This window comes from Chaetodon trifascialis, chromosome 12 (assembly GCF_039877785.1).
Source record: "Chaetodon trifascialis isolate fChaTrf1 chromosome 12, fChaTrf1.hap1, whole genome shotgun sequence".
Lineage (NCBI taxonomy): Eukaryota > Metazoa > Chordata > Actinopteri > Chaetodontiformes > Chaetodontidae > Chaetodon > Chaetodon trifascialis.
The window spans coordinates 20,939,102-21,010,247 of NC_092067.1; the positions used below are offsets into that span (position 1 = coordinate 20,939,102).

Consider the following 71,146-nt stretch of genomic DNA (forward strand, 5'->3'; position numbering starts at 1 on the left):
AATGTGTGAATACTGACATACCAGTCAGTGGCTGCCAAGGTAGAAAAAACACATTCACAAAATATCAAAATGTTTGACATGCTTTGGAAAATGTCCTGTGGGGATGCAAAGCAAAGACTATGTGCACCGGTTGACTCACTGGTGGAAAAAATAAAAAATAAAAAAGGCACCCACTGCAAGCAGTGGGGCTCCAGCACCCACAAAATCGTGATGCATGGAAGTTGAAACATATCCAAATCCTAGTTAAATTGAAATGTTTTATTATGGAAAGCATAACTGCTACACCTCTGTAAAAAAAAACAAACTATTCAATATTTAACCATTTAGAGGCCAGTAGGGCAACTTGAACGGCACTGCATTGCATTTCTGGAAAGGCACCCTAGAGGGCAGTGGCTCTGTGCTTTGTAGAAAATGGGTTACAACATGCAAAACACCCAGTGTGGACTGAAGGTTGTGTCACTGAGGCAGCAACCTAAGCCTAAGTCCTACAGACAGGTTTGAGACTGACTGCCTGCCCACGGGCTGACGGTCTCAGTAAAACAGCCAAAGAGGATGTCCAAATGGCTGAGAATGCACGCAGATCTGAAGTCAGTGAGTTGTTTAAGTTGTTGATTTGAGCATCGCTAATTTGTCTTAATTTTTGCATTACTTACACAAAAGTTTCATTTTATAACAAAAGTGCTGCTAAGTAACATTAATTTCATTCCCTCTCCTCCTCCTCCTCCTCCTCCTCCTCCTCCTCCTCCTCCTCCTCATGTTTTCTTCTCGCTTCTCAGTCTTCTACATTCACACTGCTAATCCTGTGGTTTGCAAGGAAAACACCCACCTAGTTTGTTATGCAAGAAGAAGAGAGAGGATGAGTGCCGCTTAGCAGCAACAACAGGCGCAGCAGATTAGTGGCGGAGCAGTTGGTAGAGACTGTGACGATTACAATGCCGTGGAAGTGACTCAACCCCTGTGGAGTTTCCACTATGTTATTATAAGAGGCACGCTATAAGAAGTGCACTGGGTGAACAACGAATCAGGGATGCTGCACACCAGCCCTTAAAGACTACAGCAGTCTCAGAGAGAGAGAGAGAGACAGAGAGAGAGAGAGAGACACAGAGACAAGAGAGAGAGAGAGAGAGAGAGAGAGAGAGAGAGAGAGAGAGAGAGAGAGAGAGAGAGAGAGAGAGAGAGATTCAGTTGTCAATAGCCACCCCAAGTCTTTCCTATTGATATGCAGGACACACACACAAACACTGTTGTTGTGATGTGAATAACCCACTCTCTCTTTCACAAACTCTCTCTCTCTCTCTCTCTCTCTCTCTCTCTCACACACACACACACACACACACACACACACACACACACACACACACACACACACAGAAAGAGAGAGAGAGAGAGAGAGAGAGAGAGAGAGAGAGAGAGAGTATTTATCATTTGTAGGGACATTACATGGACTTACATCCATTTCCTGGAGACTGACCCTAACCTTGTACCCTTAAATTTAATGATTTACATCATGGGGACTTACAATTTGTCACAATAAGGAAGGTGAGTCCCTACAATCTGACTGTGTAAACAGATTTATGTCCCCACAACATGAGTAACACATAAGCACGCGCACACACACACACACACACACACACACACATACGCTTCCTGTTTCTAAGTCTCTGCTCCATCACGTGGAAGCTACCCTTTGACGTCTCTGTTGTACCTGCTCTTCAGCTGACTTCATCGACGCTGGACGGATGCACCTGCTGAACTACTGTTGATGTTCATCTACTCAAGCATTACATGCCAGTAAAATAAAATGCACATTACGTATTATCACTTTATCACATCCAGTTGATTTTATTCAATAATCATCAATAAAACCATTAGCTCTCCACTTACAGCTGCCTTTATTATAGCTACAGGCACTATTGTTGTCTTTTTATGTAATATTCATAAAACTCCACATCCATTCAGTTGTCTCCTAATTCTCAGTCCAGACGTTTTCAGATCTCTGTAGAGTCATAAAACGAGGTTTGAGGTTAATCTGCTATTTGCAGATGCTTCTATGTTCTATATCAGGCCAACTCTGTTACCGCCTGGTTATGTAAACGCTGTTCTGATGTTGGAAGAGTTATGTCGCCCCCGCGTGGCGGAGAAGTTATCGTCACGTGTTGCCACCACTGTGCTGCAGTGTGTTCTCAGCAGCAAACCACGACATAAAAGGACAGATTACATAAGAACTGCTGGTGAAATTCACAGGTATGACATCAAATCTCAAGTTCTTATTCGTGCTTTGTGGTGTGGATGTGTTGTCTGATCATTCAGTCTTATTGGTGAGCTAGAAGTAGAATGAACTAGAAGTGAAAAAATAAATCACATTTCAAGGCTTTTAGGCAGTCTGCTCAGTGATGCTAAAATATCAAAACACACAAGTAGCCCACAATAAATAGAAATAGTTCTGATCTAATATTAACTGATTTTACAGCTGCTCATCTGAGTCCTGAGTCCTGATCAGCTTCACTGTCACTGCTGTGTTTTGATGAGCTTGGTCAGGGAAGAAAAACTATTTTCTATGTGCCTCCATGTCATAAAACTGACAAACATCTCTGACAGAAAGAGCAGCTCTGTCATTGGTCATTTCTTTCCAGTGACTTCAGATAGTAAGGTAGTGAGGACCCAAAGAGATTGCCACAATTTGGGTGTCATCCTTCCCCTTGAAGCTCTCCTTAGAGAGGATGTCAACAAAAAATAAAGAACACAGTTTTCCTGCTCATGCTGCTCCACATTCTGGGTTTGATGGTCCTCTGTAGACAACTGGGAACCATACTTGCACCTCTCAGGGAACTCATCAGCAGCTGCCTCTGCTGATTCTTTGGCTTTTGAAAAGAGGACCTTGAATCCCTCATATTTCCCCGTTGCTTCCACCCCTACCATGACCCCCTCAACAAAGGTGTATGACACTGACCGATCAGAGTCTATGCAAGGGCATTCTGGCATCAGGAGCAGCTGCACTAGGGCAGAGTTGACCTTCCTCAGCGTTTTCAGGCATCCTCTCTGCAAACCCATCATGTGTCGAACCTTTTCAGCTCATGCACTCTCTGGTCAGGCTACACGGATCACTGCATTTCCACAAAACACTCTCCGTAAAGACCAAGCTCAGACAGTGAGCACGCCAGCGCATGTCTGATGCTTTCTCATTATATATTACATTTTTCCTCAAGGAGCGTCGTTACAACATCCTTTAACATCCTTTAACTCCTGAATGATCCATTTCACCTAGCGAGATGCAATGTTATATCTACTAGCATGAGTTCTCTGTATTTCTGTCTTTTTTGTTCGTTTTTGGCTTTGCTTTCCACGTCTGCTCTCTTGAAAGCTCGCTCTAGCAGTCTCCGTCTGAAGTTGCTCCATCTCACCATGCCTACCATGAATGCCTCTCTTTCTTTATGTGCCTTCATTTTCCCTTGTTCCCTTGCCCTTTTTCCAGTTGTTAACTCCCACTGTTATTACTTTGATGCTTTTCTCCTTCAAAATGAGCCTGCAGCTAAAACAGAACATGGACTCAGATTCCACAGCGGACTCTAACCAGAGGTTTTCTTTACACCACTCCCAGTGGAACCTCTGTTTTGGGAGACCTCAGAACTGGCTGACAAGGCCCAGCAGAGCAGCACAGATCCACAGATCTGTAGTTTATGCTGTGCTTTTGAACATGTGCAGGATCAGTCGGATACTTCAGTGCAGACAGAAGTGCAGTGCCTGCGCGACTGTTCCTCTTCATACCCTCTTTCTTTGTCATCATCATCATCATCTCTCTTCCTGATATGATCTTCATCTTCGTAATCTCTCTCCCTGATATGACCTTCCTGTTCATCATCATCTCTCTCCCTGACATCATCATTAATCTGTAATAATATTGCAGTAGCCCAATTCCAACCCCTCAGGTTAATAGAAAACACAACTCACTCTTTGGGCATTTTGTGGCATTTTTCCACATAAATACCCTTAGGGAGGGAGAAAAGTTAAAGATATTCCCGCACTTTCTGCTTCATTTGAGTTCTAATGAATCCACCAGCTCACACAGAAATGGCTTAGCAAGCTGCTTCGCTGCCTTTGCAGTAGCAAATCATTCAATCTGCAGAGAACGTGCTGATCCTCTGCAGTTTGAATGATTTGCTGCTATGCAATCTTCCCATGGGTTTAAATGTGAAAATCATATTGCTAAAAGTAGCTTACCTCACACACTGTAGTAGCATGGTTACAGCTCAGACTACTAAACCCACTGACACCTGAGCATTTGTAAAGAGGGTGTGGCAGACTGTGTGTGTGTGTGTGTGTGTGTGTGTGTGTGTGTGTGTGTGTGTGTGTGTGTGTGTGTGTGTGTGTGTGTGTGTGTGTCAGAGAGAGAGAGAGAGAGGATTGTACTAAGAGTAAAGGGATACTCCACACAAAGGAAGGAACAGGAAAGAACATGACGAGGAATCATTGTGCCACAAAGCTGCAGTGCATTTTCCACTATAGAGGCATCCCATGTGAGGGCACATGGTCTGGCATGTGCAAAAAATAGAGGCCAACTCATTTTCTAGCATGCAGCAGCCTATATAGAAATGCACGAGTTGTCTCCACTGCACCCTGGAGGCCACATGCACAATGGGCCACTGTGAAGGGCAATTTATGTTTTATCAACTGGATGTCACTGGAGCTTCATATTAAATGTTAGATGAATGGTTGGCTCATTATTAGCTTTTTTTTATTTATGGACAAACAGGACAAGTCACTAAAACTCTGTAAGCCTGGAGCAAGATTGTCATTGTAGGCAGATAATTGGGGCTGACTCGGCTGGCAGATCATTCATAACTGCATAATGCACTGCATAATAATTCATCTTATTGTATAACTCATTGTATCATCATCATCGGTTTATTTATCATGATTCAAAAGAATGTGTCATGAGTACAAACCCAGTTAAAAATGTGCATTTTTTGTGAAAACAAGAAGTCCCCTGACAGCATATGTAGAGTGAGCATGGATGCAAAATGCTAAATGTGACACAAAGTGTGTGGTGTTTGGTGGCACGCTGGCATCAGGGCATCGGCTCATCATTAAAAAACATACTGACAGATTATTTCATAACAATCTGTTTTTATTGACTTCATTTGCTTTCATTGGTACAGTCGTTTCAGCTACAGTGTAAAGCTGTGTGAATGAATGCAATGTAATTCACTCTAAAATCACTAAAAAGCAGCGATAGCCTGAGCGTGTGTCTACAGTATTTACAGAGTAATTCACAGTTTCTCTTACTATTCACGTTACACAAATCACAACCCTGCACCTCTGTACTGGTTCTACTTTTATTGCGTTTAGTGGGTTACACTGAATCTTCTTTTGAGGCCATGGTTATGCGTAATCTGATTTCTAAGAGACAATGTATTTCAGGTGATTGTTTTCAAGCGGTGAAAGAAAATCATCATTTCTAAACCACGAGGTGGCGCCAACAGTCCAATAATAACTAGTGATTTGCTCTCAAATTGGTGGAATTAAACCAGCCTGTGCGTAAAAACAATCACAGAGCTCAAGAAAGGAGGATGAGAGACGGCAAAGGAACAGAAAAGGATGAGAGCTGAAGGGTATAAAACAGACGATCTGTATTTCATTTTCTTTTCTCTAAAATAATGTTCTATACATTTTTCATTTCCAAAACCGGAAACTTTCAATCATTTCCGATTTAATTTAGATTGAGTCTGAAATTAGGATATTTCATATTTTGGGTCATAATGGGTTAAAATCCACACTTGTACAATTATTCAAATACCGCGCGTAAAGGTCCAAACCATGGAGCGTAATTTGATAGGTGGCTCTTGATGATTTAATGCTCTGCTCGTGAAAGGATGTGTTGGTTTAAGGGCTAACAGGGCTAAATTACTATGATTCCGCGTTTTTAGACGCCTTGCTTACATACAACCGTCGTCTCAGCAGCATCTACATGACTACAGGTCCATAATTACACGTTTAAATATTGCTGTTGAAACAATCGTTATGTGTATTATGTCTAAAAACATTCATTTGTAACCAAATTAATCCAGTATTTGCACCTGCAAGTTACCAAACCCGACATGTCGGCGCTCTTTCAGCTCTCTCGTCGTTCGTTGCTGTGGTGTCTATTTTTCCAGTTAAATGTGCATTAAGAGTCAGTTGTAATGGCTATTGATGTTACTCAGGCTGTTAATGTTGTTGACACAGCTGATGTGGGACGGAGACACGGTGCCAAAGGGCCCCGGCTGGAGGTTGTGGCTGTGATACAGAGCCGCCGGAGGAGAGCCGGGCCAGTAGGAGAAACCCGACGGCCCCACGCCGGGAGCCACGAGGTTCAGTTTGGAAATCCCGGTGAAGGGAATCGGTGAGAAGTTGCCCTGAAACTTGTAGATGGCCTGCTCCGTGGTGGACGGCTGGCACACCTGCGCCAAGCCGTGGAAATCAAACTTGTAGGCGTAGCGCTTGCCGTGGACTTTGGTCATGATGTTCTTGTCGTAGTAGTAGCGCAGCGCCCGGCTCAGCTTGTCGTAGTTCATGTTGGGTTTGCTTTTGCGCTCGCCCCAACGCCGAGCCACCTCGTCCGGGTCGATGAGCTTGAACTCGCCGTTGGTTCCCTCCCAGGCGATGCACGACATGTTGGTGCTGTCTGAGAGGAGCTCCAGCAGGAACTGCCACAGCTGAATCTGCCCGCTGCCTGCGCGGAGGAGAGCAGTGATGTTCCGTTAAAATGAATGGAAACTGGTCAGTGCAACGCGGAGCAAGATTGGAAAATGACTGACATTAATAAACCAAACGTCTGCTGCGCGATCTGTGCAGGACGTTATGTGAGGATTTAACATTTTAACACTTTTATCAAACAATATAATATGAGTCATCATTTACGGCTGCAGATTTTGATCGACAAAGGCCTGTTTTTTCAAGGAAAACTGCAGGCAAATGAGAAACAGACGGATTTCCAGACATTTTAATTTATATTCTTTGAATTAAAACTGCGCAGTTCATATTTCAAGAATACTTATTTAATTATAATTTATAAAATTGCATGTTTTAATGCATCTTGAGCCGATTTTTTTTTTCTCTGACAGGCCCAAATGCACCATCCAAATGTATTTTAGATGACTCGATATACTTGAATTTTCTAGGTCTATTTAAAATAAAACAAAATAATAATAACAACAACAACAACAATAAAATGAAATGAAGGTGCTCATACCGTTTGTTTACAGATCATTTACATTTTAGTTTGTCAGATATTTTTCATGCTAATTTAAACGTCGTGAACTGCTTTATTTTGCCCTTTGCGCCTGGCTTTCGGATCTCTTAATAAATCAGTGACAATGAGCTGTGGACGTTTTAAAATTCTATTTAATCTTATTTTGACGTACTTCATTTCTTATTTTCATTATTCTCCTTGAGCTATAATTCAGTTTTGAGGCCAATAAAAATGTGCTCATTAATTAAAGTTCTGTATCATCTGTGTCTAAGAAACAACATGTAGCTGAGAGTATGAATTAGAAACTAAGATATATGGTTTTTGTTGATTGTGTGGCAAACAGACCAGTAACACAAATTAAATGAGACTTTAACTCTTTTTAATCTTTCTATAATAATTCGGGTATTTTTACCATTAATGTTATAAACTTTAATGATTGCTCAGATTATTTTTTTTTTCCAAGTCAGATTTGTTATTATAGCCAAAAAATGTCCGCCTCAAAGCCTTTTATCCAGCAGCTACTGTTTATTTTTTTATTTTTTTTACTATTTCATCATCAGTATTTCCTAATGTTGGGCTGCAGTGTTGAAGGACTTCTTTCGTATTATAATAAGCTCATTAATATGAAATACCTGTGCCCTGCATGGTGATAACAGTATTTCTTCTGAACCCTGGCAGCTCGCTGAGGACATCCTCTTACCTTTCTGCACTCCTGTGTTGATCGGACCCCAGGTTGTTCCTTTGCTTTCCTTCAGCAGATTTTCTGTCGGATCTGAAATCAAAACAGACACATTTTCAGTCTCATCCTGTTCCTGCGCAGGCCTGCTGTCTGTTTCACGCTGTCTGTAAATGATCGATCTCAGAAGGCCTTTTAAAATGCTCTTATACTCTAATCTTAGTTTGCTGGATTAAGAAAACTATTCCAATCTCTCCACAGTGACAAGGAGCAAGCTGAGTGAAATAAAATAAGACTTAAAGGCGCATTTCTCGTCATCGGTTCAGAGGAAACGGGTGTTTCAGTCGAGAGCAGCTATCAAGATAGTGTAAAATTGACCAAAATGTTAAAAACTGCCAAACACAAGTTAAAAGTGATTAAAATCCTAATTGCGTCCTCGTCCAGTCGCAGCCTAATGGAAGACGCGTGTCTTCGTGGCGGTCTCCTCTCTCCCAGAAGCCAGGAAACGCGTCCAGGAAAAAGGATTTCCGATTTCCGACAAAAGAGCAGACGGGCTTTCAGATTGAAAAGGCTGAACAATGCTGAGCCCTGGCAGCGCAGCATCAGCGCATCAGGACTCCGACACCCGGAGCAGAATTTCAAGAACCAGCGCAGCTCATTTCTCTGATTCTTTACGGGCCAAAATGACGAACCTGAGAGATACATGTTGAACATGAGGTTTCCTCCGCAGTCCTGTCTCATTGTGTTCCGTTGTTCAGAAAGGGTTGGATTTCATTTCGTTGGTGGCGGAGGAAAAGATTTTTTATTAAACTTTATCTCATAACTGTGATCTGGAATAAATGCGGGTGGACAGATTGAAGTTTCCAGGCAACTGTCACTGGCCCCCATCTCTGAGACAATATTCAGACAGCAATTTCCCCTGGTGCATTGCTTTAATTAAAAGAGCAATTTACCTCTGTCAGCCCGCCTGGTGCCCACAATAAAAAGAAGCCGATAGAAATTCGGCCCTTATCAATCCACCATCACAGTTTAATAAAGTTTCCGCGTTAAGATCTGAGTTTCTATGGTGAATTGAAGTGTTTGACATGGAAACCAGTTCAGATCCTCCTCACTTTTCCGCCTCTTTACCTCTCGGCAAACAGCAAAGACCTATTTCATGTTGGGAAAAGAATATTTACCTTGAAAAACACGCCTCAGTGCACACGAGAAAACAAGAACATTTCATCCCCCCCTCACCTTCTGTTTGTGGGTTTAAGGTTATACAGCCTCAATCTGAGGGTAATGAGGTTGTAACTTATAAACCATGGCTTCTGACGCGCACTGACGTTATCAGGGCCACTCATATTTTTCTAATTCTTGTGTTTTTTAGAAGCAGTGGACTGTGTGAGGCTTTATTGACCTGCCATAGTCTGATTTGGACTGTAGAAACAGACTGAACACGTTTGTCTTTGTGTAATGTGTTACTGGAGCCTGAACATCTTTGGCAATTCTTAGTATTATCAATAAAACTGTGGTTAATGCCTGGTATTTTAAGGGTGATCGATTAAATGATTGGCTGAGGCCTGACACTAGCTGACCATCAGTTTTCCCATTCAAGCTATTCAGGAGAATTAATGTTGAATCCGTGTGGAAATAATGCAAAACAATGTGATTAAATGCCATTTGTAGAAATTGATTCATATCATGTCAGCATAATATCTCAAATGTGATCAGTCCGAGGGAACATCAATCAATTTAGAGTCTGTTCTTCTGCTCTGAAGCCAGAAATATGAATTTAAAGAGGAATATCATGTCATTTATGAATGTGTCACCCTGGTATGATAAAGGTTTGTCCATAAATACTTTAGGTCTCCTGGAGGAATAGTGTTTTCAGATGTGTTCCATGTAGCTGCAACGTCCCTGGTTTGAATCGGTGATATCTGCTGTGTGTCATCCCTCTTTCTCTGCCTGTGTTTTCTTTTACATCTCCACTGAAAGTGATTTATTAAGGCATAAAGGCCAGAAAAATAATTTCCAAAAGGTGAAGGTGTAAACAGTGTGACACTGCAGAGCTGCTGGGATCTTGTGTGGTTCGGCTTCTTGTTTGTCTTATGGAAAATGCAATAGATCTGTCATGGCATGCAGAGACAGGCTAATCAGTGCTACTGCAGGGATCTTAAAGACAGTTCACTTTGACTTCTGTCGCATCAGCTGCAGGGATTCTCACAGCTTTCCCCTGGAAAAGGAGGAAATTTTGAAAAAAGTGGAGCTGTCATCAAGCATCAGCAGAGAGTATGAAAATCTGTCTAAAAAAATCCACAAATAACAGATCAATACTTCAAAACTAGAAAAGTAAATTATGAACAGAAAATCTTTGCACTTTAATTCAAGTCACATTTTGCACAACCAGCCGTCTGTGTTGGCTGAACTGAAAGCAGCTCTGCTAATCATTCATCATCTATTGTCACGTTTGCTCTATAATGTGTCACTTGACTGAGCTCAGACGTGCACAGTACACAAGACACTGTAAAAAATAAAAAAAGCAGTTTACAGTTGGTAAATGAGTGCAGGCTGTATATCTGTATGTTATTTGGTTTAAGCAGGCAAGTTAGTACATATAAGTCCAGTAATCAGGTCCCTAATCATCAAAACAGATTGCATCAGACGATACAGGCCCTTGGTTGTCCCATTAGTTTACAAAATGCAAGTAATATATGATTTCAAGGTTTTTCCTCTCAGATGAAAGGGTGAAAATCTTGCGTGCAAAATTAATTTCCCATGTCCCTTCCTCCTGGACAAAAAGCTGGATTTTCCTTTCTCCACATGCCAGTGATTCCTCAGGACTGGGTTTGTAGGTGTATCTCTGGCGTCCCAGACTTGCTTTAGCTGCCTGTGTCCAAGTACAAGTCGCAGGCAACTTAAAACAAGCCTCGAAAGCTAGATCTAATCCATGGATGCAGCGGAAGATAATCAGGTTGGTGTCCTGTGGCCAGTGATCAGCATGAGGCAAGAAATCCACCGCCAGAAAGAAAAAAGAGGGATAATTACACAGAAACATCAGAAAAGCTTGAATTATTTAGTTTCTTTGATTAGTAATTCTTTTATCAGATCAATTTGTTGCTCCTTACTGATCTATGAGCTGCAGTTTATATCAAAAATGACTTACAGTTGCAGTTGCTATCAAGAATCAATGTAAAGTTCCTCTGCAAAGCCTCTAACATACCTTGGTGCTCTGGATGGTGTGGCCAAAGGACTAGAGTTTGCATCTTACTAGACTCCCAAAGTGTGACTCCTGCATAAGCTGCAGTGCAGCTGCTTTAATCAGTCTGCAGAGGAATGTATATTTGAGAAAGGTGTGTTTGCATGGTTACACATTTATTAAAAGATCCTGTTTTTTTGGGTGTGGGACGGTGAGCCGGTGCAGGCTCGTGGGTGTGTAACACGGAATCCCATGTCCTGGACCAACGGGAGGAGTGTGTGTGGAGGTAAACACACTCCAGGATCCCGGCGTGTGACTGTTAGATAAACATGACGGTGTCAGATTAGAATACACAAACAAATGCTACCAGCTAACAGACCTTTATGAGCTAGTTGTGCGCAAGGTTGTAGCGAGGAAATAAGTCATCAAAATGCATGAACCTCTCCTTTGTTTTTTTGTAAATCATATGTCAGAAGTTAGATCAGTATTGGTCTTTTCTGGTGTTTACACTCTTCAAAATCCTGACGGCCTCTTTATGATCCTTCCTGGTCTGTTTCTGTCTCTACATCACCACCTGTGTGACTGGTAAGGATCCAATAAGGGAATCAGTAAGGGTTAGAGCCAATGGTTTTCTCTTGGGTTAAAGTAATGAATGTACTTCATAAAAGCAGTAATATTTTTAATATTTGAAAACTGACCTTAAAATTTCATCAGATAAACTGAAGGATTAAGAGTTCCTTAACTGAAGATGTCGTAGTTTTGATGCTAAATAATACATGTAAAACACTGGACTCTCTGACAAACACACAAAGTCACAAAGGTGGAAACACATGTTCAGCACTTATGGAAAGCTGATGTTTTAGACGTGCATGCTTCTCCCAGGCTGGTGACTGCAGTAACACATAAAGAGTCTCATCAACATGGCTGAGTTTTGTTCAGTTGGTGGTTTATGTTACACACCTTGCAAACTTAGGTGTGTTTATCTGAGGAGAGGTGAAACAGGCGTCTGATAGGCCCTGTGTTCAAACAGGGTTCAGGACTTTGGACAGTGCAACATGCATCTGCTTTCATCAGTCACTGAAACTTTACATGCATGCAGGACATTTGTCTCTCAGAGGACTTCTGCTGGCGTCCTTTGAACTACTTAAAGAACAATGAAACAGTTTAAATCAGGACAGCTACGCCTGTGCTGGCACCACGGAGCAGCCTGCGCCTCCTTCAGCCCATCGAGGTATTTCCATTAACACTGTTGTCCCTCTGAGCCTGGCTTTCGTTTTGGTTGTTAAAGCTGCACAGAACCTCTGCTGTACCAAACAGGCTCGGCAAGCAAGAGCAAGAGAGCTTGAAATCATCCTATTTTTGAAAGACTCACATTTTGTTTAAGCTGCAGATGTGTTTGCTGATTGGCAATTGGACTTCTCAAAACGGCCGCTTTTCTTGCAGCTCCTCACTTTACTGGTCATGTTGGCAAACTGTGATTGCAACAGCGGAAGAATGAATAATAGAAACAAATGCGTTCTCGTGCTCTTGTTTATTGGAAATGAGAATACAGTCTGACAAGAACAACATTACACATCCTAAAGCCTAACAGAGAGATTTGAATCAAATCTTTCCATGTATGTGCAGTGAGAGTCTAAATATGTCTTTCAATAAACACAAAGCAAACGCTATCTCTGATAACAGCCGGGTCTATGGGGCTAAAGGAGAGTAAGGAGCTCTTGGCAATGCTTGTACACCTGTGCTATGGCTGTCATAACCAAGGTGCAAAATGATTGACAGCTCCGTGCAGCCAGTCATTGCCTTTCTGAGATTTTCATTTTCATTCACTTAATTCGAATGATCATTTTCATTGTAAAAAGAAAAAGGAATACCGACAAACAGCCTCTAGTTTTGAAGAAAAGCCTTTATTTCCTATATCAAGAACATGCTTTAGCATGGTAGAAGAAGATAGATATCCATACATGCAGAGCCACAGAGTGATAGAAAGGGTTTGTCCGTCTACTGTTCTGTGACAGCGGTCTGTCCCGGGGGTTCAAGTTGAGGAAGGGGTTCAGGGAGAGTTTGTTTTTTTTTCTTTTTTTTCAGGTTGGGTCAGGCAGGCAGAATGAAGGCTTAGTGCTGGATCCTACGAATGGACTGCACCTGGTTGGTGTGAGCCTGGGTGCTGTACTCGTTGTAGTTTCTGTACTCGCCTTGGTGTCTGTCTCTCTCCAGGATGTACTGGTAGCCACGGTAACCAGGGAACTGGTAGGCCACCCAGCTGCAGAGGGAGACAGGGAGGGGTGGAGCGAGTCAAGGTTGGATCAAAGAGTACAATGGATCATCTCAACAGACATTTAGAGGTAAACTCTTGCAGGACATCAGTTTCATCTATTGGAACGATATTGAAGTGCATCATTTCTATGAAATAAGTGAAAATAAATAACTCCTGAATTACTAGAACTCAAAGTGAGGTTGTCATTGGGTATGGAAAAAGGGAAAAAGACAGGAAACACCAGTAAACAGAGGACGAGGAGGAGGAAGACGCGTAACTTACGCTCCCGAGTTGACTTTGATGGAGGGCACCTCCTTGCTGCACCAGCCCATGGCCTGTAGGGAGGGGTAGTCATCGCACATCTCGAACTTACGGCCCTGGAAGTCCTCGCACTCGTACAGGGTCACCTTGCTGTCACTGTGGTTCTGCAGCCAAAGAGAAAAAGGGGGGTAAGCCGCTTGCAGCAGCTGACAGAGGATAACTAGTGAGAGGAGAAAAAGGAAGGATCTGAGGACTTACAGCACACTTGATGGGTCTGAAGGAGAGCATGTGCTCGGTTCTGTAGCTGCTGTTTCCACTCCAGGCCTCGTAGCGAGGGTAGTCTCCCTTCTCCAGGATAAACTGCTGTCCCTGGAACTCTGGGTACTCATAACCCACCCAACTAGACAGTGGAAAGATGCGGAGGAGAGAGACAAAGGGGGGAAAAGGAGAAATGCTGAGGTTAAATGAGCAGAGAATGCGAAAAATATCTAACAAACCACTAAATGCAAAGTTGTTTTAGTGCAACTGTCGTTTTCACTAAACAATGGAGTCCTACGCCCACAGAAGGGCCTCGAGTGAAAACAGCATGCAGCTTCTTTTGTCACTGGGAGCACAAAGCAAACATTAAATACTGCTGCTCCTGCCTCCACCACCTCTGCCGCTGCTGCTGCTGCTGCTGCTGCTGCACCCAGGGCTTTTTATCTGATCGCCAGTCAGTCAGTCAGCCTTTCTGCCTCACAGCCGGCAGCTGCACACAGCCCACTCATATCGCAACGGGGTTACACTTGGATGCATGCACACACACATGCAAATGATGCCAACTCGCAATGCGACGCAATGTAATTTATGGTTTTTGCCTTTTCTACTTGTTGTTTTTGAGTCGTGTGTGCTTTAATCAGACTTGAAGCAAATAGAATCAGAATTAAAAAAGAAGTAAATCATGTGATTTTATTAGATATTGTTATGGGGCTGTTTTTTAAGCAGCAATGTGTAGTTAATTAAATGTTTTAGACTATAGACTAACTAAAAATTAAACTCATTCTCAATATAACACTAATATCATTTATACAAGTCAGCCATTCTTCTTAAAGATAATAACAGAAAATCTTTATAGGGTTTACTTCAAGAGTACAGTTCTAACCAAATCAAGAGAAAACATTGACTCAAATCTGCCCCATCATAAAGATGGCAGAATTTATGTTCAGATCAAGCCAAGAGGTGCAAGTGATCCACATGCTATGTGCAAAATAGACAGACAGATCCAGAAGAACAGAAATGATGTGGACTTACGGTCCATTCTCAACCTTGATGGAACGGATCTTGTTGAAGCCCCTTTCCATGATGTTCTGGCACTCCAGCATGAACTCACAGCGCTTTCCCTGGAAGTTCTCCTCTTCCCAGACTGTGATCTTGAACTGGCCCATCTGCTCCATCTGTTGAGTGTTCATGGCTGCTGCTTCTCCCTTGGGGGTTACTCTCTGACCAAGGTAGAAGAAAGTGTTAATAGATGGGAAATCTCAGTAAGACCTGCATGTCCTGATCAGGTGTAACAAGCATAATGAATGAACAACAAGCAAGCCTCCTCAGTACCCTCATTTGATTAAACAGATACCAGAAATCAGACTTCAGGCGTTTATCTAAATTAGCTTACAACTGCAATTTTTGTATTGTAGCTTGATGAAAAAGTCATTTATAATAAGGTAAAACAATTCTATTAAGAGTATATTATTGCACCTTCACTCTGGAAACAAATATCCGTTAAGGTCACTTTCCAAAGGTCTCACAAGTGGATTAAAAAGCCTACTTATTCATCATTTTTCCATCTCTCCACAGTGCAGATTTGTCTCTATTTCAATTGAGGACATTCAATGAAGAGCCACAGACATGCCCCCTGCCCATAAACTGCAGTGTGTACAATTACAGTCATATTAATGCCATAGCAGCAAACCACATATCTGTAAGCCACAGCATAAAAGCATGCATGCCATCTCCAGAAGACGCTGAAAGCTCTTACTTTCAGAGCTCATCGAGAGCGGCTAACCATCTATAGCCCGATATCTTTGACTTGAAGTTAAAAAAAAAACATTTCTGGTTTGAGAAAAATGTTTGTATGATGTTTGCAGGCCAAACACAAGCACACCACTCAGGCATCATCTTGCCAGCTCTCCCTGTTTACAGGGCTGCTGAGGAATAAACCAGTTCACCCTAAAAACAGCAGCGTGACATGGCTCCTATGCTTTTACGTCTTAGCAAATCGAGTCTCATTTAAAGAGCATCTGCAGCTGTCTATCTATCAAATACACGGTATGGGCAGCATCTCGGTGGCTGTCGGGCTCCACCCCAGTACACATAGCTGTCCCCTGATTGCAGTTTCTTAGCTGAGTCTGAGGCGGTGTGTTGATATACTTACAGACAGTACTGAGGTGGGACAGATCCAGTATAATCAATGTCGGGGAAGAGACCCTCGCCTGTGTTTTTATAGGGCCGGGCCCCCTGGACCTGCGCCACTCCATTTGCCCAGCAGGCTTGCACACTCAGCAGCTGAGCAGGCCGGCTGAAAGGGGAGCATTAGCCTCGTGCTTTGTAGAGGCTCCACAGCACCATTGTCCTCAGAGCCCCAAACTGACTTAGTCATCAATATGGCAGCCATGGTCAGAGGCAACCTGACCCAGGACGATACAATGGTAACGCACTGACACAACAGTTTGATTGGTGTGGCCGGATAATAGACACATTCTGGGAGCTGATCCCCCTTCTCTCTCTCTCTCTCTTTCTCTGTCCGTCTCTGTTGTAGGTAAGCTAGATCTGAAACCAGAGGTGGGAAAAAGGTCCAAGGCATCCCACAAAGTGAGGACGACATGTGCCAGTGTCATCTTGAGGGCATCCTTCATCTCATTCTGTTGCAATGACTGATCTGAAAGATCAACTGGATGAACTGCTGTAGTAAAATGTTGGAGTGTTAGTAGTGCTCTCTAACCAGGACTGAAGGAAAACCTGGTCTATACTCCTCTGCATACTCATATTTATGTGTTTGGAACAAAAAGTTTTGGCTAAAATGGGGAGCATCATACAGCGCAGCATGCCACACAATGTCATGGGGCTCATATATGTGTAGGTGGAGGTATTTTACAGTATATGTCCTGTAGATCTTCAGCTAACACCAGTGCTCTGGTCACATATTGCAATATGTAAAAATGTAAGGAAGAAAAGCATTTTAATGTAAGAAGTGGAAAACAATAAGTTCATCAAGGTAATCATTAGATTTAAACATGAAGACTGGCAAATAACATTTAGGGTTAAAGGAAAATGAACATTTCTCATATGGGAAAACTACACAACACAGGAAATGCCTGAATTTTTATCTTTAAATTTTCTTTTAATTAAGCTTTTTCACCATTTTTAACCATATGAAGTATAGATATTTCTCAATGAATCACATCTGTGTGTATTTTTCTCCTGTATTTTAAATAGTTATGTCCATTTAAGCTTCATAAAACATGAATAACATTGATAATATTGTACAGTGTAAGTCATTGTATAAACAGACCTGTAATTTAAACTGGGAGTCATACCAGCTTCCAGTGGTGTGTTTTGACTTTTAGTGTTGGGGCTACATTTGACTATAGACAAACATTTTTTTTTACATTTTCAAAAATAGCTACTGAGAAAGACCTCAGTGGCACTTTTAACGTCAGTGATTAAAACCATCTCACAGTCATATATTATATTGTTCCTTTGTGTGCTTATTCATTTTTATATTTTAGAATTACTAATCCTACAATGTAATGTAACATATGATGGGATTCAGGAAACAATCAACAAGAAATATGTCATTTATACATGTCGGAAATCAGGCTAGAGTAAACACAGATTTATAGTTATATTCTCACCCTTGGGTGTACCCTATTTTTTTCACTACACCAGGGTTGAATAAGAAACAATGGATTTTGGAGATGAATTTTCCCTCATCATTGGTGACATCTAGTGGCTGCTTCTTTTATTACACCCAGGTTGGTATAAGCTTTTCAAACTGGTCTGCCCTGTTTAAAGTAACATTTCATTTACTGTCAGAGTAAGACTGAGATGGAAGTATCTGAGAAACAGAAACACCTGTGACAGCGACAACAAGAACTCAGTCACAGCAAACATACAGTAAAGGACTAGATTATGATGGTGTATGAGGTGTGTGTGCGTGCTCCACCTGTGGGCATGTATGGGCTGTTTACTTGTATGAACAGCTTTCTCATTGTCTTCTGTTAACCCATTCATTGTTCTTCTCTCCACATGTGAGTGTGTGTCTTTGTGTGTGTGTGCGCGTGTGTGTGTGTCAACCTCCCCCAGAGCAGGTGATGGGCAGGTGAAAGGACAGGTTTATATAGACACAGATGTCACATGTGTGTGTGTCTTTATGTGTGTGTGCTTCTACCTGAGCTACCTAGTGTGTCTAGTGTGTAAGTCTTTGTGGGTGGATGCATGAAGAAGGTTTTTTCTCTCTCTACAACAGGTCAGATAAGATGGATCAGCTGTAGATCCACACACACACACACACACACACACACACACACACACACACACACACACACACACACACACACACACACACACACACACAGCTAATTTCCCAGTTAAATAGAGCTGGGGGGATTTGCATGTGTCAGAGTGCAGTCCAGCAGGGAACGAGTACAGTTCTACTTTGAATCCTTATCTTGCTGTAAAAAACAAAACAAAACATTCATTTCTTCTCACTGGTCACATGACACATCTACTGGTCATCTACTGGTCACTAGTCTGATATCTTTGTGGAAGCAAATGCAGGATCAGAAATAATTTTATTATGGAGAAAGCTTAACTTTTTCTGCCACCACACGGTTTTACGTTTAGAGCAGGTCAAAAGTTCATCTCCATGTTTGACAGGCAGTCAAATGACATAATGGGTGGTGGCTTTTTAATGGTTTGGACAGACATGTACTGGGAGCCATTATCTGATGTGCTGCACGGTCGTGTAATGGTCACAGAACATTTGACCTTACCAGCTGCATCCTACAGTATGGTGCAAATGCTGTTCCATCATGATTTTTTCTTAAATTCAGAATCAGAATCAGAATCAGAATCAGAATCACAAAAGCTATTGATCCTGGGCAAGTTTTCAATCTGTGATGGCATCATTTTTATTAGTTATGTCATAATCATACAACTTTTGATGATTCGATTGGAATTTGACTTGAATACCGTTCATGCCCATTTCACACTTTGTCCTCTGCTGCTGCTCAACTCCCCGCAAATATGTGTGAAAAGCATTTCATTGTCTTTTTACTCCTAATAATTAGTTTTCTAGGTCAGTGTGAGTTGGAACCATTTGAATAGTCAGTGAATGCACTTGCACACACACACACACACACACACACACACAAACGCGTTTGCATGCAAGCACGCGCACACATACGCACACGTGACTGTTTGTATATCTGCACGCTGACACACACAAGCACACACGGTGACACGCAGATTGCACTGAATAAATGCCCTCCTTCAGGTGGAAGGTTACCATGGAGACTAATCCAGGTAAGGATGATGCGAGCGGGACATCTGCTCGTACCGCCTCCACTTGTCCCCGCTGATCTCAGCACGGACAAACAAGCAGCTGCATTTACCTGCAGGAAAAACATGGAGAAATAGTATATAGATTCTAATGTTGTCTGGCACATAGAAAGACCATCCGTATTGAACTGTGATGACAGGCACACGTTGCAGCTGGCAGTCAGGTGTATAAGCAGACAGAACACACCCTTTTTTTTGCATGAGAGAGGTGAATAGCAAAAGCGAGAAACTTCCCATTGGTTTCCTGTTTCTAAAATAAAAACTCACAAGGTATCAGAGTCATGAAGGTACCATCTCTTTTATCTTACTGAGCTAATTTTTTGAGACCTCAACTGTTGTCTTATCGCTTTCATCCAGTTTCTATCATCAGAAAGCCAGAGAGTAGCCAAGCTGGGGAGGGAACCGGCCTTGGGCATTTGCATGACTCTTCATTATCGGTAACTGTCAGAGGAAACAGCACACATCCTACAGGCACCATACGTACACACACACACACGCACACACACATGCACACAGCCTCTGGGAAACACTCACTTCACCATTTACAGATAGCCACAAAGAGGTTGGCAGGCACCACAAATGTAATCATGTTCCTGCTGCACAGATACAAACAGTTGTCTTAATGGTAGTGATGCAGTGTGGCTCTGCAGAGCTGAGTTCACAGGGTCACAGCAGGGGTAGCGGCCTTGAAATAAGAGACGGCAAGCTTTGGTTTTCCTGCAGGTCAAGTCGAATTTAGTCAATTCTGTTTATACAGCCCAGAGTTGAATTGGAAGGGTTTTTGTAGACTCGACTTGGATTGAAAAACTACGCAAATAAATAAGTTTAAAAGGAAGAAACCTCAGGAAGAGCAACGACAGACATGCAACAGATGCAGCTGTGGCAGAATTATGATATGAAGAGAATGACAGTGTTATAAAATGGTTTATAACAGAAAGAGTTTCAGAGCTCTGGTGCATACGTGCTAAAAACATCATATTTATTTAATATTTTCTAAACTCACTATGTTTGTATGTATGCTTTCTCTGTTCACATTTAGCTGACCGGTACTCCACCGTGTTTCAATTTCAGACTTTAAACCTCCACAGTGAATCCTATACAAATCAGCTGCAGGCTCATAAGGCTCCTGGAGCTGGTAGGCAGGGTGTAGCTGCAGCAGGACCAGTTGGGACAGTCTGTCAAAATCAGGGAAAGGTAACCAGGATACTGAGGAGTGTGAGCTTTCCCTTCATCTGGCTTTAAACAAATATTGACGAGAGCTTCAAGCAGAAGCAAATAGGCTCTCAAGGAAAGAATGACACGTCGGACAGGCTTTCATATAGTGTCTCTTGCTGAGGTGATGATACCTACATGAGGTGTTTTTTTAGATAATAAAAAGTGATGGGGATTTACCAGGAAGTTAAAAAAAAAAAAAGTTAAGGGAATAATCTGTAAAAAGGGACCAAAGTTACTAAAGATATTTAAATTAAACTTCAGCTTAAGCATTCATGGAGGAAGCAGGCATGTTGCACTGTGGGACAATATATCAGTATCTATGTTTTTAATCTGTATTTTTATCTGAATCCCAGAGATATGCATGCTAGAGGCACCCCTCGAAATTACTTTGACTTGTGTGACATAGAGGTTTTGTTTGACTCGTGTCATTCTTGGCTCATATGTACCTAGATCAAAAGTTTCCATCATAAATCACTTAAATCTTTCCTTTTCATATAACGCAATTAAGCCCAATTTAATAGCAGTCAGTAACAACATGGTGCATGGTTTGAATGTTTTGGGGTTTTTTTACCAGATGAAAAAGGTGCAGCTTCAGCACCGCCTTCGAATGAATTTATCAGTTTGAACTGGGAATACAAAAGAGCAGTTTGCTCCTTACTAAAGCAGAATAGCACAGTTGCAGCACTGGCTTCATCAGTTTATTGTGTCACTTTGCCTCTTCATCAGAGAGCTGGAGAAATAAAACACAGCAGTGTACATTGAAGTTACGCGCTACAGCAATGAAAGGCAGATACGCTCTTAAAAATAAGGAACAATACATATAATGAATGGGAAAAGTGTGATGGCTGAATGCTGCAGCATAGCATCCAAATGACAGATGGCCCATATCAGATGTCTGGTGTGTGTGTGTGTGTGTGTGTGTGTGTGTGTGTGTGTGTGTGTGTGTGTGTGTGTGTGTGTGTGTGTGTGTGTGTGTGTGTGTGTGTGTGTGTGTAGATAATGTTTAGTTAATGATTAACATAACCTCCCATTAAGCCCATCTCTCTGCCCCCTTGTGCTCGCCTGCAGCTTCAGTTCATGACGTAGGAGATGGACAGTAATGAATAGGCCCCCAGTGGAAAATACACGCCATCATCATGAATGTGCCAACAGGAAAATGATTAGCAAAAAAGCACCAAAGGGAGATGCGGAGATTATCATGCCTATCATTATAAATGTCAACCTTTTCAGTGCATACAACATGATATCGTCCAGGGGTAATTCAAACAGGCGTATAAAGACGAGTCCAGCCGCTGATGGGAGAATAAACAGATGATGACGATCATTTGGACACTTTCCCAGTGTGAGTTACAGGTTACAGTTACAGCTGAGGTGAGCGCAGAGGTGTGTCTGCTAAAAGCGAGCACATTTTACATGAACATATGGTTTAATGTGAGAGTGGGATTCATTGTCTTGCTTTTACCTTATCAGTAAAAACAGGAAACTACATGTTTAAACTGGAACTTTTATGAACTTCCTGCCTCGACAACCAGAATCACTGATTCGGTCAACTGAATTCAGCAGCTGTGGCTCTGCTCGTTCCTCTGCAAAGCCACGAATTCAACAAAGATTTTTTTAAACTGAGTCCAACCTTACTTCTCTGTGAGGTTTTGTTTTTCAGTTCAGCTTTGGATAAATGAGTGGGACTCCAGTCTCCAAGGCTGACATGGCTTTCTATAGAGCCTGTTGCCAGCTGTATGCAAATAAGGCCATCTTTTCAGTTACATCTTCCATACACCTGGTGCTTCACTAACTGAAACTATGTCCTTCAGAAGTCGTCTTAGGTGGAGCAATGGTCCTGACTTCATGGCTGATGTCTTTCTTTCAAATGTCATTGTTTAAGATTTGCGTGACAATGGTTTGGCTCACTTTGCTGCAGTCTGGCGGCAATATCTGGCCTTCAGTGCCCTTGAATCTCACTGCAGAATCTTTTAAAACAACCCAACCAAAATCAACACTCCAGCATTTGTCTTAAGTGAGGCTTGACAGTGTTAACAACAGTGATGCAACAGTGATGCTCCCACAGCGGAAAAAAAAACAAACTTCGTGCCTTTTCCAGTTGTCAACCCGTACCTGCATAACGCGAGCCGAACGAACAAAACTTCATCTTCAGGTATTGTACGTGAGGCTCAACGTGAAGCAAATACAGACATGAAAAAGTCACAAGAACCGACCACAGTGCGCCGATCATCCAGAGAGAGATGTGGCGAGCGCGTCACAGCTGGCTTCTCTGTTGTCAGGTGACCTTTGGAGGGAGATTTGGAAAAGTTAGTACACCGCGCGCATGTTCAGCTTTGTGTGAGGACACGCTGAGGGAAATCTGAAAAAAGAGCCCTGCAGCTTACCTTTAGAAGAAGCGAAGTGACACAGGTCTAAATGCGCAAACTTGGTCAGGTCAGGCTCACCTTTTACGCGCACCGAATGTGTGCCGTTTGTGACAGGTATACACCTTTTATACCTCTACATGCTCTCTCCTTCTCGCTCTCTCTCTTTCTCTCTCTCTCTCCACCCCTTGTGTTTTTCTCCACCCCTCGTGGATGAAGAGAGGATCCTCAGGGCGCGCACACACACCTGTCGCACGGTGCGTTGCTCTGACCAAATATTGACACAAAGGGGGAGGGGGCGCGCGCGCGTGTGTTGGGGGCACACACACACACACACACACGAAATGAATTATTCTTACCCTTCCCCCCCCCCCCCCCCCCCCCCCTCCTCCTGTGTGCCAGGCAACGTACCTGACCTTTGTGCCTGCGCTGATCTGTAAAAAGGCGCATTGTAACGTAGCTACCTGCCGACTCAATTTGTCCCATTCAGCGCCTGTTCGGGCATCATTTCCATATCATATGCCTTGCAAATGACTATCTGCTGCTGGGTGGCTCACCTTGCTTAACAGCTTCGGGAAAAGGTCGCCGTGGAATCCTCCCGGGACTGTTGAAGGTAAAACGTTTGGGCTACAAACTACATCTGCCACTACAGGGAGAATCCACCCTGAGATATGAGGAAATACTGATTAAGTCTATTTATACGCACACACATTGTCCCCAAACAGGAAATCAGAGGCTCAAGACTTGAATTAATGGCGTTCAGGTGTCAGTTCTTGGAGATGGTCCACTGGCATTAGTGCTTGTCATTTTGCACGTGTACGTCATTTTGCTAAATATGGCCATTTTGTGTGAGTTAATTACCAGAGCGCAGAAAACTATTTAAAAAAAAAAAAAAAAAAAAAAATTATAAAAGGAACCAACTGACAGAGAAGTTGTTCCATCCAACATGGAGAAAGACAGCGAGCCAATCCGTGATTGTTTCTGCTCTGTGGGTTGGACTTCAGCTGCAAACTTACTGCGTGGGACACTCATCCAATTTAGAACATAAAACCATTATAGTCGAGGTTAGTGCTGCTCATCTTGTGAAAAGTTATATGATGTATTTTCAAAGCTTTGTTAAAAAAAAAAAAATGGTGGAAAGGAAAATTAAAGATGTCTAACAGGCAGGAGAGGTTTAATGAAAGATCCAGTTGAGCTGCATTATGGGAAATGTAGGATCCAAGCTTGACTCATACTAATGACTTAAAGTCAAGATCTCTGGTCCTGCTGCTTCGATTTTGACCAATTCTCTTTCACAAGAACATCACAGAGAAGATCGGGGATAGTTACAAAAGAAAATAACTGAAATGTGAGATAGAGCGTGAAAGAAGTCACATTATTGGTAAAAACCATTTAAAGTGCACATTTGTTATTTCTTTTCATCAAGTTCTACAGAGTGTTTGTAAAACCCCTTTCCAAAAAAAGTTGGGTCACTGTAAAATGTACATAGAAGCAGAATGTGATGATTTGCAAAACACTGAACCCCGTATTTAATTGAAAATAGCACAAAGATGACACATTAAATGCCGAAACTGAGAAATTTCATTGCTTTTTGAAGATGATATCCTTATTTAGAATTTGATGCCTGCAACGCAATTGAAAAGAAAGTTGGGACGGTGGCAGCAAAAGACTGGGAAAGTTGTGAAAACCTAAATGAACACAGCTGGTGGATGATCTCAGTTAATTAGGTTAACTGGCAACAGGTGAGTAATAAGACTGTCTGTCTGAAGTAAAGCTGGGGAGGGGTTCACCACTCTGTGGCAAACAGTGCAGCGTCTGTGAACAGTTTATCTCTGCAGCCACAAATGAACTCTGACATGCAAAGAGGAAACTGTACGTAAACCAGATCCAGAAACACTGCCGCCTCCTCTGGAGAGATGGACTGAGGCGCAGTGACTGACGAGTCACACAGCGAAACTGGTTTTAGAAATCATGGACGCTGCGTCCTCTGAGCCGAGGAGGACGGAGCATCTGGCTTGTTATCAGTGCACAGTTCAAAAGCCAGCATCTGTGGTGGTATTGGGGGGTGGGGGGTGGGGGGGTGCACATGACATGGCTAACCTGCACATTTATGAAGGCTCCATTAATGCTGAATAATATGTATACAAGTTTTAGAGCAACATATGCTGCCAGTGTACAGTAAGGGAGAAATATGACACAAAAATAAAAATAAAAATTTCAAGAAGTCAGATTTATTGAAATGTTTAGTCTCACTTTACGAAAAAAAGACAGTGCATTTCTTATTTTAGTAACAAAATTGAGGGGAAAAGCCAGAAAATTTCAACATTCATCCATGAAATCAAGAAGAATCCCAAGAACACCTCAAAGTCATTTCACTGCATGTAGACCAAGTAGTAACAGCACAACTGTGGAGGCGCCAGGACACTGTTTACAACATTCAACTACTGTCTACCTCTGGCGGGACTGAAGGTCGCTCTCTCCTAACTAAACTCGTTTATCAACTCTTTCTGGAGACAGCTGACTGGAGAACAACCTGTAGACTGGTTCAGTGAGATCACTGATGATGTCACTCTATACCTGAATTCAAATTTCTGTGGAACAAAAGTGACCTCAGTGTAATTCGAAACAATATGGACGGTAGACATCGGACTTAAGACAGCTGTGACGGCGAACCAGGCTGCGACCAGCATTCCCTCATCTCGTCACTTTAAATAACGTGAGGGACTAATGGTCAAATAACTGCAGCTGCTGAAAAATGAATATCAATCAGGCTGATATTTCATCAAATACTCTTCAGGACTCTGCGATCCCTCAGGCAAAGCTGAAGCCGCCATTCTGTAGTTGACCAAGGACGTTCTTTACTTTACTTTGTGAAAAAGATCTGCATGTGTGTACCTGTGAATGCCCTGAATTACAACCCAAATACAATTAAATTAAAAAGTATTAGTATAAGTATTCTCTTATTTCTACAGTCTTGTTCTGGTATAGTGTCACCTCGAGTGGAGGCAGCAGTCTCTCTTAAGGGAATGACTTTGTATTCCGCCTTAAACACATCCTCAGTTTAGCAGCCACCTCATTACAAAAACATCTAGTTACCCAGGAAATCAACGACTCATTGAAACTCTGCACGCTTTGACCTGTGCTGGAAGAATGAACACCATCTTCAAGAATAATACTGAAACCTTTTTCCTCCAAGTGTGTGAAAACCTGCTCCGAAGCACCTCAGCAAACGGACTTCAGGTCAAGTCGTGCAGCGTATTTAAAAAGGAGGGAATCAGAAGAGCGCATTTAAAGCTGGTTATTAATAGGACAGAATCAAAAGAACACATTTACATATGTTCAGCAGTGTCCGATTCCCCACACCTGCCAGTACGAATGCTAATAAACTGTGCGCCAGTGTAGGAACAGGTGTGCATCTTGATGTGGTAGTGTGGTGTGCAGACGCGGGTCTACATATGCTTCTATGTATAGGATTATTTGCACACTGGCGTTCGTCAAAAATGTCAAAAAGAAGAGTTCCAGTTCATCTGCGGAGCTCCTTGTTCGAGTATCTGAGAGTAAATTTGAAAATGCGTATTGACGCAGCACCGCTCCTGCGCTCCTATTGGCCACTCTGGCCCAGTCTCCTTGTGTAAGCCTCCCAGCCTGACTTTCTGTATGACTCAGCAGCTTTCAGCCTATCAGGGGCCTCAAGGATACCCCGACCCACGATGATGACATCAGAGCCTTTGTTGTAGAGGACTTCCTCTGGGGTGGCGTACTGCTGGCCCAACACATCACCTGTGAGAGACACGGAAGGGGAGGGGAGAAATGGGTGAGCGGGGAGGGGATGATGTAGAGGAGCAGGAGATGGATTATTGGTGGCAGGCTGGGCAATGATTTCTTGTACTATAGCTCCTCCATGTGGTGAAGACAAGTCACAACACCAAAAAGAGAGCACATATAATTATATATATATATAATTTATAATTACATATAAATAAAAACTTGCAACATTTCTGTCGAGCTAATGAGCTAATCTACCTCCAGCCTGCATCTGCACCCCGGGGGTCATGTGGATCAACTCCGGCCTCTTGCTGATCTTGGAGCCGCAGATGAACCCGATCACGAAGTCCAGCTGCTCCTCCGCCATCTGCAGCTGTACGGGCAGAAAACAGAGGTAAGGAACTGTGAGCGGGTGACCCTAAACGATGGACGACGTGTTTGACTAAAGCAGAGATGTGCGTACCACGGCCTTTGTGTATTCACCGGTAGCCAGCGAGCCCTGGGAGCTCATCTGCGCTATGAGCAGACAGCCTCGACCCAGAGGCCTTCCTACAGCACTCAGACCCTTCACTACGCCGGGGCCCGGCACCGCGTGGGCGTTCACGATGTGGGACCAGGACGAGATCTGGTACAAACCGCCTGGGACACACGAGCACACAGTTCAGCCACTTACAACGTGAACATTTTGAAGCCACATGTCTTTTAGATCTTCTCACCTTCATACTGATGCTTGACCGTGTTCCCAATGTCTGCAAACTTGCGGTCTTCAAAGATGAGGAAGTTGTGCTTCTCAGCCAAAGCCTGCAGTTTCTCGCTGAAGGCCGCTGTGTAGTCCTGTTTTCCAGATGTCAGAAAAGCATCAGATCATCTGTCCTGATAACATCCCTCTTGTCAAACATGAACCGGGCTGACACCAACCTGTAGGATGTCTACGTGGGTCTTCAGCACGCAGACGCTCGGACCCAGCGAGTCTGCCAGCTGGAGAAGCTCCTCGCTGCTCGTCACGTCGGCGGACAGGCAGAGGTTGGACTGCTTCTCCTGCATGATCGTTAGCAGCTTTGACGCCAGAGGGTGAACGTCTGCAGACGACAAAATGACAATGACCCCATTAAGATTATCAATGGATGGGTCAGGGTTAGGGTTAGGGTTAGGAGGGCTTACTTGGTAGTTTGGCTCTGTCTGCATAGCTCAGCTCCAGGTCCGGCTGCACACACGGCTTCTTGGTGGCAGGAACGTCATGGCCGTTCTCCTCCTTGGGGCTAAAAGCGGCGAATGTTACACGCGACGTATGCATTAAAACACACACACACCAACGCTGTAACTTCACCTGTCGCCTTGTACCTGAAAGTGTTGTTGTCCAGGATGAACTTGCGGACACTCTGGGCGGTCTGGGCGTCGATGCGTTTGGCCGCCAGCAGCACGTTGAGCAGCTTGAACATGGAGATGATGGGATGCAGCTTGATTCCCTGAGAGGCCAACATCTCCACGCCGCCTTGCTCCCTGTCCATCAGTACTATGGCGTCTGTCACCTTGAGCAAATAAAGATTTCGATACGAGGTTTAAGATCACTGTTGTTCTGAAAGGAACTACAGCGCTTGGCGGTAAACCTTCACAGTGATCATTCAAACAAAAATCTTCCCTCATACCGCACCTTCAGCCCCCCTTTGTAGAGCACTTCAGCAGTCTCCAGGATGCTGCTGCCGCTGGTCACCGTGTCCTCGATGATCAGACATGTGTCGCCCTCACGAAACGAGCCCTCCACCAGACGCTTGGTTCCTAGCAGGGTTACACAAGGAGCCTTATCAGTCCCTATTCTACTCAATTTGACTGAATCAAGGCCTCTGTGAGCCACCGTCCAGAGGAGCAAAGGTTTCTGACACAGTGTGCTTCAATCACATGAGCATGGGTAGGCTGTCAAAGGGGGGAGTGAAGAAGACCCCTTTCAAGAGGACTGTCTCGTCAGCTTTATAGGGCCAGAGGAATGTCTATGGTTGACAAAGAGCTTTGCATCAGGTCAATGTGCACCGTTGCAATGCAGCAGCCTTCAGCGTTAACTTGTGATCATGTTGGCCCTTATTCATCAGGAGGGAGAAGAGTTTGTCACCGACGGCTGAGAGAAAGGACCTGTGATAACACCAGTGATGGACGTGTGGCCGGTCCATAACCCACAGAGCTGCAGCTCCATGTGGCATCAAGGCGTCACAATGAGTGAACATCACAATGAATGTTTTGTCATGTTTGAAGAACAGACTCTTTTCACTTGTTAATGAGCTGAGGTTCTGATTCATGGCGCTCCAAACTGGAACGCAAACGCTTCCATCCTAATCACATTCTTGTGGTTTCCTACCAAACACAAGGTCGAGACTTGATAAACAAAGCTGGTCCAGCCTTCCAGCCACCTACCGTAGTCCTTGGCCTCCTTTCGCCTGATGAGCATGGGCAGTTCGTGTCTGGAGCAGATGATCGTGGCCAAAGGCAGGGCTGTGTAGGGGACCCCGCACACCGAGTCGAACTGCAGCCCCTCTTCTAACACTCGCTGGTAGATCAGACTTGACACCTGCACGCAAAACATGATATAAAAGGGCAAGGACTTCGATATGGTGGGACAGGTAATAAAACAAGGCAGTTAGTATCAAATGGTACTTCTTAGTCTCCCTAATAATGATAAAATGCTATAAAATGGTCGTTAATGAGAAGTTTGAATCCATTCTGCTGATACCTCTACGTATTTTTAGGTTAACTTAATATGATCCAGTTATGGCAAACTAAACAACATGCACAAGTGTTGTGAATATGAGCAGCATGAAAGCAGTAAAGATGATCATGTTGACACTATATGAGGTGTCAGTAAATGTTAAACTGCTTTCTATTTATGTGTTCCTGATTTACTTACAGAAAAGGGAGCAACCTAAATATGTACACAGTAAAATCTTGGTGAAGCTGTTTCTGGACTGAACTCATGAAGGTGTCGAAGTTCACTGGAAATGAAAAACCCAGAAAACCCACGTGCTCCAACGTCGCATCACTTCAGCTCGTGGAAACTGACATTTTCGCGTATACACAGCCACATGTCTTGAATTAACGTAGGTGCGGGACGTAGATGCGTGTTGTTCACCGCTCGCGCTGTGCAGCACGTGCTTTCACGTTACCTGGTTCATGAGAGCTGGGTAGGACACGAGAACCCTCAGGTCGATGTAGATCGGGGTCAGCATGCCGCTCTTCAGCTTGTACTCTCCGAACTTCACCGCGTTCACATCGTGGAGCTTCAGGATTAAAGCGTCGATTGAACCGTTTTCCATTTTTTCGTGTTCAGAGGGTTTTTTCAGGTGTCGCCTTCGAAGTTGTGTCCCACTCTCAGTTCTGTCCCACTCTCAGTTCCTCAGCGTCGGCGGCAACAGAAACAACACTTCCGCATGTGTTTCTTCGGAATAAAAGCATCATCTGTACTCGGATTTCATGTGTTACGACACGCTGTATGTTTGGGCTGGTCAGCTAAATTGTTAAGCCTATAGTGTTTCTAATTTTCATAAAACCTGCAGAGATTATTTTATTTGTGCGAATTCAGATAAATTGCAAGTCTACTGAAGTCCGTTAACAAGTTATTTAACTGTACAATATGTAGCGTAATGTCCTCTGTAGATGAAGCAAATGACACATAATAATACTAAACGTTATTGAACCAAAGAGGTAATTTTACAACAGCTCAGAAAGATCAGCGAGACTGACAAGGACAGATATTGTGTTTATGAAACTATTACTACGCTTTCGTGCACGAGCAATTTTAGTGCTTTTCAAGAACGAGTTCACGTAATTTTATTCTGAATGATTTACGCCTTAACCGGAAATGTTTCCGGAAGAACCAATGGTAGACCCATGGGTAGACCCGGCGTACGAATTCCGGTGCAGAGCTTTGCTTTGCGTTTCAGAATAAAAGCACAGACTTTCCAAATACAGTATCAGGTACTTAAGGACTCGAACTGTTTGAAATCCTTCATTTATCGTATCTCAAGGAGACCTATGTCTGGTTATATGTTAATACCCAACAAAAACTCCAAACAATTGTCTTGGGATTTTTTGTCAGTTTATTAAAAAGACTCAGTCCACAGTAGTTCAGATTTTGGCACCAACAATATAAAAACAAGTTAATCAAAAATAAAGTGTACACCCCAAAAAGCATTGAACAAAATGCCTGAATAAAAAAGGGATAAATAAAAGAAATGAATAAAATAAAAATAAAAAAAAAATACAAACATTTGTGTAATTAACATGTATTTCACTTGGAAACAATGCTGAATTTTCCAATACATTTTTTGAAACAGTTTAACTTTTGGTCAGTCAGCTTTTGCTTTATAGATTTTTTTAGGTTTACCCACATTACACATCACAGGACTACATGCTGACTTCAAGAGCCTATACTGTAATAAGCAAGGCAACAAGGCAAGGCAAGGCAACATTTTTTAATCCCAACCCAAAAGTAACAGTGCTTATCTTTTTAAGGAAAGTTTGGTGAAGAGAAATCTTAGTGATCCATTGCTTTGCTCTTCAAAATACAGGGACACTGACCACAGAGAGACAGACAGGACACTTACGACTGTAAGTTAAATCTGACTGTCATGTCTATCCAGGTCTCAGGCAAAAATGGAAATACTGTATGGCTATGGAATTCCTCTGCAATCAACTCACACTCCTTGTATGAAAATGTCTACGGACCCAGAAAATGAATTCTATAATTAACTAAACGATTTCTAAATATATTAGTCACAGTGAGACTCAAAATCATGGGAAATGCAACAAACACGACTACAGTTATTATCAGGGTATAAAATCAGACACATTTGAAGTGGCATGTTTTTTGTCTTGGACAAAGGAAGACGGAATGTTTTAATAAAAATAAAATAAAGTCCTAATGCGAAAGCAAAAATATACAACCATACTGCATCTGGTGTGTGTGTGTGTCAGCAGTATGTTTGGGGTCGGCAGGTTTGAGGTGATAAAGCAGCAGGATTTGTGCTCTGACAGGTTGATGTCAACAATTTGTTGGAAGGTGAAATCCTTGTTTCTACTGAAGAAGAAAGGATCACAACCAACGGGAAAAGTTGGACAGATCTTTGAAAAGGCACAGGGGTTGGCGTAGAGAAAAGTCTTGTTAAGGCACTTAAATTTGGTGAGGGGGAAACCACAGATCTCATGGAAATGTCTTCTTTTAAGGAAAGCAGGAGGAGGTTTCCTTCTTGAAGTGGTAGCGACGCTGTAAGGGGTCTCACTTCTTCATCCTCCTTGACTCAAACTTCCCTCGGCTCTACTCTGAGGGACTGATGGCGTCTGCAAGCAGCTCCGGCCTCAAACATTCAATCGGACATTGGATGTTCTGGACAGCAGAGACAGGGAGGGCGAGAGGAGAGGTTTTCATTAGCTTTGATTGGATTTAAAGTGGTATCTTTTAAAACAATGACAAATTACGATCACAAAAAATATGCTGAATTTAATACTTAATAATTTCATATTGGGTGAGTAGATGCTGGATTTCACAGGAGGAACATTTTTGTCAAAAGTGGAAATGAGTGAAAACAAAAAGCAACTAAAGTTGTCTGAATATGCATACAGTATGTTGACATCTGTGACTAATATTAACTTATTTGTTTTATTTTAGATCATAAATTTGGAGTGCGACACTCACCAGTTTGCGTAGAGCGTTTTCTCTGTAGCGGTCGAAGGCATCTGAATGAACAGGCTGAAGGAGGTCGGCGTCCACATCAGTCGCTCCTCCCGGCCTTCTGCAGTTCTCACAACGCCAGCCCTAAAGCGTGAGAGGGAGAGTTTAATGCACACACAAACACAGAGTGATCACATTGACTCCATATCCATGTTGTCCACAAAGCAGCAGGGCACAGGTTCGTATGCACACACACACAAGCAACGTTACACACCTGCTGTCCTCCATGGCAGGTACAGGTACAGATGGCGCCCAGGTATTCCTTCTGCCACTGATTTCCCACCTGGTACATTTTTCCATCGTCGTAACATGTCGATTCATCTGGAGGGTAAGAGTTAAAGATTGACTATCAGGTGACAAAATCACTAAATAGAAATATTTGACTCAATTTCAATTTATTTTATGATGCATTATATACAAAACTTAACAGGATCCTGCTGTATCATGACACAACAAGACTCATGTCTAAATGTGCATAGGTCTGGTCGTGTGTGTGTGTGTGTGTGTGTGTGTGTGTCACTCTATACTTACGGGGTTCACATTTAAATTCCCCCTTGCCGTTGCCCAGGCACGTGCAGCTCATCATGTGGCCGTTCTCAGCGTGGCGGTCCCACTTCTCGCCGATGCGGTAGTTATTGCCGTTGTCATGACACCACTCTGAAGGAGCGAAGAGAAGTAGAGGAGAGGGAGAGAGAAAGACAGGATAAAGGGAGCGACGAGCAAGGGAGAGGAGTGATGCATGAGAGGATCGAAAATGGCGACGAAGGGGAGAGCAAAGAGTAGAATGAGAGTACGGAGGAGGGAGAGTGAAGTGGATATGAGAGACGATCATCAGTTAATGCAGACAGCAGCGTAACAGACTCTTCCTCTTCACACTGCAGAGAAAGATTCAGAGCATTCACAGGTCCTGATTTTAAATGCACATTCTCTGTAAAACAAGCAGAATTCACAGTCTCGCCTACATCTTCACTGCGCAAAATACATTTGTACCTCAAACGACATGTGATCGCATCCTTCAGATTACACAGCGGGGACACACACACTAACTCAGTTTCTGGTATCGTCGTGTTAGCTGCAGTTTATGGACAATACAAATAACTGAGACTGGACAGTTAGCTTAGCTTAGCTTAGCTCCTGTTTGCCCTCTTACTGTGATGCATTCACAGTTCACAGAGGCAGAGCAGAGAGACCAGCATGGGCAGACTACAGACAGACTCCGTCAACAAATCATCATCTTGTTGATGAACTCATATAGTATCTTGCTGTAAATGATCGAGCTGTCATTGCAGAGGCTGCCCATGCCGTCATTTTGCTGCACATAGAACAAACTACAATTCTACGGCTTTAACTGTAGCGAAGGAATTTATATTGTGTACGATGTATAATGTATTTATTAACATATAGTTTTGTTTATGATGTAGTCACTTTCTGATTTCATCTTATAAATTCCTCTTCAGTAATTCACATAGAATTATTTGATTTCTAATTCCATGGCATGTTTGCAAAGCATGCTGGGATGGGGTTATTAAGCCACTCACTGGATGAATCACACCTAAAATGGCCACTGCCCAGCCCCAGGCAGCGGCACCACAGCTTGAAGCCCGTCTCAGACATGCGCTCCCACTCTGAGCCCACCTCATGGTAGGTTTGTGTGAACGTGTCGTAGCACACGTCCCGGTTGGCGGTGATGGGGATGTCACCTGGAACTAAGGGATGGAGGAGAAACGACAGGTTTAGGACAGAGGCAGCTGATGTGGTTTACCTTGTCCTAACTTGTTATGACTGATACACACAATATGCTAATTCCCTCCGCATGCTTCGTCAGCGAGGACTACTGTACCTGCATTGCCAACTGTCACAACTTCCTCCAAAACCTTCTCTTTAGCCCCGCCCCTCATGGCCTCTACTACGACGTTATAGGAAGCTCCAGATGTCAATCCAATCAGCGTTGCACTGTTGGAGGTGCCGGGAAGACGCATCTATATGGAGGAAGAGAACGTTTGTAAGCGGCCCAAACATCAGCAGTGAATATGGCTGTGTGTGGCTATGTATGAGTTTACCTGGAAGCCCATTTCCTCCAGGTGTGTAATGGGGTTACAAGACACCTCATACTCTGAAGTCTGAGGAACGGGTTGCCAGGAGATGGTGGTGATTGTCTGTGCTTCTTGGGGCAACTCGGTTTCATTGTCAGGGAAACCAAAAGCAAGACCTGGCAGAGGACCATCGCTCACCTACAGGATCAAACAGTATAGAGACAGTGTGAGGTCATAAAATCAGTCCAAAGTCGCATGTTTAAAATACACCTTTGTATTCAGTATCAAAAGATCGGCAGCTGATGTTGAAGCAACCCTGCTGCTTAGCTTCAATTCTATATTTCTAAATAAAAAATCATCATGTATAATGTAGTCTCACGCACCTTGACCAGGGGTACTCTGTTTCCATCAGGGCCTGCTACAGGAATATAGACCAGGGGTTCTCTCAGAGTCGGTCTCTGGCCTTCTTTGGGTCCACCGTATGGGCCATGGAATCCGTTATTGGGGCCAAGGTTCTGGTACTCTGTGTAGATGTGCTGGCCCTGCTGGCCTGGTCGGCTCTGGCCACTAGTCCCAGCCAAGTGAACGTGGTTGGAGTTGAAACTGGACACAGGAAGGGAGAGCAATGAGAAAGGATTAAGAACAAGAGAATGGGGAAAAACACAGATAAAAAAATGTTCTTAATTAATAATTTCAGTGTGGTTATGTTGGCTCTTACATCTTGTCATTGAAGGACTCTGGCACATCCAGGATATCAGTGGTGGGTCGGTGAGGAACAGGAAGCTGAGGCAGCTCGGGGACCAATAGTTGATGATCTGTAACTGGCTCTGATTGGACAAGATACATATGTATGCTAGCTGTTAGAAGCAAGCAAAGCAAATGCACAGATCCACTTTTAGCAGATAAAAGCATAAGATGGTTGCATTTCCACTTTGCTCTTTAAACAGCAGGAAACCAGTAAACCAATAATAACTAACTAACCCTCTGCCTGAGAATCCACATGTGTAGATTTTCCCACACCTTAGCATCAGTGTTTAGTAAGGAAGAAGATAAATGACAATAAATGACAACAGCTACATGCTGCACTTCTACTTTAACAGCAGTTAGAGGTAAAAGCCAGCAGGGGGCAGCAGAGCTCAAACATATAGAAAACGTTAATGTGCAGCAGTCATTGCTCATTATTCACTACTTTTACAAAAATTTAATTGTGACATTGTGGCTTTAATCTAGATGTAGCTAAAAACAAGTTAAGGGGAAAAGCTAAATATTTCTGTAAGAGATGTTAAGCTTTCACAATAAAATAGCTCTCTCCTGTAGACAACTTCATCTAATTAGTGCAATTCTTGGCACAGTGCTTAAAAAGGGGCGCAATAAAAACAGCCTATAATGTTGCACTTTATGCTTTTATCAACATTTTTGTGGGAAAACTTAATAGCAACTAGTTTTATTATTCCACCGCACCAGTAGTATGTAACACTCCCAGGATATCACAGTTTAAGCCCAAAGGATGACTGAGATACAGTTTCCATCATCATCCTATTCCTACAAAATGATAGAAACTGCCTTTTGACATTGTCATAATTTTTAACATAGGGGAAATCTTTGCTTTAATAAATGAAGAGTCAAAGTGACAGAACCAAAGTTTTTTAGTGGGCCATTCATGCTGGAGGGTAGATGATGGGTGTACTTACGTGTTCTGGCTTTGCCCACTAGAGGTGTGCTTCTCAAAGCATTCTGCAGGGCCACAATCTTAATGACATACTCTGTTCCTGGTTTCAGACCTATAGCAAAACAAAAACACACAAAAAAGGCATGAAAATGTATCATTCACCATCAATGATTTGCATGTACAGTATGTTCCATTCATCCGTGTAGATTAAGTCTCATGCTCCATGCTCACCATTGATAATGGCGTAGCTCTGGCCTGCATGAGGTCTCGGGAGAAGTTCTCGAGGCAAATTCCCGGCCTCCTCATAGGTGACGTAATACCCAGTAACCCCTGGACTGCGGGATGGCTCCCAGGTGAAAGAGATGCTGTTAGGGTTCAGGGAGGTGAAGCGGATATTGGTGGGTGGGATGACCAACGGTTTGGCTGGAAGAGAGGGGCAAGCAAGTAAGTACTCGTGAACTATAATACTGGAATTTCTTGCCAGCATTGCAAATATGTAAACTGTCACATCCAAAATAATGCACTGACAGTGTAGGACAGAGATTAATGGTTACCTGTGGTGGCAGTGAGTGTGAGAGGGGCGCTGCGTCCATTCCCTTTCAGCGTATAGATGTTGATCTTGTAAGTGGTGCCTGGCTCCAGACCTGAAGATAAGATGCAGTGACAGGTTAGGAGGGACTGTGTGTGCCTGTGTGCAGTAATATTAACAATTTGACATCATGATTGAATTATATTACATTTAATCATACATTATTTAGGTTTATGCTACATCTTTGTGTATTTAAATGCTTGTACATTCTCATATCTGTGTACCTGTAACAGTGTATGAACGCAAGTCAGGGCCGATGTTCTTCTGAATGGGTATGTAGTTTGTAGGGGCGGAGGTAGGCGTGGCCTCAACCAGGAAGCCAGAGATGGTCTCTGTCTTGGAGCGCCAGGTCAGAGTGATGGAAGAGTCATTAACGTCAGAGATCCGTACACGACGAGGTGGGCTGATGTCTTAAGGTGGATGAGGACGGAGAGAGAAAGTAAGTAGAGAGTTTATATCTTTTAATGCAGAAGAGCACAACACAAGAACTATCTGTCACAATATGACTGTAAAAAGTATTCCATCTTTTAGATTTCATGCATCAAAACAATGCATTTATTTGCCAGAATTTCAAGATTCATGAGTGAGAGACTCACTCTCTTGAGTGGTGACCTCTCCTTGGACTGGCCTGCTGGTCAGGGAGTTTTTCAAGGCGTAAACATGGACTTCATAGATAGTTGCAACCTAAAGGAGATGGAGAAGAGCAAAAAAAAAAAAAAAGACTTCAGTCTCTCACTGTACTGCACCCAAGACTGAGTACTATGGCTGCAACTAAAATCCCAACTATCTGAGCATATGTTTCCACAGGTATGAGGCTATATGATGTGTTATGATATGACCCACACTCACCATGAGCCCAGAGATGTGTGCCTGTGTGGTGTCTGGGGCCAAGTTGATCTCCTTGGTAGGACCACTCTTGTTCTTTGGGTTCACCACCACGCGGTAGCCCGTGAGGCCCGTTAGGCCATTCAGTCGGTTTTCCTGCCCCGGCACGGCCCAGTGCATGGTGAAAGAGGTCGGGCCAACCTGGGAGAACTGGAGGTTGGTGGGAGGTGAGATGGCTGGAGGGGGGAAAGAACATAAGAAGAGGGACACTGTCAAGTACAGAAAACCTCAAATAAATCTTCTGTTTGGTTTCTGAACTTTATCTTTAAAAAATCTAACATCTCGAGCTAACTCCCTTCCGTACCTGTAGCCTGTGTCCCCACCAGTGGTGTGCTGGCTGTGCCGTCATGCAGAGCGATGACCTTCACAGTGTATTCAGTGCCGGGTTGCAGACCATAAATAACAGTGGACTCGGCATCTCCTCGGGGAGCTGGGCGCAGCTCTCTCTCACCCTCCTCTGAACTTGAGTACAAGACCCGGTAAGATGTAACAATTCCCTCAGGACTGTCCCAGGTGATTCGCAGCGAGGTGGAATCGATGTCAGAGAAGGTCAGGTCCTTGGGGTGGTCGACATCTAAAAGGTGATGAGAGTGGAGAGAAAGGTGGCAAGGTAATAGGTTATGAGAAGTTTTTCAATTTGTGGAAGTTTAGTAAACAATATTTCATAAATACTTCTCTAAAAAGTGTAAATCCTTACTCGTTAACGCATTCACCACCAGTGGAGAGCTCTCTCCATCTTGTCCAAGAGCGTACACACTCAAAACGTACTCTGCTGTGGGCATCAGTCCTGAGAAGGTAATCTCTGTCTGGTCTGGAAAAGAGAAAGGACTAAACGTTTACATCTTATCCAGCTTTAAAACACTGACACAGCAGTATCTTTGATCAAACAACATACCTGGAGCCACCACCTCAGTGAAAGACGGCCCCTGTCCATTTTTGGGCACCCCGGTCACCCTGTACCCCTTGATTGGGCCCTGAGCAGGGCTCCACCTCACTGTGACGCTGTTGTCCTTCACATCCATCACCTCCATTTCAGAGGGAGAGTCGACGCCTGTGAGAGGAGGATGGAAAGACGGAGAGAAGAAAAGCTGTGAGTGGAAACAGCGTTTGGATCATATGTGCATTTGTGTTTGTGGGTGTGTGTGTGTGTGTACCTGTCTTGTGTGTGACATAGATTGGAGTGCTGGATGCGGGGCTGTCTCCTCTACCAGTGACGGCATAAACAGTGATGGTGTAGTCAGTACCAGGCTTCAGATTGTTGATTGTGGCAGTGGACTGAGAACCAGGCACTGTGAACTCCTTTGGATTACTGTGACCTCCTGGATGAAAGATGTGAAGAAATGTTAGAGAGGAGCAATTTCCAAATACAAAATGTACAGAATAAATGACAACTGGATGAACTAGAAAAAGAAAAAGTCATTATTTCTAGCTCACCTGTCTCTCCATGAGTGATCCTGTAGTAGCGCACAGTGACAGGTGGGGCGTCCCAGCGGACTGTGATGCTGGTGGGGGTGGAATCGAGCACTTCCAGGTCTGTGGGAGCATCAGAGACTGGGGAGAGAGTGAAACACCAGAGACAAATAAATAAACATGATAATATGGTGAGTAACTGGAGGATATCAAGTATTAAATCAGGATTTCGTACTTGTCTTCTGTTTTCCGCTGAGCGGCAGGCTCTCTAGCGTCCGGCTCACTGCATAGATGTTGACCAAGTACTCCGTGTCTGGAGTGAGTCCTGTCAGGGTGAAGTGGTTCCTGGAGGGGGGCAGCCTCTCGTCCTTGGCCCTGCCACCACTCACCATCTGGTAACGGATGCGGTAGCCGGTGATTTTGCTCTGGGGTGGGAGCCAGTGGATGGTAAAGGAGTTGGTGAAGATCTCAGAGAAACGCAGGCCAACTGGTGAATCCAGAGCTGAAGAAGGTTGGGAGAAAAGAAAAGGCAGCATGAAGGTCCAGGTCGCCTGAATACTGACATTTCCATCATCTTGAAAAAGAAGCTCATTTTCCCTAATTTGTCCCATTTCTGGACTGATTTAATCACATAGGGTAAGACTCACCTGTTTTCTGGGTGCCGACAAGGGGCGAGCTCTCCCTCTGCTCATAAACACACACCACGCTCACCAGATACTCCGTGTTAGGCAGCAAGTCTGTGGACAGCGACAAAGACGTAAATACAAACGTAGTCATTTGTGTGTTGTTGTGTGTTCTTTGTTTTGCTGTAACTTACTCCTAAGCACCACATTGTTACTCCCGGGTGTTGCACTAGTTTCTGTAATGTCATCTTCATCGTCAATGGGATGATACCTGAATGATAAGGAGACGTGTATTAAAATCAGGGAATCAGAAATAAACAATACAGAGCTTTATGGACTTTAATGTGTTCGTTTGTACCTGATGAGGAAGTTGGAGATGCCAGCAGTGTTGGGGACACGGGGAGACACCCAGGTGACTTCCATAGTGTCTGGCCCAACCTGGCCGAAGCCCAGATCAGTGGGGGCTGGTACAGCTAAGAGAGAGAGAGAACAGCTTGGTTCAGATTGTACTCTAAAGGTCATGGAAGATTTATAAGATTTGTTATTGCTCAAGTAAAGAGATACTGAGAGAACTGTAATAATTCTTTCTGAGGAGAAAGAGAAACAAGAAAATAATGAAATGACTACCAGAGAAACGCACTCTACCATCTTTAAAGGGAGGACTGTGTTTTATGTGTGTGTCAGTGTCTGAAGTTTTACGACATCTTAAAAGTGAGAGAACAAGCGGTGTTTGCATTGGGGGCAAAATGAGCCTCAGTATGCTAGAACCCCTCAAGTGAAACCAGATGGTCCACACACACACACACACACACACACAAAGGATTATTAAACTGACAACACAGCATGCAGTGCAATTACATCAGCAACTTAAAACGTTTGCTTTGAAGAGCCATAACGTAATAATAAGAACCTTATTACCTGATACAACTTAGTGCACACAATGTGATTTGGTGCTCCCTTGCAGCTCAAATCATATATCTACCTAAAGGATAGTTGGTATTCTTGTTTATAAGTGAATGGCTCCTCTAATAAGAAAATGTATGTGCTTTTAATTACATTAGCGGGAAAGGAAATCTTTTCAGTTTGGTGGAAACATGATCTTACAGGTCTGCTGAGTGAACGTGGTGGGCTCGCTCTCGCCATTCTCCGTCACAGTGATCACACTGATGTCATAGTCGATGCCAGGCTCCAGCCCGTAGACGGTATATTGGCCAGTTGTCGGCAGCACCAGGTCTTCAAAGATGGGCACGCTCTCTCCAGCTGCCACCACCGTGATCCTGTAACCGGTGATGGCTGTGGTGTTGAGCGGCGACCAGCGGAGGCTGATGCTGGTGTCGCTCACGTCTTTGAAGGTGAGGTCCTTCAGTCGGGGGACATCTTCGTAGGTGGAGAGAGGAAAGAAAGAGAGAAGACAACAGAAACACCAAACAAGAAGAAAAGGCGGAAGGAAAGGGACGGGGTTGGACACGAGGGTCAGAAAAAGGAAAACGACAGACAAAAAGACAGGAGCAGCGGTCAAGGCGAGCAGTGTAAACTGTCTGCTTCCAATAGGGTGAGATATTCAACATATCACACCAATGGAAGAGTTAATGCAAGGCTGCTTTTCCTGGTATATATTACCATCCAGAGAGGTTTCAACTGTTATTCAATGAAGCATCTCCATTGAAAATTCATAATATATACACAGGCTATAGTGTGCATTAGCGCTACAAAACAGTCTTGGTGCTGTTTTGCTTAGTCCCTCAGCTGCTGATGCTGAGTAAGAGCATCAATGCTAACAGAGCAGCGCTAGCATCTGTTCACTGTTAGTTTAAAGCTAATGTGTTATTTTAGCATGTCAACTTTCAACGTGATGTGTTAAATTAAAAAGGGGCTTCTGTGAATGACTGTAGTCTTACCGTTGACCTTAACAAAGACCATGAAAATCAGGCCACAATCCCTGAAATGATGGTTCATTTAACTTTCTCATGTTGAACATCCGTACATTCTCAACAACCCATGAACACACCACGATTATGAGTCTACCTCTGACTCACCTGGTGTGACGGTAGTTGATACAGGAGTGCTCTCCATGTCATCCTTAACAGTAACGACACTGACGTTGTACTCCACTCCCGGACTGAGGTTCTCCAGGGTGCAGGAGTTCTGCCCTGCCTCCACAAACTCCTCCACACTGTTTCCTTGCTGCCCATTGGTGGGAGTGCATGTCACTCTGTAACCTGTGATGTCTTGGAAGAACAGGGGTGAGGAAAGGAGAGGAAGATGTCTGAAGTGAATGACAGTGTGGTATTTCAATGAAATGCCACAGCAAGAATCAGATCAGAAATGTTTTAAAAGACTGTAGCTCACTGACTGACGGATAAATTAATGAGCAGAAAGACGCAAAGTCACCAACTAATTTTAGTAAAGGACAGATAAGAGAGACATACTATTGCAGTAAGAGGTTAGACTGATTATTTGTAATATATTCAGTTTGCTTTTCATGCAGTATGCAGGTGTATGTGTACCTGGTGTACTGGCCCCGTTCCATTGGACAGTGAGCTCTCCTGTGCCTGGGTTAGACTCCAGGCTGAGATCAGTGGGAGGTGACAGAGCTGGAGATGAAGAAGAAGAAGAGGAGTCAGGTGAGGAGGAAAGTAGTAAGAGAAATAAGACACAGACATTGGCGGAGCAAAAAGGCGACAGAGTGAATATCTATTGGTTCATTCTTACGTGTGACAACTCGGCGTGTGATCGGGGTTCCCTGCTCATGGCCGTTTACGACGGGCTGGACGCTGTAGGTGTACTCAACTCCCGGAGTCAGGCCAGAAATGTAAATACTTCCAGAGTCAGAGGTCACATCTCTGGGGGCTTCGCCGCCCTGACTGGGCCGTACTGTCAACTGAAAGATAAATGCACAGAGTCAGAGAGGCAGCACAGAGATGGAGACGTCGACCGGGGGTACAGGAGGTAAAGGTCAGAGGTTGATATTTTCCCAAGAACGTGGAAGCCAGTAGAACATTCTCATGTCTGGTGTGAAGTATTCTGACCAATCAGATTTCACCCTGAGGTTTGTGGTTCCTGTGTTAGCCAACTCCAATGGGGCCTACGCTAAACCAGGGATAGCTGGAATGTGCCCTCCACAGCAAAACACACATTTCTTATTATTAGATATAAAAAACACTTTGTGTTATGTGTCTGCAGTGAGTGTACCTTGTATCCAACGCGGGGAACTGGAGTCCAGGAGATCACAATGGAGGTGTCAGTCACATCAGTGCTGAAATGAGGAGCGTTGCCCATTGGCGGGTCTACAAGCACACAGAGTGAGAGTGTGTTTCTGATCAGTGTCACGGCATGCAAGAAGATATAAGCATCCTCCAGAGTGCACATTTGCTGTACATATGAGTGCCTGCTTATTCAGATGGTTGCGTTTGAAACTGATTCCAAAAATGTTGGGATGCTGTGTGAAATTTAAATAAAACCAGAACGCAATCATCTGCAAAGTGTTCCCGAGCCCATATGGTCACATCCTTTCCACAATCATGTGTTCACAAAGTGGTGAACCTCTCGCCATCCTCGCTTGTGACCGGCTGAGCCTTTTGAGGATGTCACTTTCATACCCAATCATGACACTATCACCTGCTACCAATGAGCCTGTTTACCTGTGGGATGATCCAAACAGGTGATTTTGTTGCTCTTGTCCCAGCGGACCCTAATTTGGACAACTCTGAGTTCCAAAATAAAACACACATAATATATGCATCACTCACTTGTGGTAAATACAGCGGTCTCTCCTTCACTCAGCGTATTGTCTTGCTCTGCATGTAGTGTAGCGGAGTACTCTGTATTAGGCTTCAGGTTGAGGAGGGTGTACTGAGAAAGGCGGGCAGGCAGGCGCAGCTGCTTGGGGTTAGAGCCCTCAACTGTGAGGAAGAGCCGGTAGCCGGTGACTTTGGCACGAGGGGCATACCACAACATCACAGCACTGTCCTCAGTCACGTTGGCGAAATGGATATCTGTGGGAGCATCGGGCTCTAAAAAGAGAGACGTCAATAAACACCGTTAGACATGAACAATTTGATTTTAAAAAGTAATTAAGGTTTTGAAGGCCATAGTTTTAGCTCATTTTGTAAAAATCACATGTATTTTATAAGCACATCCTAAACCTTTAGCTTGTTTCCACACAGTTGCTTGTTTCAACTTATTTCACTTTGGAATGAAACCTGTAATAAACTCATTTTTGTGTGAGGAGGCATTTCCCTGCAGGCCTGAGGGCATCAGTCATACTCACTTGTAGTCTGTTCCCCAATAAGCGGTATACTTTCTTCTCCATTGTGAATGGTGTAGACGTTGAAGCGGTACAGTGTCCCAGGCTGTAGGTGTGACACTTCAATGTAGGAGTTCTGACTGACAGGCAGAGTCATCTCCCTCTGCGGAGAACCAGACTCGTCAACGGGGACGACGGTGACCCGGTAACCTGAGACGTCGCCGGCGGGGCCGGACCAGGTCAGAACGATTTTTTTATCTGACACCTCGAAGAACTGCAGGTCTGTAGGAGAAGCGACTTCATCTGTGGACGGAAAAAATAATAACTTAGCAAGAAAGTTCATTATTCTCGGGAGTCCAACTGTTTTTTGTGGGGCAAAACCACACTTTGCTTTAGAGGCACCACAAGAATTCATGGATTAAACAATGGACAACATGTCCTCACATGGCATCCCATTCATTCCACAGAAAGTTGCTCAACCATTGTGGATAGGTGTCCATAATGCATGTGCAGAGATTTACATCAGTACTGATTGAATGAGGCTAAATTCCAGCTGTGGATGACAACTAGTCTCTCATTGGATAACTGGAATAACTCTTATGCAGCTGGTAGAAAAAAAGCTGGTGAATGTGTGGAGAAACTTGTCATTTGTCAGGGAAGGACCCATAACTTGTCAGAAATATGCAAGCTTTGGTTAGAGCGTGTTGTTTGGATGCTGTAATGATAAACTGCTGAGTCTTGATGCCTCTTACTACCTTAAAAACAGACAATAAAATGGAAAACTCATTGGGACACAATTTTAAATATAATCTACTAAACAAGGTAACGTATAAAAACTTGAATATAAAACAGACACCATTTGCTTTTATGTTGGAGATCATCAAAATACACACTAGTTTATAAATACATAATTACACCAAGAGCAGAACCACGTTGACAGAATTTCTGGAAAGTGCCAAACCATTACGCTGCACCGTATTTTGGACAGGATGGCAGAACACACACAGACATCTTCAACTAGTAAACAGCAGTAAAGTAAAGCTGGACAGAGTGCCAAGAAAAGGACAAAAAAAAAGACCTATTTGGCTTATAAAGGCAAGAGATGAGACAATAAGATGGAGAGAAAAAAGAGAGTAAATAGAGCTGTCTGGGCTGTGCAGGAACTTTATGCCACGTATCAGTGTGTATTTGAATGATTATATGATAACATATCCTCCTATGCAGTGGGCAGCGGTGTGTGCAGCTCAGACCACTTATCATGTGCAGACTTAGCATCTGCCACAGAAGAGAGGGCTTCGCTTGTCTGTCCAAAGATGGCTGCACACCCTCTCAACTAGGTCATGAATCTTTATTCCATCACACAGACTGTACAAACAAGCACACACACATGCACACGCACACACTTCCAGCATCTGCTCGACTGGCCCAACAGCATGTTCGACCTGGCAGACTGAGAAGTTTTACATAACTCCAGTGGAGCAGAATAGGAGCGCAACAGCTGTGAACTCAATGACTTCACTTTCCATTGGAAAAATCGTCACTTCTACTATTGAGAGGTGGACACCTCGACATAAATCACTGCCTAGGCCACAGGACGGCTTGCAGCTTGATTCTGGAGGGTGCACTTATGCACTTATGGCTAATAAGCAAAATTCATATGAATATAAAACAGAGCGGAGGGGGGACACAGGATCAAATGATGATATTTAGGGGTCAAATTCTGGTCACTGCACACCAGCTCCTGGAGATAATAGAAATAAGGGACAGACCTTCCCTTTGCTATTAATCTCTACATGTTTGAAAACACCCAAACCCCCTCCAGATACCATCAGCCACCTTCTCCCAAGAGATACATTTTAGCCTCTTGGAGGTCACCTTTTAAACCAATATTAGACCAAAACAGTTGCTTTAGCCCATAAAACCTTTGGAGGTATACAGTGGTTCTCTAGAGGCTGTAGCACACAGGCAAAGGTCTGAGCTGGTGGCAGAGATTAAAAAAAAATCTATGCTAACTATGCTAACACACATCTCAGTCTTTTACCTGGTAGTGGATCTCCAGCGGTGTTGACCTGCACAAAGATAGGCTCACTCTCCAGGCTATCCTCCACAGCGTAGATACTGATGTTGTACAACTTCCCAGGTCGGAGGTCACTCAGAGTCACAGATGTTGCCGTGTCGGGTAGAGTCAGCTCCGTGCTTTCGCCTTCTACCGATGGCGTGTAGACGACACGATAACCTGCACGGAGGAAGAGACGGCAGGGGTTCAAACTAGCAACAGAATGGTGATTAGATTTTGGCTGTGACTGACGATGTTACCATAGCGTACCAGTGATGGGAGCCAGTGGTTTTTCCCAGCTGATCACAATGGAACTTTCTCCGACATCCTCCACTTCATGCTCAGTAGGAGCATCAGGTGCTGTGGAACAAATTGGACGCAAGTGTGAGAGGGAAAATTACAACCACAGCTTCTTTTCACTGGATCACTTGATTTGTCGTCCCTGGCACGTCTTTATTAGGCTGCTCACAGGCCTCGGACTCAAAGCAATATTTCATTCAAGCAGCTGCATTTTTTGTGCCTTTTGTGAAAACATATCAGAGGGGATGGGAACAGAAAAGTGTGGCTACTAACCAGTGGTTTGAGAAGTAGTAAGAATGAGGTTGTCCTCTCCAGCGTCTGTAACCTCATAGACGTTAACAGTGTACTTCCTCCCAGGTAGAAGGTCATTAATGTTCACTGAGGTAGTTGTACGAGGCAGGTCTGACGGGAAAAAAAATATTTTATCAGCGTGTTGGTTTTCATAGAGCTGAATAGGTTAAAGCAGCTAACTGAGGGCCTTTTAGTCTCTGAGAAATAAACACTGCCTTGGTAAAATTTCCCTTATTTTGCAATGCGGACAAATTACAATGCACCACTCCAAGACAAAACCCATGTTTGTTTATGTGTATATCTGCACTTACCGAGCACCATGGGTTGTCCATTGCCCTGTCCCTGCTCACTGAGCTCATATTCTACTCTGAAACCAGAAACTGTGTCGGAGGCCGAAACCCAGGAGATGACAAAGCTGCTGGAGGTAATTTCAGTCACGGACTCTGAGATGTCAACCACAGGCGGAAACTGGGTGGTCTCGCCTTGTGATGTAGCCACTACAGGAGAAAGAGAGATGGAAAATAAGAGAACTGGCTACTTGATGCCTCTGAGATCAGAACCGGCAGCACTGAGCAGGGCGAGCTGAGAGTTTACGTCTTAGGTTTAAACTAAACAATGAGAAATGAAAGGCACAAAAAAGAAATAATTTCATGATGATGCAAGAAGTTTTTCAGACCCGTCATAAATATTATTTCTCACATTTTGTATTTTGCAAACCAAGGACAGTTGGATACGATTAAACAATCATTTAGACACACATGCCTAAACACGCCTGCAGGGATAAAGTAGCCAACTAACTGGTCAATGTAAGTGCTGCTGGTTAGACAGCGATGCAGCAACTGAGATCTGTCAACTCCCACGACTCACATGATCCGTAAGTGGTGGTGAAGTCGAAGCGTGTGACCTCTTTGCGTCCAAACCGCAGCACGCTGATCAGCTGACCCTCGTACGTGATGCCGGGCTTCAGACCAGAGATGGTGTAGGAGTTAAGATGGCCAGGAATCACCACCTCTCTCCACGGGTTTTGGGTGTTTTTCTGTAAAATGTGATGAAGGATGTTATAGAATAAAGGAGATGAATGCATAAAGTCAATAGAGAGTGCACCAGCATCAGATGAGCAACACGACTCATCGTTTCTTTGCTAACGGTGATGCTCAATAAGTAAACTTACCAATCTCCATTTGAGGATGTACTGGGTTATGTGAGCAGACGGTGGGGCGTTCCACTGAATTGGGTGGGAGTTGGGCTGGTTTCCAGATTCTGTTATGATCACCTGGACAGGACGTTGACCACCTGAGAGAGAGAGAGGGGACAAAGACAGAGGGGTAAGCAGCTATACAGAACAGCAAAAATATCATCGTAACGTGATAGTGTGCACAGATTTAACAGATGGGAGGAGGCTTTTTTTTTCCAGTGTTCTAAATATCAAATATCTGAGTTAAATCTTAACTTTGACAGGCAGACATTAAATCCACCGAGGCGACAGACTGGCTCCTCTACAGTTGGAGAAATTTCAAAAAAGGTTTTACATAACTCAACTTAACAGTGAGTGAGTATCAGTGAGTGTGCAGCAGTAATTTCTTGAACACAACACAGAAGGCGCGAGGAAAAACTAGCACGTCCCTGTGAGATTCCAGCCCAGATTTCAACAGCTGGAGGGGAGAAAACTTTTACTCCACTTTCTCGACTCTTTAACCTTCTCTCTCTCATCATGTTGCCTAACCTTCCTAGTTCTCTTGGATAGGCATATTATGCTGGAGTTCATTATTTGTTATTTGAAGAACAGCATTTAGAGGTCACTTTAGAAATAAAAGACTAACTCAACAGTGAAAATTGTTCCCTGTATAAAAGCTCAATGATCTCATAAATTTCTTTGACAGACATAATCGCTCCTCTAATTTCATACCTTTACGCTCGAGTTTAGATTTTTCCAATTTGAACACAACTGCTAACATGAAACTCCACAAAATCTATCAGCTGGGTTTATCTGCACTGAACAGATTATAATAAAAATGCTCGATTGAATAGAGGGAAAAAGCATTAAGATCAAATACGACCTATTGTCAAATATACTTGTATGGTTTCATCATAGTATCACTCAAAGTAATATGGCAATGTTCTACAAACGAGCACCCAAGAAGAAAAGAATGCTGCAACAAAAATTGTGTGAAGTAATGAAGAAGTGTGAGAAAACCGCCTGTAAAAACAATACAGCAGAGCTGACGACATCTTGTCAGTCCTCGAAAACATGGGTTTCGATGCTTAACAGAACTCCTCAAGCCTTGCTAGACACACAAACGACATTCAACAGCTGATCCATGTCTACGTATGCACGTCTGTTAGTGGATCCCTTGGAAAACCTCAAATGTGTGTATTGTGTCATTCCCACATCTGACAGCACGCTGAATAAACTTGGGTTTTCTATTGCAAAACGTGGCTAAAGCGTATCAAATTACCAGACTATGCAAAGAATAATACAAGCTGAATACAAAAGGCTTAACAGCTTAGTAGATACAAAGGAGGAAAAAAACAACAGAAGCTTAAAATTGCACAAAATCTTTACTAGTTTCGGAAATGAGAAAAGGCTATCAAGTCATCTTTAATGCAAACAGAAGTCATGCGGTGAGCAGACTCCTGACATGAGCTGTGCTGATAGAAACTGGTAGCTTCTATAAAGAACTGAGGTTTTCAGGCCACTTTTCCAAATAGCAGACCTGTAATCAAAGTTTCTGAGCAAGTGGCTCGGTTAACCAGAAGTTGCTAGCAGATACACAAACCTCAAAAACAATCTGGGACCAATTACTGCCTATTACAGACCCACAGGCCACTGGCGAGGGTAAGGGTTACACAGAATCAGATGTGGGACGTGCATGAAAACGGATGCACACTTGCAGTGGATGTACTGCATGTGCAAACACGCACAGTCATCCCGCGGTGCATAGACATGCGTGTAACCTACAAGCGCACACACGTGCATGTTCACATCCCCCTTTACTTTGCACACTTAGACACAACATTCACTCTTGATGCAGACGGATGCAAAGCACGGTGGCGATAAGGACCGCAGCAAAGGGAAGCAATGTTGAGAGTCGTCGTAACAATAAGAAATGCCCCAAGGGATTAAACTACACCCCAGACAAGGAGGGATAAACACAGACGGCAAAAAAGAAAACATCTTTTTAGAAGATCTTATCAGTGTGGGGCTAAATCTGAGACTTGTGAAAACCTTTTAGAAATCAGTCCCGCGGGTTTTCCATTTTTACCTTTTATGGCGTTTCACCCAGTAAGCCAACTTGGGGTCTGGATTTGCCTCTTGCTGCCCTTAAATCTTAGCATGCTGTATTTTGTATGCCTAGACACACACACACTCACACACTCACACACTTCGCAGCTGGTTGCTATTATAGCCACTTACGGCTGAATAGTGGCCTACATTTTGTGTCTCTCGTCAACCTGCTGTGCACACAGAGCAAACAAAAAGCAGTTCAAATGTTCCTTTACGTAAGATTTGTCGAACCTGAAGTTCTGTTTCCATTACCATTGCTTCACTGTCTCCCTTGGAGCTGTACTGACATATTTATGCGTGCTGCGGGGGATTTTCAAAATAGCAAATGTCTTCCACAAAAGCCAATCATACTGTGCATGACTATTTTTAACAAGAATGAGAGGAAATGGGAAGAACATTGCATGCTGAATTATTCAGGGACGCTATACCAAACAACACAACACAAGAAACGAAGGAAAGTTACAGGGAAATAGTAATGGTTTACAACTCAACAGGGGTTGTATATTGAAAAGTCTGAAAGAAAACTGCCTGAAGATTTGAACAAATTACACACTGTGGAGCACAACGTCATCAGTTGTAATAACAAAGGGGGCACAATGTTAACAAGTGAAAAGCAATGTCTGTGAAGGGGCACAGACCTCTGCAGGGGAAAACTTAACGTCAAGACAAAACAGTGAGAAAGGTTTCGTTGTAAAACGCCGGTGTGCAGTGATGCTATCTCACCAAGTTTGGTCTCAAGTTATCAGCAATGAGGCAACTTCACCATTGTGGCTATGAATGAATGAATGAATGAATGAATGAATGAAGCATGACTTTGTTCTGAAGGATCCCAGCTGATGTCTCACAATGTTATGTGATTGCTAAGCTCCACAAAATCGAAAACCGCAGTTCAAAGGGCTTTTAAGGTGTGTATGTGGTAGGTGTGTGTGTCGGCGGTGCAGACACACGTGCGGTGTGCTGTTTTGTACAGCTGTGGAAACAGCACAGGGGATGGACCACATGCTTGCAAGAACAAAGGCTCCGAGTGGGGGGTGTATCTGTAAAAGAGGAACTCACACCCCCTCCCATTTCTCTCTGTTTCACATCAAAGTCAAGGGCCTCATTTTCGAGGTGACTTAAACAAACATTTTGCTCCTGTGAACATTTTGTCCATTTATTATCCTGTTCTACACCAGTTTTCATATCGTCATCTACCCAGCTTTCCTAGTCAAAGCTTCAGGACAAGCTTTTTATGGATAAAATAACCAGCGACGTCTGGTTTTGGCTGATCCAGCAAATTAAATACAAATAAGGAATAAATACCTTTCAACTAATGCTCCTTCAAAAAATCCTATAAAAATCCAATATTGCATCAAGCAGTCTTGATGACTGATTCGGGGCATTACATCACCTAACCTAAATGTATATTAAACATCTTACCAGGGTAGGACTGCTGGGGCTCGCAGCTAAGCTCTCCAATGCCATTGCCATAGCAGTAGCACTTGTACATGATTCCATGGATGACTTTATCCCAAGACTCTCCGATCTGATAGAAGGCTCTCGTCTCCGGCTCCTGGCACTGGTCTGAGATCAGAGTCACATAAAGCCAAATTCAACAGGGACCATCAATAGAGCTCTGCAGTGTGGCGTCACTCTATGTATAATTCTTTTGCCCGTTTCCAGATGTAAACCTGAAACATGCTAAACTCACCAATGGCGTCACACTTCCAGCGGCCACGTCCCTGTCCAAAGCAGGTGCAGTTCATCGTGTAGCCTTCCTCATGTTGTTTGGTGAAGGTTTGATTCACCTCATAGGTCAGACCATCCACAATACACTGGTCTGCAGGAGACACGCAAACACAATGAACGTGTGAAGACATGCGAGCAAACGCAAGAAGAAACTTGATGAAAGCACCTCACTCTTTTCACACACGTACTCTTCTGAACTGTGAGTGCGTGTGTGTGATGCAGGTGCAGCCGAAGCCCCATAACGTGCAGGTGTGCACTTCTAACCATTTGGCAGGTGAGTGATTACGTGACCTTTCACCTCTTCACTCAGAGACTTCTAATATTACTCTCTAATTACTACCTCACACACACAGAGGATGTAAAGGTAGTTGAGGTGTGCTGCTGTGGCAGTGTTTTGTGTCATTTGTCTCAAGCTGTTACACACACACACACACACACACGCACACACACACACACACACACACACACACACACACACACACACACACACACACACACACAAACCTTTAAGCTGGGAGTAAGCTACACAACTCCATTCTCCTCGACCATTGCCGACACAGGTACACCGCATCATGTGACCCAGAACATCGTGCCGTTTGTCCCACTGGTCTCCCACACGGTACATCACCCCTTCACTGGTCGTACACACTTCTTCATGGGCTGGAACACACAGGACAAAGCAGGTTACAAAAAAACACATTACATCACAAAAATCGGATGCACGTGCATGCATCCAATAACGTGCATATAACGCAAGCAGTGCATGAAGATAAATACAGACAAAAACACTCTATAATGAATGATCCCCCATGGAGATCACTGACTCTACCCTACCATTACTACACAAGGCCGTAGAGGGTACAACCACAGAACACCTGTGCCCATAGGAAAGAAGATTTTCCGGGATGGAAAGCCAGAAACAGCTGTCTCGTGCCCTTGTGTGTATGAATGACTGTGTGTATTCACCATATGTTCTCCGCTAATTAAAAGAGGGAAGATAGAAAGTTTCTGAAGATGGGTGGGACAGGTAGAGACCTGCAGCTCTGCTGAGTGTGTGTTTGCATGCATTAATACTAATGTTTTTGAGTGTTGTTGAGGTTGTTGTTGAGAGAAAACAATAGATCTATTAATGTAAAAGGAGCAGTTTGCATAATGGAGGTGTACCCACAGCTGGAGACTACTGCCCGAGAACACATGGCAGACACCAGATGAGCCTATCCTGCAAACTTTCCTGATGGAGACAGGTGGAGGAGAAGGGGCTCCAGACAATTACTGTCATTTAAACACCACCATTAACATCTCAAGTGTCATGTTTGTTTTGACAATTCCTGTGAAGTCACTAATGTCAATATCAAAGACCCCCTGCTGCTCAGACTGCTGGACTGAGTTTAACACAGACAGCCCGCTTTGACATCGGCTGAAGGGCAGGAGTGCTGCTTTTTCCCCTTTTTAAATCTTGACAGGGTGTTTTTTGTTTTTAATGGCAGGGTGTCGGCCCACAGGTGGGTCCCCCAACTGGAGAAGATTACAGTTTTAAAAGAAATCTATTATCCCATCACTTGATATGTACTTTAAGTTCATCATTAAAAAAAGCGCAAGGATAACTGTTCTAGGCTGTTTACATGTGCCTATAAAAAGGCTTGCCTGTAAAGATTTGTAGCCACTTAAAACAGTGCACAGAATCAAGTAAATCTGATAAACTGGGGAAGATAATGCCGGAGGGCTGGGGCTGAAACTGTTAAGGCACTTTTGTTTTGCAGCTGGAGCGGGGGATGGATGAAAGGCGGAGATGTGAGGATTGGAGTGGTCTAGAAGTAGAATGAGGAACGAGGGGGCAAAGTCATGAGGAGTAAGTGATGGACAGGATCTTGTGGTTTATTCTGACTTAAACAATAAGACAATGAAGGAATGCAAGAACAGGGGTATTAAGCTTTGGTGGTAGCTAAGCAATCATGGAGGGAGGACAGCTGAATCAGGTTATGGGGTTTAGCAGAGAAATAGATCTGAGTATCATCGGTATAACTGTGAAATGGCATGCCTTGAAAGTGACAATTGACCCAAAGGAAGCATGTACAATGAGAAGAGGATTGGTCCAAGGACTGAACCCTGAGGGACTCCACACCACAAGGGAGTGAGGAGACATGATTGTTGATATGCACATGAAAATATATATCGGTCGAATAAGAATGAAACCAGTTTAAAGCTGTTCTACAAATGCCAGCCCAGTTCTGCAACCTATCAAGTAAAATGGTAGGATCACTGGAATGCAGTCAAGTGAAGTAGAATAAAAATACAACATTCACCTTTGTCTGCGTGCATAAGAACGTCATTGCTCTTATTCATGTGGTCTGAGTGCCATGCTCATGACGAAAGCTGGATTGATATTGAAAGATTTTATGACCCTCAACCATCTTCAGCTGTTGGTCTGTAATGATTTTTCAGGGATTTTGGATAAGAAAAGGATTCTCCAACTGGGCTGGGTTCAAATATGTGAACTTCTTAAAAGACTGCTCTGATCTGTTTTACCACAACGCAAAAAAAAACAAAACGAAAGATAAGCTCTTATGTGATCAAATAAATCCAGTTCTCCATTTATCTTGAAATTCAAAGACTGCTTTATCTCAGATGAGTCCTGAAGATGTGTGCCATCCACATTTTACTGCTTGCTGCCAAACACACTCTTCCATCTTCTATCAGTCTGCTTTGAAGTCTACTTTGATGTAGACATAAGTAAGAAGGATTTTTTGTTTTAATTAAAGCTGCCATTGCTTCCTATTTGCAGATATTGTTTTACAATGTAACCACAGCTGACTGCGCTCAGACCATGTACACATTAAATTCAAGCAATGCCTGGGATAAACCTCCATGTTCCTCTACGACAGTGTTCAAAAGGCATTAGCCAGCTTGGATTCCTGGCTTTATAAACTTTAACTCACTGTAAATATCCGACATAATTGTGGCTTTTTAATTAGACCATGACCTCATTTAGGCATTAATACACATTAGCTCTGATATCTAAATGAGTCACAGAGATTTTCAAAGTTTGCAGTCTTTGTTTAATGGCGTCATCACTACCATTTCATTACTCCTTTAGACAGTAGCGCAGTGTCAATGACCCCCTAGTGTTTCACTGGCTTCAGCCCCTTTGTTACCCATGGATACCTAATTGACACCTATACAACACCACAACACACTTCTTACAAGGCAACAGTGACTTTAAGCTGAATTTGGCTATAAATATAAATAAAAGGTGTCAGAACTGCAAATGAGATCCTGTCTGTGCCATCAGCCTCGACTTGTTTCTAACATCACTGCGATAACAGCTTTTATGTAAATTAAACAAGGTTAGCCATCAAACCTTTTCATTGTCAAAGAATGCTGTTAATGCAGAGGCCATGTTAACTCCTTGATTCAGACTGGGCGGAGATACATTTTACTTAAGACTGGGAGGGACATTGCAATTAGCCATGCTAATCACATTAGTGGCCCCCATGGCTAGCAAACTGTTGAGCTGATCTGCAGTCTAGCAGTTTGTCAGGCTGTCCTCAGTAATGGAGATAAAAACATGTTTTTCCCTTTATTTTGACCATCTGGCCACATTAAGTTCATTTTAAGATCTTAAAACATCTGTCTCATGTTGTAGTGTGGACTTGGAAATTTCAACAATGGTGACATTTGGTTGTTACATGATCCCGGGCGTACCACAGTCCAGGAAGTTGCAATGTAATGTGATGTGTGAACTGATGGTTTGTGAAAAGAGCTCCTCTGTTTCCTTTAAAATGGATATTTGACTGACATTTTAAAGCATAATACTGCGGCTTACAAGTGCTTTCAGTACCACATACCTTCAAACAACACCAACGTTTGTCGTCTCTCTGTCTCCTTTGTTCCCTCTTTCTCCATCACTCACTCACACACACACAGACACACACACACACAGACTTACCAGCCATAGGACAAAACCCAAAACGCTGTTCTGCATCATAGTCTGTTGTGGTGCCACACCACTTCATGCCATCCCTGCGTCCCTCTGCTGTACAGTCGGTGTAGTTTCGGCCATTATAGATGAAGGGGAACTGGCACAGAGCGCCATTAGAATTACCGCCTCGTGTTGCCACAATTACTGTTAAAAGAAAAACACAACAACCACATAAATGTATAACTGTGAGTTATTAATATCCAAACCCCAATACAACTCCTGTTTGAATGGTATATAGTATATATGGTACACAGTACATAGTATTGAACAAAAGCACTCACCATTTTTCTCTGTGCAGAAAGAATATTTCTGGTCAGTCTCAAAGTCTGAGGAGGTGGAACACCACAGCTGTCCATCACTGCGTCCATCAGAGGTACAGGAGTGGTAGGTCTTCCCCTTGTAGATAAAGGGAAACACACAGGGCTGACCTCCGGAGTTCCCACCGTACACTGGCGCTGGTCCATCTGTGTGAAGACAGGGACGCACACACGAATACAGTAAATATGACTAATATGGCCGAGAGCTCATCACCTCTAACAGCTGCATCCATGTGCCGAGTGCAACTCCACATGCTAACTTGTTGCGTTCCAGTTGCAAAAATGATAATAAATTAAGGCCACTGCTGTGGGCGACTGAGCGTATAAACGCTTTGCATTGGTATGTGGTGAATTTGGAACGACAAAAGGGCATTTCTTACCCCACTGTTCACAGCTGACTCCATTTCCAAGACAGGTGCAGAGCATCTGCTTGGTTCCCTGGTTCTTAATCCAGCGCTGGCCGATGAAGTACGACAGTCCTGCATCTGTCCGACAGGGTCCCTCCTGGGGAAGCTCAGGCACAGTGGCGGGCTGGTAGACTGCAGGCTGGATGTTAGTGATCACACGCGAGCCAGTGCCTGAAATGCAGCATTGGATTCAGGTCAGGGGAAGCGAGAATATCAAAGAGCCACATAAAAACTGAAAAATTACTGTTGACGATGTGGCTAAAACAACACAAAGGGTTGCCTTTAATTAAATACCCTTTGAAAATGCATCTGTCACTGGAGTGCATGACTTCAGCTTTAACAACAAACTGCACCGGCTTATCAATGGTTATGTCCCGTTTGCAAAGACAAAGTTTTCCATTTGAGTTTTTTTTAACCATCCCTGTGTCACCATGAGCATATGTTTCTGTCTCACACCCAATAATCACTTCAAACCACTTCAAACACATTTTTCCCCACTTGCTTTCCCATGTTTCAATTGTCCCTCCTCATTTCCCCGCTGCCTGTCTCTCTTTCTCATGAGGTCATGATCATGAGTTACACATCTTTCTCACTTCAACACTTGAACACTTGGCACTTCTTATCTCTCCCTCCTCACAGCATCTGTCTCTGGTATACATTCTTCTCTCCAGGAAAAAAAAAAAGACAGGGATATTATCATTTCTCACCCAGGCCAGTGGTGTGAAGTGAAGCATGCCGCTCACACTTCCACTCCCCTCGGCCATTCCCTGTGCACAGACACTGGAGCTGGTGGCCTTGGGCGTCTGTTTTGGTCCAGGTGTCTCCAATACGGTAGGAAGACAGAGTATCCTGGTCGTTACAGCGATCTAGGAGAGAAGCAAATAAGAACAATTAAAGAGAAATAGATGGAAACTGTGAGACAGACAAACTCTGAGGTGGGAAACGTGGTGAAACCTTAATGCTAATGTGCATGTGTAAAAGTCTGCAGTGATTATGTGGGGAATGGTCCTGCCTGGCCACCAGCTGTTTCCATGTTTGTAATGATAACACTGCATTGATGACCTCCATTACAAAAATATCCAAGGCCACCCTGAAGTCTTGCATGTGACAACAACAGGCAATAAGATTCATTTTCATCTGTTACATCAGCCAGCATCATTAAGGATCCAACTAACGATCCTAATTGGAAACACAACTGGTTAACATTTCCTCCACAGCACGTTAAAATCCTCCAACAAATAGCAAGCTACACTCTGCCTTTAAGTTCTGCCAGTAAGGCTCGAGAGTATATCTGTGCGGCACTCTATGAGGATTAAGATGATATGTGTATTGACTTGTCCAAAAAACAGCAGCGTTTCAGCAGCAGCTTATTTCATTATCTGCTTGCGTGGTTCTTAATGACAGCGTTCCCTGGAGTTACATTTGTGAAGACAGAAGACACATAAAAAGAGAAGGTGACAAGACAGTCACGACACGTGGGGTTTTCAAATGATTTCTTTGAAAGCTGCATTATTCAAAGTGACACTACTCTGTCCCATACAGGTAAAGTACAGCGGCACAGACAACATTAATGGAAATCTAGAAAAAATAAAGACAGACATAAAGGGTTTCTTACTTCTGGAGGTGCATGTGATGCGTCCACTTCCCTCTCCAAGACAGGTGCAGTCCACCACCATCCATCCCTGGTACGGCTTCTCCCATGTCTCCCCAACAACGTAGGATGTTCCGGCAGAGTTGTCGTAGCAGCGCTCAGCTGCAGGAAACAGACACTAATTAACGCCTTCATCAATTAAACATTTCACCAATCAAACTGTAAAACACTGAAAACTGATAACATCATCACCAATTTTCTGGCAAACTAGTCATCTGTTAGTCAGACTGAAAGACTCACCAATAGGTTTGCATGTCCACTCTCCCTTGCCATTACCCAGACAGACACACTCCAACATGTACCCTCCTGTTTCATGTGGTCTCCGCCAGGTGTCACCTATCTTATATGAAGCCCCGCCCTCATGACAGCGGTCTAGATAGAGGGAAAAAAATGATTTTAGAGACATTAATAAGCATGCATGCTTTTCCACATAAAAAGCATAGAAAAACACACAGTCAAGACATTTCTCCCATTATCTAACCACCCAGCTAACTGCTAACAGCTGCACAGCACAAGTTGCTAATAAACTGTGGAGAATATGGAGATTAACCAGTTTACTGGCATCAGTCTGGGAAACCAGGGTATGCACAGAAATACGTGTGCTCAGATGTGTGGTCTGGGGTTAGAGCAGTTGTTGGCAGCAGGGCAGCTCCTGGTAAAACGCATTCAAAAACACTAACTTACTGGCAATGGTGCAGCTGATCTTGCCCCTCCCAGAGCCGATACAGGTACAGTCCCAGATCATGCCGTCCTTGGGCCTCTCATAGGTTTCTCCCACATTGTAGGACTGCTGGTTGATCTTATCGTAGCACTTTTCCTCTGATACAGGGAGAAAACAATGAAAAGGGTGTGTGTTTTATTAAAGGAAGAAGAAAATGAAGATGGGGAATGATGTAAAAAATGTGCATTGTGTACATAGATCTTACAAAAATTAAATCAATTCTAAAAAACCAACCTTCAGGTTTGCTTTTGCACTTGATGCCAGCGACTCCATGGCAGGTACAGATCAGAATGCTGCCCAAATATGGCCGCTCCCACTGGTCATTAATGCCATAGAAGTGGCCATTCTCTAAACAACCATCTGACAGGAGGAAGAAGGGATACAGCTGATGAGACTCTGGCACAAGCTAAAACCAGGCAGCAGGAGGTGAAATAAAAGGCACCCCCTCCCATTGCTCCCACACCAAAACACACACGGTGTAGGGAAAATGTGAGAGAGAGAAAACACACCCCACCCACGCACACCCACAAACACTGTACCTGCTTGCTATACCATGTCCTTTTTTCAATGTGGCAAGACAAATGCAGCCACTGGAAAGTAGTCTAGCCCTGACCAGAACTACAACGCACATAGACCAAAAGCGTTTTTATACCAAAATAAGCAAACCCTAAATTGGAATAAACATTCTATTGTGGGACAAGACTTCACCCATGTCTGTGAAATTGACCCTGGATGTGTTAAGATGACTTCAAAGGCCCCCCTGGCTGAGTAATAAATCAGATGCACAGGGTGGAGAATATTATCCACTTTTCCTCTCTCTCTCCCCCACCAGGCATGTTCTTTGTTCACATCCCATGACTTCACATGCCAGGACCATCTTTTTTTCTTTTCTTTTTTTTCCAAGTTTAAAATTGAAGCCAAGTGTTTTTTTATTTATTTCTTTTCTCTCTCTCTGAAGCTTTGATCCTTGGCCTTCACACACGAATGAAGTTGAGGAGATCAATAAAATTGTTTGGGTTGAGGTTAATCCAGTGACTCCAAGATTAGAGATTAACAAGCGATTATGGGTTTTTTTTTCCTACCGTGGGGTTCCTAATGGTTTTTAACCCGAGAGAATGCAGGCTGCAAAAAGACAAATCCTGTTCGACATGATTTATTGCTTTCCATCTCCACAAATAAAAATGTCAAATCATCTAAATTAACTGTAATTTCATCCCTTAAACTCTGAAGATCCCCAAGGGACCTCTGGTGCTCCCCGGAACCCCAACTGAGAAAACATTTTGCTGCAAGAAAACCCTCTTGTGAGTAATAATTTGGGGGGAGACAAACTTACCCTGAGAGACTGAGGGGACGTGATGCTGCTGCGCTTGTCGCCGACTCTTGTGCGCCCCTCTGGGCATGCAGTTCACCGCGCTCCCGATACAGAGCGCAACCAGCACGCTGGCTATGGTGCCGCCGGACATAGCCTACTGTTGGATAGGAGCCACCGGGCTATTGCAGAATGTGGGTACAGGTGCTCCGTGTGCAAAGTTATTTTCACAAGGGACGGAGAGTTCCAGTGCAATTCTTCTATTGTGCCGCGCTCCAACCTCCCCGATCGGTCCGCTCCTCTCCAGCCCGCAGCCCCAGTGTGCAGGTTACCAGTCTGTGGGAGTGATTTATCTGGGCATGGCTTAGTTTCAGCCGGAGGAGGGAGGTCCAACAAAGAGGCAGACTAGCCTACCCACGCAGCACCTAGAAGTGAGGCAGGCAAACTTTTTACGAAACAAGAGATGGTTACGCAAATTTCATCTCATAAACTCTTCTTCTGTTTTTTTATTTTTTATTATGAGGTAAGGCAGCTGGTTATTTCAAAAATGCCTCGGTTGTCTCCATGCAACCTGCAACACTGAGGTAAACAAACTTTAAAATATCTCCGAGGCAAAAATGATGTGGGTCCCTGGCCCCAGCTCATCAACTGAGTGGAAAAGTTTGGAGGTTAGGACCCTGCTGGCCACAGGGGTGCAGCCCTTCTCTCATTTACTTCATCCACCATAGGTACTCAAATCTCCAATAAATGTCCTTTAGTCACTTCATCTACCCCTAAGTGTGTCTGATTTATCCCAGGTGTGTTTGAAAGTGGGTTTAAATTATTTTTTTGTGATTGTTTTGAGCTTATGCATGCAGGACAGGACATGTGGAGCCAGACCTGTTTTTTGTTTTATCCTTTTAACAAGTTTCATGTTTCTCTGTTTCCAGCTGTAAGGCCACCTGCTCTCCCATAGATGTGAAAGGCAGAGTTTATTTTGATGCCATTGTTTCTTTCTTTGTAAGCCCCTCGTGCTTCATTCTGACCAAATTCACCCCTGCCATGAAAAATCTAGGGGTCTGTGTCCTCATTTCGAGGTGACGTTACAGGTTCGTGTGTTTTAAGCAGCACGGCCTTCCTACAGGAGGTTGATGCATATTGGCGTATAGGTTTTACATGCTGTGCTGGTAGTGATCTGCAGGAATTAGGTCAATGGCGTCAGTGTCTGGAGAGCCTCCAGTAGCTTAAAGTTTCAATGTCTGGAAAGTGTTTATATGTCCGCACGTTTTATTGAAATGATACAAACTCACTTTTGTAATGTGCAAGTCAAGAGGTCTTTTTTCTCTCTTTTCTTCTTCTGTCCCTCCTCACCAATCAATCAGTTGATCCCTTTCTCCAGCATATACTAGATTCTTTCCAACTGGCTTATTTTAAATCTGGTCCGGTTGAAGTCTTCAGCACCATATAAAGCAAGATGAGTGCTCCTCGTCTGACTCTGCTTATTTGTGACTGTTTTGTTCTGTACTTCTCAGCATCATTTAGTGGGAAAAACCGAGGGTGCGTTCAAAGTTTATTCATTTTTAGAAAAACCCCTTTTCGGCAAACGGAACTGAGGCTGAGCTTTCTTTTGCACCCTCTTTGTCCGTTTCTCTCCATGTTGTTTGCTTTTTCTGTTGTAAATATACTAAAGAGTGACCACTTTCTAAACGGAAACCTACAGTAATGCCTCTGTTTTGCCTAATCACCCATTTGTTTCCCCTCCCCATGAGTGCAAACTTCCTGCCATGTCTTTAGTCACCCCAAGACAATTCTGAGGTTGAAACACTCATGCATGGTGAGTCCCTGGATTTCTTTTCAACAATAGAAACTCTTGTTTTGGCACTCTCTTGAGTCCATCCTGGATTTACTGGACACATCCACATGTTTTAAAATAAATGCCCCCTGTAATGATGACTCAGACACTTCAGTACAGTCCTTGGAATACTGTATGTTTCCATGACATGGATGAAATATTATTCACATGAGCTATTATTTTTCAGCCAAAATCCCTTCCCTGGATGATGGATGGATGTAAGACTGGGTCATGTAATTTCAAATGCTTACTGTTTATGTTGAACAGACAGGAGATGGCACTTTGTGCATAATCACTGCTAACAGGCTCTATTAGTCCTGTAGAGCTGTTATGTTCAGTTCAAATTTGTATGTAAACTAATTTTAACATCATCAAAGTTTATGGGAAGAAGAAAGAAAAGCATAAAAGATTTACCCTTTGACACATTTTTGCGTTAAAAGATGGGCATATCAAAGATAATTATTAGGATTTGAATCAGACATTGCACAGATAACCAAAAAAACCCAAATCATAGATGCCTTACACAGACTGTCATTGACACTGTATGTGTGGTTCACATATGAAAGCAATTTCCTTTCACAGTGATCTACTCTTGAGACAAATTAAAAAAAAAAAAAAAACAGCACTACGGGTGTCATTATTTCCTCTGAAATGTCATGAGCTCAACTGTGAGGGCAGTAAAACAGATTAATCATCAGTCAGCTGGTAAATCACACCGATCCCATCGAGTCACGGTGAAACGGGAGCCATGTGGGTTATCTTATGTGTGTCAGGAAATCTATGAAGTGTAGCCGCATTAGCGAGGCGTTAGAGGGATTTTATGTTGGCATCATTCGGCTCCACCATGACATTCGTCATTTATCGAGCATTTGCTCCACACCAGCAGACAAAGATCAGTTATGGGGGAACTTATTTTGATACGGCACAGTAAAAAGGACCCATCTGTTACATTTTGTCCCATCATGCATGGGAAATCTGTTTGCTGGCATGTCGACACACTGTAACACAGACTGTCTGGGTTTTGTCTTTTTTTTTTTAGTATGATAAAACTCAAAGACTCAACAACTGTCAGTATGAAGGTCTGAGTCATTTTATTTAAAGGGATGTACATGCAGATCATCCTGATTGAAGCACTGCGTTCACCTTTTGTGAGATACAAGTTTACGAAACTGTACCCAGCTCGAGAAATGCAGCAGAGAAGCTCCACAGATGTTTCCAGTTACAGACCTACCGTGTAAATGCAATTTGCTTGTCTATTTATCTGCATATATAACTAGTCTTCCTGTGATAGTTATTCTTTCTTTCTGTCTCTCTCCTCCAAGCCCTCAGAATAGATTCGTCTATATATGGACATGTTTGTTGGATGGCGATGCCACGTAAAGGTGAAGAGGTGAAAAGGTCATCTGATATACGGCTGACAGCAGTTTTACACTTTGCTTTTCTCATTATCCGTGGAGGCACTGACCATATTATGTTTCTGTGTTGAACTTGAACTTAGAGCTCGTGACAACAGAAAATTGCAAAGTTTTGCAGCGCAGAGGGACAATCAACTTTAGGCCGCAAAACAGAGGAGAGGAAAACAACATGTGTCATTGCATCATGCGGCAATAATGGTGTAATCTGAGTCATATCAATCTTATGTAGTGAGATAGTTAGATTAAAAATCACTTATCCACTGAACTGAAACCATTGCTAACCACCAGATTCTCCACTGGCGTCTTTGATTCTGTCATCTACAAGAATTTCATACTGTCATATGTTTGTCCGAAAACACGGTGAAAGTCGCTTTTTCTCAAATAAAATGACAGTTCTTCATCTGTCTCGCCCCCTCACAAGACTACCCCAAACTCAGCTCACTTCCCTGCGGTTACCATCTCCAAACCACTTCTGCTACTGCGATGAATGATGATGAAGCCAGAAATCCCAATTTAAAGCCATTATCTGATTATTGTGCAAGTTAACTGCCCGCTGTGGCTTGACATAGAAATATACAGACATTCTTATGGTCATAAAGACTGGTTTTAAGTGGTAGTTTGCCATTAAAAGGGAATCACGAAGGATGGTCACAATGAAAATTGCATCAATCTTTTCCAGTATGCAGCTTGATTACATTGTTTACAGGGACAGTAATATCCGAGGCTATAGGAAAAGATGGTCATGGACACAAAAGGACTGTACTGAGCTTAATGTTAATAATGCAGAGGGATATAAAATCTTATACATACAGTGTTTAATTTTTGTCTTTGTCTCAAGTGAACAAAGTTTGCAGACACTGGAATACCTTATAGAAGATGCAGTCTTGTTGTGGATGTTTGGAAAGATCCTGAACTCAGAGGAGAAAGGAGTGAGAGGGCAGAGAGAGTGCATGAAAGACATCAGGAGGAGACAGAAAGAAAGTTGTAAAGCTGTGGGGTGAAAGTAAAACTGTGGAAATATCTGAAGGTTTCGATCTGAACACAAGGCTGTAGGAGGTATCACTAATCATTAGAGACAGTGGGAGAGTGGTGAGGTAAAAAGAGGCCAGATGATGAGAGCGACTGGAGAGTTGAGAAATTTGGGCAGAACTGGTGACGCTTTATGCTGATGTGTGGAAATCATACTGTAACTTAGCGCTTTGCATTACACAACATATCCACAATGATCATCCTGAGAAAGGAGACAAGGGTGAGGGAAGAGGTCACAGCTGCAAAGTCTCCATACAGCTGCTGCACATGCTCATCCAACTTTCTAAGCCCTTCTCCAAATCTGCTCAAAATGTTACTCTGAAAAGCCGAAGGTGCTGTCTGGCCTCACTCTCTGTCTTTATTTGCTCCGTCTCTTCTTTCTCGCTGTGGTTTAGCATCATGAAGTGTCTTGTTTTGAAGAATTGTCCATTCCTCACATATTACTGAAGCTGCATACTGAAGATGCTAACAAATGTCGAATGGCGCTAGAAGAAAGATCAGAAGATAACCAACATCAGTGGGCTTCATCCTCTGGGCACCATGAAGGTCTGCATAGATCTAAAACAAAACTCATTCATGGTGCTTGATAGACTGACGTTTAATGAATACCTGCACGTTTAAGCATTTGCTTTGTGCGTTGTTTTCCACTTGTCTATCAAGTTTGGAAATAAAGAATCCCCATTCATAAGCTTTTCTGGTTTACCCTCTGGATTTAACACATCCACTGCAGCTCAAAGGAAACTTCCACGCAGTAAAACTGGAAATCTCAGACTTTATGAGTTGATGAGGACCCCCTGAGAGTACCATCATTTTTGTTTGTGGGTGGGAACCCACAATGAGTCTGTGGTGCATCCTCTGTTGGAAGAAGCAAAAGAGGATTAGGAGGAGGCGGTCCTGTGACATCTACACCTCTTGTAGAGCAGAGGAGGCCCACACGATTCACTTGAGGTTCTCATGTGTTTAACCACGCATTCATCTTTATGCTTTGATGGTAGTTGCCATCAATCTACATTATTTACACTTATTCCTTACATGTGTCTCAAAACTTGAATTATACTAAAGGAGCATTTCTGGTCTCTGTCAACATATCCTCTGTTTCCCTACTCCCTCTTCCTCCTCCTCCTCCTCCTCCCCCCCCCCCCCCCCCCTCTCCAGGGAGATGAGGTCACAGTGTGAGGAAAGATGGAGTGATTAGGAGTTCAGGCTCCACACTTTTCTGAGCTGTTTTACTTCTGGATACCCTCAACAACATCTCAGTATTTATAACTGTTCCAACCTGGTTACATGTGTAGCATACATCATGGTGCAGCCGAGTAGGTTGAATTATTGTCCCGTTCATCCATTCAGTAGCCGCTGCAGCAGCTACCGTCAACATTTGTCTCTAAGTATAACAGATTTAAAGAGGCAAACCCTCAACATTTGAAGATCAGGTTGCTCAGTTGTGGCTCTTGTCATGTTTGAGAGCATATTGAGGGAACACATATGCTGATTTCTGTGTTTAAACATACATATTTTACCCCATATGTAGTGTATAGAATTTGAGTTAGCAACATATATGTTGCAGATTTGGTTGTTTTAACTCTGCAAATTGTTGGTGTGGGTGCCTCCCCCTGGAGATTCGGATGGCTGCCCCCTCGGTGTTACCTCACTCATAGCCATTTGCTTTGGTGACATGCAAGAGAATCACAAGAGAGCGTGAGAGCGACGTGGCCCCTAACCACCTCCACAACCATTAGCTGCAGTACACCACAGATATGAGTGATTCAGATCTTTAACCGTTGAATTATTGCAGATAGACAGGAAACTTCCACGTTTGTCATGTACACCTCATGGACCAGTTCCACTGTTATTTTAATGAGAATGAAGGCTGTTTTTGCTTTTTCTTTAACCACAGGGGAAGTGTGACACTCAGGAATTGGATGTTATTTGTCAAGAGTCATCTGGCTTGGCAACTTATGAAATTAATCATTCTATGCAGAACATTACGAGCAAAACACCGGTTCAGAAATGAAAATGTCTTCATTAAGACTTCACTTTACCTTAAAGACCATCTACTTCAGTGCTGAGCATTATTCCTACCTCACAGCTATGATCTGAAGTTGACTATTGAGACGATAATCTTAAGCACATCAGGAGTGATGCAGTATGACTGGTTCACAATAACTGGATACACCAGGATTATTTCCTAATGTGTTTTTAAAGTCTTTCAAAAGGCCCATTGATGTGGTAGCGAACTGAATGGTAGCAACAGAGTACATGAGAAATATGAGGCTGCGTTGGCCTCAACTTAATTTTAGTTTTGTTAATGTCCCAATTATATTTCTTCATTGTTTATCAAGACTGCTTTACACAAAAAATGCCTAAGAAACTTGCTTTTAATTTTCGTGTTGAAGATGTTTATATTCTTTAACCTTAAAATGAAGTATATTCAAAAGTGATTCCTTGCTTTTGTCAATTGTAGGAATTTCTCTTTGTGCCTCTACGTCAAATGTGCAAATTAAATGAGATCTTCTTTGCTTTTCACACAGAAAATACTTTTTATTTGTTTGCATGTTGCACACTTTGCTTGGTGCACTTCCTTTATCACTTTCAACATATGTGAAGATGGTGAAAGAGATGACTTTTTATAAATACAGGGACCACACTAACCACAGCAATCCAGACATATCTGTTAAATTCAAAGAATAATACACAGACAGAAGCTGCACTTAATTGAAAAGCGCATCTATAGACTAAGCAGCTGCGCTCTGAAAGCAAACAGACAGTGAGCGCAGACTCTGAGTGTTTGATTATTCAGTGAACTTACTGAGGGCCAAACAAACTGAGGAGGCAAAGTGGGTTAAATTTGCTTATTCAAGGTTTATCAACGCATCCTGTTTCGCTCTTTGTCCTTTCTACTTCAGTTTCAGTCGCTCCGTCTTTCTCTGTCTTTCTCAACACCGCACTTTCCTCAAATGCTCCCGATCCCTCCCCTTCCTTCATCCCATCTCTCCATCTGCCCCCCATAGACCCCCCCCACCCCCCACCCCATAAACAAACAGACAGATGATGTCATCACTGCCACATTTGGTTTATCTCCTGGTGACAGACCATAATGCACTGGGCTGCTGACCCCCGCAGGGAACCCAAGCTAGATGGGAGGAAGTCAGAAGTCACAAGGGGGTATGGTGGTCTCTCTCTCTTTGTGTGTGTGTGTGTGTGTGTGTGTGTGTGTGTGTGTGTGTGTGTGTGTGTGTGTGTGTGTGTGTGTGTGTGTGTGTGTGTGTGTTACAGCCAGCAGATCTCACAGACAGATGTGAATTGTGTTGTAGCCTAACAGCACCATAAAAGTGTATTCTCCACACTGCTTTTCCAGCAGCCCTCTGCGAGGATCACTGAACACACCAACAGCATCTAATAATGATCAAATGGATTTACTGCCTGTCAAAGCAGCTGTTTCCAAACTTTTCCTCCTGTGGCACATTGGCATACAGCAACAAAAACTTGAAGTTTACAGCATGGATTTGGCACAGATAGCCTTTCTCCATAGAGTAGAGTAGAGGTTCACATTTTTCAAATCTAAGATAAGATAATTGTCAGGATCTGCGGTTTCCCCTCCTTTTTGCCATATTGTGCCTCGGTGTTCCCCCCGTCTCGTGTCTGTCTCTCCCCTGTGTGTGTGGGTGTGTGTGTGTGTGTGTGTGTGTGTGTGTGTGTGTGTGTGTGTGTGTGTGTGTGTGTGTGTGTGTGTGTGTGTGTGTGTGTTTTACTGCAGGGTGTGGCTGGCAGGCCTGACCCAGCCTCCTCCTCTCCTGAGCACACCTGTGACCAATTATTCAATCAAGACCCATCTGCTGACACAATATAAAAACGTCGGCCTTTCAGCCAGTATTAGTCAAATCATGCGTTCACTTTCTTGCTAACACTGAGCTCTACCTGGTTTTGTGTTATTTTCTGCCTCCTGCCTTCCTGACTCTTCTCTGTTTGTGCCTACGCTTGTGCTCGAGCGAGTCTGATAGTTGTTGGAATGAAGGACCTGCAGTAGCGTTCCTTCTTACGCAGCGGAGGCATTATTATGCATGGTTTAAACAATACTCCCTCAGTGTCCGTTACTTTTGTTTGTCGTCATTGTTACTCCTGCCAACACTGGCCGCTAAGAGATCATTTAAAAAGATGTCAAACAAACAGTGAATTTTGTACTGAAAAGACAGTAACTTTGGAGGATGCTCACTTGATTAGATCAAGGCCACGTTCACATGAACTGGAAGTGCACAGTCGTTGTCTTTGTAATGTGAACTCTGTATTTTCAGTTTATCTGATCACAACACAAATAACTGCCGCAGTGATAATTTGTATCATTTACTTATTGTTGAAAAGATACCGGACATTATATACACGCCATTTAAAAAAATAGCCTCTGGTCCAGTTTTAATCTAACTATTACCCTTTTTAGTTCAGACCCAGACTCTGGAAAAACACTTTGCTATCATATGTGCACAGGCTGAAAATGAGTTAATGGGCCTCTCTGAAGGGGCGACACTATATATGGCAGAATCACTTGTTTTCATAAGTCCGGGCCAGTGGGCACTGGTCTGGGAACTTTTTAGTGCTGGTTCCCAGATTAGGTGTCCAGTTCCACAAAATATCGCCTAAATGAGAATGGTATGCTTTTCATGCCTTTGGTGATTGTGATAAACACAGGAAAGACCGAGTTTTGCTTGTAAACTTGGAAGATTGAAAAATGTCACGATGCACTGGTGGTTGAATGGACAAAAAGCTCTTTGGACTAAAGACGTATGAGCCCAGGCAGTGACCTGCCTGACCTGGAAGCATTTAACATCCTCATTTGCATGTGTACGTGCACGTTTCTGAACAAGGCTTATGCAGGAAATAATGAAACAAGAAGAAAAAAAAGCTTTATTGACATTTTCCTCTTGTAAATTTTTTTTTAAATATTTTTTTCCAGGGCTGAAATTTAACTTCTTCCATAAAATCACAGGTGGAATTTATTTCTACATTAATTCATCTAAATATCAGATCAGCTAATATTGTGAGGTATGAATAAGAATAATGTAAAAAGAGCAGATTTCTGTTTTCTTATGGCTAAATGGACGTATAAATATCAGTTTCCAAGGGAGATTTGGATTGGGGTTTCCATGGTTACCCAGCAACACCGGTGAGGAATCCCAGAGTCATAACATGACTGCAGAATAGAAAGCTCCAAGAGGAAAAAAGGGGGAAGTGAACCAGACTGAAAGGAAGACATGGGGAGAGAAAAAGTGAAAGAATGAGAGAAAGAAGGAAAAGAAGGAGACTAAAGAAAACAACATCCATCTGCATTGTGCACAAACGTGTTTGGTTGACTCATTATAATGTCCTCGAAAAACAGTTAGTGAGCACAGAGGGCATGGAAAGTCAGAGAGCTGGGAAATGATGACTTCCCTCAAACGTCTGACTCATATGTTCTAATTAGAGGTATATAACTACAGACGGAGATGTTTGGGAAGAGTTGCGTGTGTGTGTGTGTGTGTGTGTGTGTGTGTGTGTGTCGTGGATGCAGCAGCGGAGGAGTCTACTTGCACGTGTGTTTTTATGCTTTTGGGGCAGAGTTAAGTATCATGACGACTTCATGTGCAGAAGGCTGCGATGTGGGATCGGAGGCTGAGGAATATCTTCCTTACTCACATCACATTTTTTCCATCTCTCAGCCGCAAAGGAAGACCGGAGCTGCAGTTTGTAGATGACACAACAAAACTGGTGACGATGCACAATGGACACGTTTTACCCTGCAGGGTAACGGTGCTATTTAACCGGTGTCACATAACTTCAGTTATTAATTTATGAAAGGTGAGGAGAGATGAATCAGCTTTACATAAGCCTTGGCACAAACCGGTAGCTGTCAGTCAAAGCTAATTCAGAGCTGAGCTAAAGGACAATCAGCTGAACTCTGTGCAAAAGGAGTTTCACAGTATTTAGACAGGTATAAGTGTTGGTGGCATGGTTTTATTAATCATTTCCTGTCTGATAGGAGCACTGTTTTCTGTCTTTTAAGTAAGTAAGTTACACATTGTTAGTAACAGTGGACAGCGCTTTCATCAACACAGGTTATCCCACCAGTTTCGCAATATGGGCGATCTTTTCATGATTGAAGTTGCAGAGTTTATGTACCATAGGGTGGGATGATGGAGCCTGTATTCGGTACCCTATGTCATACACGGGGTTTCTCTGTGAAAGTCATACAAAATGAAACTGCAGCTGTATTTTCTTTCTACCTCCTTCTGAATGTGAGTGTTACATCATAACCTGCGTGACTCAGTCTGGTCTGGGTGGAAACCAGTCAATGGAAACAGACTGGGAAATGCATACACATGGACATGCATGCACACACACTTCCCGATGGCTCTAGAGCACCGTACTCTTTAAACCGTAGTAGATACTCCAGTGGCATTGGAAATACGTCAGCTGGGGGAGAGAGGTAGCATGTGTTCATGCTGATGTAACTTGTATTAATCCATGTGCTTTTCAGTACATTTACTATATCATGAATGTGATTGAAGTGTTACTGCGTCTATGCTGGCATTCATGTGAACATTTTTTTCTGTTTTGAATGTTTTAAAAAAAAGTATTTAATTACTGTACCAGACATCTGGATTTGTCGTAAACAGTAATGAAATCTGTTTGGTGAGAATTGGAGAGAGGGAAAGAATGAAGACAACAAAGATAAAGAAGGAAACACGTGAGCTGAGAGGAAAGAGGGTGAATGGAAATGTTGAATAAATGAAGTAACCCTGCATGCTTAGATCTTTGCTGAGGATCTTCTACACCATGACAGTAAAGAAGCATGCATGTGTGTGCATGTGTGCAGTAAATAGAAGAGATCAAGAGAAGGTTCTGGTCCCTTTCATGTCTTTAGACGGGCTACATTATTAGAAGAGCCTCTGTTCCTTTGCTACCTGTCCACTGAACCAGGACAGATAAATCAGGTCAGCTCTTTTGATGCTGCGCAGCGACCTGCCCCCAAATATCTGACGTGCTATCAGAACAGAAGAGGGACTGTTCCACTTAAGGCAGGCAGCCCACTCCCCTGAAGCTCTTCATTAATCCGTCTGATAACATGTGGTGCAGAGAGACAGGAAAATGA

General features: G+C 43.3%; 4 protein-coding genes across 4 annotated transcripts; all 4 read right to left on the minus strand.

Annotated features, from left to right (window-relative positions):
* Positions 1–5,479: 5,479 nt before the first annotated feature.
* fev (FEV transcription factor, ETS family member) lies at positions 5,480–8,367 on the minus strand. Its single transcript, XM_070976215.1, has 2 exons — positions 7,929–8,367; positions 5,480–6,709 (listed from the first exon to the last, which is right to left on the minus strand). Exon 2 carries the CDS (start codon positions 6,648–6,650, stop codon positions 6,171–6,173), a length of 480 nt encoding a protein of 159 aa, XP_070832316.1. The 5' UTR covers positions 6,651–6,709; positions 7,929–8,367; the 3' UTR covers positions 5,480–6,170.
* A 4,638-nt stretch (positions 8,368–13,005) lies between these two features.
* Positions 13,006–16,029, minus strand: LOC139340288 (beta-crystallin A2-like). Its single transcript, XM_070976041.1, has 5 exons — positions 16,008–16,029; positions 14,888–15,075; positions 13,856–13,997; positions 13,619–13,761; positions 13,006–13,342 (listed from the first exon to the last, which is right to left on the minus strand). The coding sequence occupies exons 2-5, from the start codon at positions 15,043–15,045 to the stop codon at positions 13,195–13,197; spliced, it is 591 nt and encodes a 196-aa protein (XP_070832142.1). The 5' UTR covers positions 15,046–15,075; positions 16,008–16,029; the 3' UTR covers positions 13,006–13,194.
* Positions 16,030–24,983: 8,954 nt separating this feature from the next.
* umps (uridine monophosphate synthetase) lies at positions 24,984–29,934 on the minus strand. The gene is made up of 10 exons (XM_070975928.1): positions 29,688–29,934; positions 28,942–29,095; positions 28,190–28,314; positions 27,880–28,067; positions 27,700–27,797; positions 27,457–27,617; positions 27,255–27,372; positions 27,002–27,177; positions 26,797–26,911; positions 24,984–26,553 (listed from the first exon to the last, which is right to left on the minus strand). The coding sequence occupies exons 1-10, from the start codon at positions 29,835–29,837 to the stop codon at positions 26,375–26,377; spliced, it is 1,464 nt and encodes a 487-aa protein (XP_070832029.1). The 5' UTR covers positions 29,838–29,934; the 3' UTR covers positions 24,984–26,374.
* A 670-nt stretch (positions 29,935–30,604) lies between these two features.
* Positions 30,605–60,082, minus strand: fn1a (fibronectin 1a). Its single transcript, XM_070975645.1, has 49 exons — positions 59,776–60,082; positions 58,677–58,802; positions 58,406–58,540; positions 57,962–58,093; positions 57,686–57,823; positions 56,778–56,936; positions 56,044–56,241; positions 55,628–55,810; positions 55,314–55,490; positions 51,872–52,027; positions 51,330–51,458; positions 51,059–51,202; positions 47,525–47,646; positions 47,221–47,389; positions 46,665–46,850; positions 46,336–46,464; positions 46,033–46,122; positions 45,748–45,942; positions 43,731–44,009; positions 43,210–43,473; positions 42,653–42,747; positions 42,173–42,341; positions 41,968–42,054; positions 41,497–41,688; positions 40,565–40,837; positions 39,819–39,933; positions 39,655–39,731; positions 39,485–39,574; positions 39,073–39,339; positions 38,862–38,978; positions 38,582–38,746; positions 38,323–38,478; positions 38,125–38,238; positions 37,732–38,001; positions 37,392–37,603; positions 37,139–37,226; positions 36,767–36,952; positions 36,508–36,597; positions 36,185–36,376; positions 35,976–36,065; positions 35,003–35,111; positions 34,668–34,887; positions 34,312–34,482; positions 34,092–34,230; positions 33,790–33,957; positions 32,783–32,908; positions 32,466–32,572; positions 32,216–32,335; positions 30,605–31,906 (listed from the first exon to the last, which is right to left on the minus strand). The coding sequence occupies exons 1-49, from the start codon at positions 59,903–59,905 to the stop codon at positions 31,838–31,840; spliced, it is 7,515 nt and encodes a 2,504-aa protein (XP_070831746.1). The 5' UTR covers positions 59,906–60,082; the 3' UTR covers positions 30,605–31,837.
* Positions 60,083–71,146: the final 11,064 nt, after the last annotated feature.

Excerpts from the sequence above, each read along its gene's own strand:
- fev (XM_070976215.1), bottom strand. The coding sequence starts at position 6,650 with ATGTCGTGCATCGCCTGGGAGGGAACCAACGGCGAGTTCAAGCTCATC.
- umps (XM_070975928.1), bottom strand. The coding sequence starts at position 29,837 with ATGGAAAACGGTTCAATCGACGCTTTAATCCTGAAGCTCCACGATGTG. Across the intron at positions 28,315-28,941 it reads AAAGGAGGCCAAGGACTACG|GAACCAAGCGTCTGGTGGAG; the intron begins GTAGGTGGCTGG and ends TAACCCTGCTAG. Across the intron at positions 27,798-27,879 it reads CTGGACAACAACACTTTCAG|CCCCAAGGAGGAGAACGGCC; the intron begins GTACAAGGCGAC and ends CGCCGCTTTTAG.
- LOC139340288 (XM_070976041.1), bottom strand. The coding sequence starts at position 15,045 with ATGAACACTCAACAGATGGAGCAGATGGGCCAGTTCAAGATCACAGTC. Across the intron at positions 13,762-13,855 it reads TCAGACCCATCAAGTGTGCT|AACCACAGTGACAGCAAGGT; the intron begins GTAAGTCCTCAG and ends CTTTGGCTGCAG. Across the intron at positions 13,343-13,618 it reads ATCAAAGTCAACTCGGGAGC|CTGGGTGGCCTACCAGTTCC; the intron begins GTAAGTTACGCG and ends CTCCCTCTGCAG.
- fn1a (XM_070975645.1), bottom strand. The coding sequence starts at position 59,905 with ATGTCCGGCGGCACCATAGCCAGCGTGCTGGTTGCGCTCTGTATCGGG. Across the intron at positions 56,937-57,685 it reads CATCACATGCACCTCCAGAA|ATCGCTGTAACGACCAGGAT; the intron begins GTAAGAAACCCT and ends CTTCTCTCCTAG. Across the intron at positions 46,465-46,664 it reads TGGACAACCCATGGTGCTCG|ACCTGCCTCGTACAACTACC; the intron begins GTAAGTGCAGAT and ends TTTTCCCGTCAG.